At 35.4% G+C, this 62,488-nt stretch overlaps 1 long non-coding RNA gene across 1 annotated transcript; it reads left to right on the forward strand.

Annotated features, from left to right (window-relative positions):
- Nucleotides 1-8,714: 8,714 nt before the first annotated feature.
- Nucleotides 8,715-29,786, forward strand: LOC141683195 (uncharacterized). The gene is made up of 3 exons (XR_012560156.1): nucleotides 8,715-9,000; nucleotides 11,995-12,063; nucleotides 29,742-29,786. It is a non-coding gene; the product is annotated as an uncharacterized LOC141683195 (long non-coding RNA).
- The last annotated feature ends 32,702 nt before the right edge of the window (nucleotides 29,787-62,488 follow it).

Raw genomic sequence — 62,488 nt, forward strand, 5'->3', positions numbered from 1 at the left:
GAATAAATCTCCCGGAGAAGTTTAAGGTGATGAGTGTGATTGAAAAACTCCCGAAGTCTTGGGAAGAGTTCTCTCTCTCCTTGAAAAGACAGAAAGGAGAGATCACCTGAACCAACCTTATGCTGGACATCTCGGTGCAAGAACAACACAAGTCCAAACAGGGACATGTGATGCCAACTGAACACGGTACCTCAAAGGTAAACATAGCAACTGTAGGACAAAAGAGGAAGGCTTTTGCTAAGAAAGCTAATAGTAATAAACCTAAGAGTGACAAGGACAAGGCCAAGAAACCCAAGGCAAACAAACCATGCTGGTCTTGTGGACAGGTTGGGCACTGGAGTAAGGACTGCCCTACGAAGAAAGCGAAGAAAACCGAGGTAGCGCAAGCGAATGTTGTGCTTGGAACCGCAAGTGGGCCTGTAGTTAACATGGTTGTTGGTGAGGCTACGGCTTCTGAAACCGACGTTGACCGGTATGTATCCTACAACCCTGTAATATTTTCTACCTATCTGTCAAATGAATGGTTGATAGATATTGGAGCTAATGTACATATTTGTGTTGATATTAGTTTATTTGTATCTTATCAACAGAGTCATAGCCTGACTGTGAAGATGGGGAATGCTAGTGTTGCTCAAGTACATGGAGTTGGAAACGTGGATCTGAAGTTCCCTTCAGGACGTATTCTATCTCTGACGAGAGTGCATCATGTTCCCAACATGCGTAGAAATATAATAAGTGGAAGCTGTTTAGTTTCTAGTGGGTTTGAAATTTCGTTCAAGTGTAATAAAGTAGTTCTTATTCACACTGGTACATTCTTTGGCAAGGGTTACTTGTCAAATGGTTTATTTGTTATTAATGCGGATCTCGTTTTGGGAAATTTGAATAATAATGTTATTCCTACTGTTAACTGTATTGAATCCTCAAATATATGGCATGCTAGACTAGGTCATTTAAACTTTGGTGCTCTTAAGAACATGATGAACTTAGAGTTGATTCCAAAATATACCATAGAAAAGAATTCTAAATGTCAAGTATGTGTGTCTGCTAAACAGATAAGGAAACCTTTTCATAACATTGTTAGGGATTCAGACTTGTTAGATTTAGCACACACTGATATTTGTGAATTTGGCGGTGTGTTGACCAAGGACCAGTTTAGATACTTCATTACTTTTATAGATGATAGTAGTAGATAATGTTATGTTTATTTACTTAGACATAAGGATGAAGCACTTAGTAAATTCATTATATATAAAACTGAAGTAGAAAAACAAACTAGTAAGATACTTAAAAGATTGAGATCTGATAGAGGTGGTGAGTATACGAGTAATGCTTTTAATGAATTTTGTGCAAACAATGGTATAGTTCATGAAGTTACTCCAACATACACACCTGAGTCTAATGGGGTTGCTGAGCGAAAGAACATAACATTTAAAGATATGATTAATAGTATGCTTATTAACTCTGGGTTGCCTAAATACATGTGGGGAGAGGCTCTAAATACGGCTTGCCATATTTTGAATAGAGTCCCTCTGAAACACATGGATAAAACACCCTTGGAGTTATGGAAAGGCAGGATGACTAGTCTTAAGTATCTTCATGTGTGGGGGTGCCTTGCTAAGGTGCTTGTTCCTGAACACAAGAGAAAGAAACTAGGTCCAAAGACTGTTGACTGTATCTTTCTGGGCTATCTTGAAACCACTACAGCTATGAGATTTTTAGTGTTAAAATCTGACATAGATGGTATAGTGGCAAACACGATAGTTGAATTTCGAGATGCGACATTCTTTGAGGATGTCTACCCTATGAAGACTGGAATACCTGAAACGACTTCTGAGGAAGATCCTACTCACACATCAAGTTCTATTCCTGATCATGTGGAAAAGATGACAAATGTGGGGGCGGAACCTAGTAGTAGCTCTAGTCCTAAGGAACTAGAGGAACCAAGGAGAAGTAAGCGTGCAAAGGTAGTCAAGGATTTTGGAGGTGATTTCATCACTTACAATATCGAGGACGAACCTTTAACTTTCCGGCAAGCTATGGATTCTTCTGAGTCAAGGCACTGGAAGGGCGCTGTCAAGAGTGAAATTGACTCTATTATTTCTAATGGAACATGGGAGTTGGTTGATCTCCCTCCTGGGTGTTCTACTATTGGGTGCAAATGGGTCTTTAAAAGGAAGTTGAACCCTGACGGCTCAATAGATGAGTACAAAGCTAGATTGGTAGCTAAGGGTTTTAAGCAAAAGGAAGGAATTGATTATTTTGATACATACTCTCCGGTTGCAAGAATGGTAACAATCCGAATGCTTATAGCATTGGCTTCAGTCATGGTCTTATCATCCATCAGATGGATGTAAAGACGGCTTTTCTTCATGGTGAACTTGAAGAAGAGATTTATATGGATCAACCTGATGGATTTGTTGCATCGGGCAATGAAAGGAAAGTATGTAAGTTGATCAAGTCCATTTATGGCTTGAAACAAGCTCCCAAAGATTGGCATAAAAAGTTTGATGAAACTATATTGCCTTTCAGTTATAAGATTAATGAAAGTGATAAGTGTGTCTACACTAAAGTTAAAGGTAATGAGTGTGTTATTTTGTGCCTATATGTGGATGACATTTTACTGTTTGGAACCAATATTGAGATTATTAACGAGACTAAAGAATTCTTGAAAAGGCATTTTGAAATGAAGGATATGGGTGAGGCAAGTGTGATTCTTGGAATCAAACTGATTCAGTCCACTGAAGGAATAACCTTGACTCAATCTCATTATATAGAGAAATCTATACTTGAGAAATATGGTTATTCACAGTGTAGAATCGCTAGTATACCTTATGATTCGAAAGTTGCCCTTGTCAAGAATACTTCAGGAGTGCCTGTGTCTCAGTTAAGGTATTCTCAGATTATTGGGAGCTTGCAGTATCTTGCTAACTGTACTAGACCAGATATTTCATATTCTGTGTCTAAATTGGCTAGATATACAAGCTGTCCAAACAGAACTCATTGGGATGCTCTTGATAGAGTACTTAGATATCTAAAAGGCACAATGTACCTTAGTTTACACTACAGGAGATTTCCTGGTGTGCTTGAAGGGTACAGTGATGCAAGTTGGATAGCTAAGAAGTCTGGTTCCAATGGAGTGACTGGATACGTGTTCACCTTGGCTGGTGCAGCAATATCCTGGAAGTCAAGCAGACAGACTATAGTTACTCGGTCTACTTTTGAGGCTGAGTTGTGTGCACTTGACGCCACAGGGATGGAGGCTGAATGGTTACACGGACTTATGTCTGCAATACCTGTAGTAAGCAGACCGCTTCCTGCTATTGCTATTCACTGTGATAGTCGAACAACTATCGACAAGATTAACAGTAAAAAGCATAATGCTAAAACTAAGAGACATATCCAAGTTAGACTCAAGTCTATAAGGGGTTTAGTGACTGATAGGATCATAGCTATAGAGTTCATAGGAACTCAGAATAATATAGCTGATCCTCTTACTAAAGGACTGGAACCTGCAGTGGTCCTTAAGTCAAGGTTGGGGATGGGACTGTCAACCCATCATAATTCATCAACAGTGGGAACCCAATACACATGAGAGGAGATCCCTCGAAGTGTATTCAATGGGTAATAACAAGCTGTAAGGATGAATTGGAAGTACCTTTGCTACATAGTTGATACTATCTTATCTGAGTCTATCCCCTGTAAACCTAGAAGGTATTGACACTGCCAGAAAAGAAAGAGTGTTAAAACTCTGAATGGGATCAAGTCATTTGACGAGATAGAGGCAGTATATCTCTGGAGATGCCCAGCTAAGCGAATGTAATTGTGTGGTCGCAATTAGAGGATAGGGTTAATCCTTGAAGCATTCGACGAACAGGATCGAGACATGACCATTAATGTCTCAAAGCCGTAGATTGGCACCATAACCTTTGACTTGTCGTCGTCTATGGAATATGGTTATACTAAACGGATTAAGATTCAAGGTGAAACATTCCATCTGAGTCCGATAGCCATTGAAGTAGAGGAATTAGGAGGGTTCAAACCCGGAAGGGTACCGACTCTGAAAAACAAGTCATGATGGGAAATTGATCGCATTTCTGTATGGATTTGTGGGGGATTGTTAGAAAATTAGGATTTTAGAGCTTAATTTAATTATGTTCTTGATGTTAATCCTAAAATCTAATGATTGGAAATTGTTCAATGATATTTGAACTTAAATTTTCATGTATGGTTTTAAGAATTTTCTTAATGAAATCCATATGAAATGAGAGTTGAAAGTAGCTTGGAAAAGCTTGTAAAATTTGAGAATGTTTGTCCCACATTGAAATAAATAAAGGGGGTTGTGTGCTTTATATGGTATTACCCACATGAGTAGTATACAACTACTAAGGTGTGTGATGGTCCATTGTGTTGTTATGTGCTTCACGCGCGCACACACACACGTGCCGCCGCCGCCCCGCCACGCCACGCCACGCACCGCACCGCACCGGACCGGACCGGGTCGGGTCGAAGGACGATTTGGGCGAATGTCTCGGCGTCTCGCGTACGCGAGGCGACCTGGGCGAGGATTTTATTTATTTGAGAATTAATTTTAATTCGAATTTATTTATCAGTGATTGGATTATTATAAATTGTTGGGCTTAGTCTAAATACCTTGAACCTGGACAAATAATATAATCTGATCTGTAACTGATGAATAAAATCAGAACTTAAGTTCTGATATGATATCTCAGAACTTAACTTAAGTTCTGATATCAGAACTTAACTTAAGTTCTGATATCAGATCAGAAATTAACTTAAGTTCTGATAATAATGTGGGTGTTAATGTGAAAAGCTGTTACAAGTAATTTAAATTCAAAATCCGATCAATTTTAATTTTTTATTAATGAAGCAGTTTAATTCAGACATTAAGTGTGTGGACAGTTTCATTTTCTCCTCTCCTATAAATAGAGGTTAAAGTGAATGTATTATACATACTACATTCTCTTCTCTTCTCTTCAACCTCTCTGCATTTCTCTCCCAAAAGTCCTTAAGTGCTGATATTTTCCGGCGACTGAGGTGCTGATCGAAGTGGAGCTTTTGTTGCTGCTGTTAACATAAACTTCGAGCTGTTTTATCCTGGTGGAGATATTGTGCGCATCCCAAACGCAGCAGGTAGGGGCAATATTCTCTTCAAGAGCAGCCAGGACTTCGAGCAAGGCCTGGTGACTCAGCTGTGATCATTTTTCTTGGCATTTTGTATCTATGAACCTTTATTTCAGTCACTGTTAAAAGCTATGGTTTCGGGTACATCTTTCTTTCTCTCTTCATTATTTCAGTTACTGATTTTGTTTACCTGCATGTTTTGTTTTGTTAACTGTGGTCTTGACCTACACTTGCTAAATTCTTTATACACTTGCTTCTATGTTGCTATATTTGTTAGTGAGTTTTACAACAGTTACATGCATAATTATTGTGTTGTTGTAACATTTTTTACGGTGTTCCTGGCTTTGCTACGCACCGGGATCAAGTTTGTTTATAGCAAAAGTAAAAATAAAAATTTTATACAGTACATTATATTTCAACTAACCGTTCATGCATGATATGTATATACTATGAAAAAACAATTTCGATATTATAAGTATTTTAAAAAAACACATGTAATAAAAATGGAATATATATATTATATATAAGGGGAAATTTTTTAGGTACTTTTTTAGCTGTCAGAGCCTCTCTTGTCCCGGATTTACACATTTTCCCTCAAAGATACAGACTTAAAATAAAACAAGAGCATAGAACAAAATTCTTAATGCATATATATTAATAGTTAGAGTTTATGTCACAAAAAAAATGAATGGTAAAAAATAAATTTTACTTGAAAGAGAGTTAAAGATGATGGTATACATGTTACAATTTTGTTTAATTAATATAGTACATAATGATATCTCTGAAAAAGATTGATACTAGTGATAAATAAGCTTAACTCTTTATTATTACAAATAAGTTAATTTATAACACGCATATTTAGTTAAATAATCTAGGTAGTTCATTTTCTTTATACCCTATATTATTTAATAAAAATATATTCATTATACCTATGAACGAAATAAGTACGATATATGTACAAAATATATATAAAGTACGATATGTGTGTCTATATAACGTAAGTATAATATTCGTAAGGAGTAAGTACAATATATATTGGATTGCTTAAAATATTGTATTGAAATAATTAGAGTTAATAAAAAACTATAAATGAGATAAATGTGTAGATCAACTTATCATGCTGGAGAAAATAAATGCCATTATTCTGAATTATGAAACTAATTAATTTGCATTAGTCAAGTTTATAATACCGGTAACCGAGAATTTTGCAAATCCGAGAATTTTGCCCTTCATAAAGGTTCATAATGATCATATACACAAATACGCGTAAATTTTATGCATATATTCTATAAAGATGAACTACCTAGAGTCCATGTCCATCAACAAGAATTTGGTATATAGGACACTCATAGTCTCGTATTGACAAATCTTCTGAAGAACAGACTCATGTTGATTACAATCATAACTAAGTCAAAAAAAAAGTTGATGCATTAGTTAAATACATCAACATAAAAATAAAATAAAACAAAATTTGAATAAATTTTAAAAGATATAAAAATGAGAATAAATTTGTCGGGAAAACGAGATTTAACACTTTTAATCTAATAAAGTGCATGCTCTTCGCCTCATGATAATATTGCATAAAATTCTTGAGTGACGAGATTCATTATTATGAAAATACTCAAATGTTGTAGTTCACAATGGCTTGACCAAAAAAATATTATGTGATGCTATAACATATTCAATAATGTTCTTGATTTTGCGACACCCCCCTTAAATTTCTTTATATCCCACATTTTAGTTTCAAACGTAACGTAGTAAGAGGCCAATGTAGTGCAAGCATCATATATTTCGGTAAACTGCTAATCGTCACTGTTAAGTAGGTCCAGTAGTCAGCAATATTCTCTTTTAGTCCAAATGTTTAATATTTTTATTGTGATGTGTGTCAAGTAAATTGGTTGAATATATATGTATAACTTTGTAAACAGTTTTCTGTCATTAACGATCAGAATATGAGTTTTTATCTTTTAAGTTTTATTGGTTTGGTCATTTGAATTAAGAGTCACTCATCATTATTACTTATTTCTTCTGTATATAATAAGAAAACATGGTGATAAAAAAGTTTTCCTAGGGAATCGTACCTAGGTCTTACAATTGCTTTGCAAGAGCTCTAACCATTGTCGTGTTTGTTAATCATACACATATTATGTATGTTTGTGTATCTTTAAAGAAATAAATATTTGATATTTTAATTATTGAGACTTACTCTAGTACCTAAAAAATTTATTGAGACTTACTAATAACTTATAATCATATTTTTCTTTTATATTTGCTATTTTTATCATATTTTTATTTTAATATATTTTAATTAACATAATGAAGCAGGGTTAATCTAATTATAATCAAGTATTATACATTTACGATGGAATATATACAATAGTTCAAGTATATATTTTATCCCAATTTATTATTAACAACTAATATTTAATTTAAGTTTATATATATATATATATATATGAATACACTAAATTATATTATCTGATTGGATTCATTATGTAATATTTATAGAAATTTAATCATATTAATCATGATAAATGTCATGAAATTACTTCATAAAATTCTAAAAGGATTTAAAAATTTAAACAAATAGTTATGACAATTGAGTCGAATTTATAAAAAAAATGAAAATAAATAATAATATTATTGAATTAGTATATGGAGAAAGGTTGAAATCTTTCACGAATACAAGTCATAAATGATTAAAATACCGCTATATTAATCCCTATATTAGAAAATAATTCATGTATGTCATATATCAACACGGTCATCATTATAACAAATTCTCAAATACATATCTCATGTGAAATACACTGTCACATGTATATTGTAGTACTTACCACTTATAAAAGTTGACGACAAAAATGTTTTCGGTACGAAGTTGAAAAAAGAGAAGGATCATGAATCGCCCACAAGGATGTTTTTCCTTTTAACATAAAAAATATTATGCATTCTACCTCCATACTTTAGAACTTTGTATTTTACAATTTATTTTCCTTTTCGTAAAAGGAAAATATAAATTTGCATTTCCGGTTTCATCATACTTCTTCCACATTCAGCTTGCATGATTAAGAACATATAAATTTCATTACAATTTTTTTTTTTAATTTAACATCTCACATCCAAAATGACAGTCGACAGGTATTTTGATGACTACTAGAGAATTGTCCGTGCCTCGCACGGGTTATTATGCTAGTTTGCTTTTAAAGTTGCATCATAAATATAGATTGAGGTTAATTAGACTTGACATTAATTCCTTATTTAAGTAACATCAGTTTACCCTTCTAACTTATATTCAACTTGTATCATTCAAAATATTTACAACAATGATAGTGAGATTTCTTAATTGTTACCTATTATATGTTAGCGGATCGTATACGACTATAATAGTGTTCTTTTGGGGGAGGTGGAATTCATTTTCTTAAACAGTTGTGTACCTATTTGTTGAGAAAACGACATGCAGTGAGCACATTCTTAAATATAAACAAACTTCGTAAACTATTCTCATGCAAGTAAAGAAATAAAAGATTTTTTCAAAGTGTGTACCCATATGCACCCATCTATTATATTATTAATAGCCCATCATGGGGCAATAAAATGAGAAATTTTACTCTAAAAGTATTCAGAGACATTTTATTCGTTAATAGAGAACGATAAAACTTCCCCATTGATTCTAATTTGCATAGTCAGAAGTACCCTTGCCATTCTATTTCTTCATTGTACTCCTCTTGTTTCGCCCATTCACTATCAATGTATGATTTCGTGGATGAGGGTTTGGAGATCAGAACTTGACAGTTGGGCTCTCTATGTGTATTGTGTGGGCCGATCGTGTGAGTGTGGCTCAATCCTGCCTTCTCCCAGGTAATAATTGTATTATTTAAACCTCTTTTTTCTTATTCCACCGATTGGTTTCACTTTTCCTCCAAGTAGTTGTGTCGTGTGCACCTTTTTCGTGTTTATAGGACTACATGATTTGGCTTTGTGAAACAATAATTAATTATAAATGAATAGATTAGAGATAAATTGGTGTTAGTTTTTTTGCGATTATTGTGGATATAGAATGGGCTAATTGTTTTGGATGATAGATAGGGTTATTTTTTAGTGTTCATACTTCTTTAGTCAAGGTCCATTGCATTGCATACAAACAGGTAAACATGCCTTATATATAATTCTCATTTGAACAAAAAGAAAATTTAGCCATTGTATTTTAAATCCAAAGGTGTAAAAATAGATACTCCATTATAGACCTCCATCTCTTCTTCTATATATAGTAGAAGAACACAGGGATAAAAAGGGCCAGAAAAATCCTGTGAAAGTACCCAAATAGCCCTGCCTCTGTCAGATTTACATGGTTGCATTCTGATTAGTACAAAAAACTCTCACACAGACCGTTCCAGTTCATTTTCTAGATCCTTTTCATTTATGTGATGTCTGATAATCTCATGTTGTTGCATGCATTGATTTTCAGATTCCGCCGTCCAGCTGTCCATGTGCTGTTGTTTGCAATATGGCTGTAGTTTTTGTTTATGTATATAACACACGTATATGCATATATTTTTACATCTTCCCTTTTCCGGCTAATCAGGAGTCATGTGAATCTTCTTTCCAATTACACATGTGTGATTTTCCTCAATTTCAATTTTGATTTCATAGTAACATAGATGTTTAATTTTAATATTTTCAATTAAAATAAATGTTCGCATTTGTACTGATGTGATATAATTTTCTATATGTTCATATTTGTATAGATGTTTTGTTTTATATATAATTTATTTCCATGTAAAATTTTGTGATGGCCATCTATATATATATATTTGAGTAACTTGGGTTCGAATTTGGCATGGGCATGTATGAATAAATAATAAATTCATTTAATTTTATCGTAATATTGGGTGATTTTAAGTTATCATTGGGCCGGTTCAAAAAATGAACCTATCATTGGTAAATATTATGTTTGTAATCAACTACGATTTTGGAGCCATATGACATGTTATTCATATAAATGAAAATTACGACAACATAGTAAAGTGAGATTTACAGAGTAGAACTCTATTATATTTTCATGAGGGCCAGATCCGGTGAAGAAATTTAGATATTCAGATTTATGATTCTGTTTGCAAAATTATCTCAAAATGCAATACTTTTTTATATTTAGTTATAGTTATACAACGTAAAGGCAATAATAGGCTATGAAGATAATTTTCTCTTTTTTTCACAACCCATTTACTTGAGCAAATGCAAGAGTGGTCACTGAGGGTACAAAATCTGTTAAAAAAGTATCTTAATTGAAGTCTCTGTGTCAAGGAAAAATTTATGGTAATAGCACAATTCAGAGATAAAAGCTGAGCAAGCAGAGCGCTTAAAACTATATCAAACTTTTCTCTTGCGGTCCAGTCAGCAACAACACTCTTAATTTAAGATAAATTTTCTTGCTCCATTTTAGAGCTAGTTTACTTTGCCTCAGAGGTGTATTTACATTGTATCTAGAAATAATTATTTGAGCTATATCAAACTATGACATTGCAAGGCCTGTTAATTGGATTAATGAAATACTCCACATCTTTTAACCCTTAACACACATTTAATATTAGGTCAAAAGCTCTCTAGGAACAAAAGTTTCAGAAGAAAATAGAAATAACTAGGATGACATTACAAAACCATAATACAAAATAATCATAACACGAGATGCTTATACAATATGTTTCTGATCGGATAGGTATCAAATAATTCTGCATTTGTGTTGACATTCCAAATTACATCCTAAATTAATGGCATCTTACTGCTATGAGTATTTGCATCACAGTTTGATCGGTCTGTGTGTAAAATAAGTTTGGTTTTCACTTTCTTTTTTATCAAATTTTGTTGGTCTACAATGATATGTTTTACTATAATTTGTCATTTTATATGGGTCAACTATTTCATCATAATAATATTAGTTTAGTTGCATATATAAAGCTATATATCTAGACACAAATTTTGATAATTTTTACGCTTTTCTTGAACGAGATTACCCTTTTTATTTTGTTGACACTCTGAGCTGGTGTGAATGTGATCCATTAAAAGATTTGTCTAAATTTCCGCAGAAAAAGTAATCCTTTCGTTGTTTGGGTTCTTATATATATATATATATGGTAGCACTCCATGTAAAACCCTCTTATATAGAGAATCGTGGAGAACCATTATTTAAAAAATATAAAATTTATAATTTATTTTATTTTTTATCATATATAGTTATAAATTTTAATTATCAAGTTAAAAATCGAAGTTACACAATTTTTTTATTTAAAAAATTATTGAAATTAATGAAAAAGTTTAAATTGGTTCTATAGTAAAATCACACTAGAATTATACTTATTAAAAATTATTCCACAGTACAATTAAATTTAAAATCAAGTAATTTAATCAAATTTTAATTGTTATTTTTTTATTATATTCAAGTATAATTATTATTCTAGATTAGCATTGGATTTTATATTTTTTGAAATAAAATTTTACAATTTATGATGAGATTCTATAATAAAATTAATGATTCTCGTTCTCCATATAAGATGGTTCTACACGGAATAAAGACATATATATATATATATATATTAGACTTTTAGAATTTAGAAAAACTTCTGTATAAAAGATAGTCGGTGTATGCGTGGACTTTAGGGTACGCCATGAACGTATTAGAAAATAAACATATATTTGCGGGAATGTAATATTTAATCGTCTATTCCTAGGACCGATACTGCACACGATCGTTAAAATTGCATTGCTTATCGCAATATTACATTTTTCCTATACTCGCTAAAAATCTGTTGCATCCATACAGCTCATTGCATTCTGATTTTTGACTGCTGATTTGTGTAGGGCTGATCTTCTGAATTCCGGATCCGGTCGCATACACCTGCACTTTGGAATCTTCACCTCAATTTGCTGGTAATTTTTAGTTTTTTGCATCTATTTTAGTTGTAATTTAATTTCTTTACTAGACCATATGATTTTATCCCCACAATTTTAGAATTTAGTACTCTGTTATTATTCCACTCTTAGAGTGCTAAATTGCAATGAGGTTTTGGAATTTTCGACGTGAAAAAGGGTTTCGCGTTGTTGAGAATTGATCCTTTATATGTTCAAATATTTGATTAAGTTCTTAAATTATGCAGTTTTTATAGTAGGTTATCTTAGAATATTCCGTTAATTCGTAAGTCTGAAAAAGTTATGTAAAGACGTAAAAATTGTATGTTGCAAAGTGTCATAAGCCAACAGAGTACTTATGGATATTATTTTTCTTTGTGTCTGATGCAAGTTGTCTAATAGGCAATAAAAAAAAATTGATGTGCGCAACTCCATTTTTTGCCTTAACCATATACCACTTATGGGGTTTTAGGGAATATATTAACTGATTTATATCTAAAATATTTGATATTTGAAAATTTCTTCTAGGCGTGACTGATTGTTATCACCTAACCCTGCGCGTGGTAGACAGTTACATGTCCGTGTTTGAGTTAATGAAAAGTCCAAGTACCTCATTTTATTGTATATGCGAGCTTTGAAGTTGTTACACCTTGATTGGCCTATTGTGCGAGCTTGTAGTAAGTCTACATTATTGTGCTTGGCCTGTTACTCTCATGATATGCTTACTGTTCTTCTTCTTACCTTATATACATTCCTAAGAAAGTGTTCCCAAATATATCATCATCATCTTGTTGTGGGTATAATGTGACAATTATATGTATGTACTTGGGTTTCTTCGAGTCTTTGTGTCTTTTCTTACCTTCAATTTTGATAACTCACTTACTGTTGGGTAATGAATAGAACACAGGGGTGAATGTGTTTTAAACAATTTTAAGGGATTTTTAAACTTTTAAGAATGGTGAACAAACTAATCTATTTGTAGAGATAATGTGGTTTAACAGAATAATTAGAACATGCGCATGGACACAATTATCTTTCAAAACTTACTTAATTTTATATTAAAATCAAGCTAGTGTTTGCCACAAATTTCTGGGTTCTTAGTATGTTAAGAACTCAGATTCTATCTTGAGAGTTACAAGAAATTTCAGATATATTTTGTTACTCTTAAAACAAAGCATCCAGTGTTTACTTTATAGAATTGTAAACACTGGTTTTTACACAGCATGCAACAACATGTACTAAACCCTACTTTTGGATAACTAAATCTTTCTATTTATGGCTTAGTGTATCTTTGCAAAGCGTGCATGCCTGTGACTTTACCTTGTCAGTTAATCTTGGCCTTTGATCTTGTACTCTTCAAGCTGCTTTTGTAGACTTTTCAAATTAGTGATTGATTTGTTTGTTAATTGATGATCTTGGATATTTAACTGGTCTGCACTTTGTACTTTAAGTTTTACCTCGAGATCTCCAATTTGTTATATAGAGAACTCAACATCTCGATAAGTATAATGACTTATCGAGATCTCTGATTACTCTATAGTTGTTTGACTTATCGAAGTCTTTGAGTTCTCTATAAGAGAATTTGGCTTGTCGAGATCTCTTATCTTCAAGTCTTCATTTTGGCTTATCGATATCTCTGAGGTCTCTGGTGACAAATAGACTTGTCGATATCTCAAATATCTCTAGTAAAATTTTGACTTATCGATATCTCAGAGATCTCTAATGATATTTTAACTTGTCGATATCTCAAAGTTCTCTAGTGAAGAAATGACTTGTCGATAACTCCAATCTTCATGTCTTCAATTGGGCTTGCCGATATCTCTGAGTTCTCTAGTAGCTTTTCTTGACTTCTCGATAAGTTATTCTGGAGTTCACGAATGACTTCTCTATAACACTTAATCTATGACTTGTAGACTTCTTGACTTAGAATGTTTTTCACAAAACAGATTTATTCAACTTCAAGCTTCTTCACACTTTCTCTGAGGCATGATCTTCATTATCTTCTTCCAGAGTTTATTCTTAGGCTTGAGACTGTTTACATGAAAAATACTTCAGTCTAATCTAGTTATACTTTTACAGACTTAAGTTATATAATACAAGATACAAACTTAGATTATCATACAACTTACTTAGGGTTGTCAATTTGACTTAGTCTTGTTCTAGTACATGCATGTCTTGCACAACAGTCTCCCCCAATTTGTGGGAAGATTGCTTATCATAAATTCATGCATGTTAACAAGACTAACCCCAAGCTACAATTTAGAAATTAGACTAAACATACAAGTTGACACAAACATAACATTTATACATTAGGTGATTTCTTTGAGTTCATCAGATACATACATAAGACAAAAATCTCATTTCCTGTTTCTTCTCTAATGAGGTCCTTTAAGTGTACAAGAATTTCAAGTTCCTCTATAATTGGTGTTACTCTTAAAGCTTCCACAAGTTTGAGTTTGTCATGTATTGAATGATTACTCAGTAAATCAATCCTAAATTTTGAGACTGTGCCAGATTTGACATTTAGAAATCTTTCATCCTTGGTAACCCTGCTCATCCCTTTTGCCTTTAGATCTTCAGATTTTTGTATGTATATTTCTATCTCCTCATCATACTTCCACTTCCTTTCCTCATATTCAGCCTTGTTTCTTGCTCTTCTTTCTTCCCTTTCTATCAACCATTGTGCTAAAATATATCTCCATGCCCTGGTTGCAGTGTCCTTATCCTTCAGTAATCATATCACTCTCTTGTTTTCTGTGGGTGAAAAGGTGTCCATTAAATTGCTGCCAAGAAATGTGAAGGACCCATCCTAATAGTAGATTCTTACTTCCCTTAGTGTTACAACCCAAACTCTGACCATTTCCTCAGCTAGTTGTTGAAAGTATTCTTCATCTGAGATGCACCAATTAAGAGGTAGAAAATCACTTTGATTATAGCAATTCCAGATGGCCCTCTCAGTGACTTGAATTTTTTTGGGTTTTCTCCCAACATACTTGTAGTGAATTTTGGTTGATGGCTTAGCAGAAGGTAGGTTTAAGATTTTCTTGATAAATGTTTGACTTGATGTGATTGGTATTTTTAGAAAGGTGTTAGCAGTTTGTTTGTACAAGAATTTAGGCTTTGAGGTAGGAGGTAGTTTAGTGTATGAGTTTGTTAGATTTGAAGGTTGAGCTTGGTTGGTTTGGATTTTTAGGGTTTGTTGTGGTTCTAAGACATCTTGTTTTTTCTTCCTTCTTCTTTCATCCTCTTTCTTCTTTTCATCTTCCTTTTTCTCATCCTTCTTCTTATCCTTGCTGCCAGTTACTTTTGAAGATTGACTTGGATTTGAGCCAGAAGGTTTTTGCTCATCATGCTTTTGCTCATCATCATTCGTGTCATCTTTTAAGTTGAACTGAGTGGATGGCAACATGGTGTCAGTATTTACCAGATACCTTTCAAGAATTCTGATTATTTTTTCATCTTTAATTTTCTTGGTCTTTTTATATTTCAAATCAGATTGAAGAGTCATGATCAACCTCATGTTCCCTCTCATACAGTTCTTGGGAACATTGAAGATGTTGTTTTTCTTGGTCTGTGAGAAGATGTAGGACACCCCCTTGCTTGGATATAGATAGGCTTCAGGAAAAGCTGCTATCTGTGCATTTTTAAGCTCATAAAGAAGCCGAGTGTCCTCTGTGATGACTACATGAACTTTGTCAATCACAAGATCTAGCTCAGATGCCCTTAGAGTTATGAGATTTGAAAGAGAGACTTGAAGGCATCTATACACACCACCATCATTGATGTTAACAACAATCCTCTTCTGTAGGTAGTTCTCAACATTCACAACTACTTCCCTAATAGAGTTGATAGTCTTGGTCAATGCTCTTTTGCATGTGATGAAGTTATTTTGAAGAGACATTCTCAGGACTGCAAGAAGTTCACTGAATTCTTGATCTTGATTTGGTCCTTCTGCAGCCTTGATGAGTCTTTCTTTTCCCACATCTTGAAATTTTTGAGTTTGTGAAGAGCTTTGGCCAACCTGAATAGACTCTTTAGACTTAGATTTAGCATCCCTGGATTATTGAATCCTAGCCTCAATCTCCCCCTTAGTCTTGGTGACAGGCATGAGTAGAGGAGTTGGTAATTCTGGCCTTATTTCTTCAGGTAGTGAGGGCAGTGGTATGTTGAGCTTCCCCATGATGGCTCCCAAAGCAACAAAATTCTGCATTTGGAGATGCTTGTGAGAATTCACCAGGGTTTTGATATCTGTCTGTTGACTCTGCACCAAGGATGTGAGAGCTTGTACTTGTGCACTTAGTGAGTCATTAGAAGATTTGAGAGAAAAGACTTGGTGTTGCAGTTCTTGAACTTGCAGTGTGGATGAATATTGAGATATAGAGGAAGTATAAATCCCAAAAGTGTCCTGCACAGCCTCCTTAATTTCATCCATGAGCAAGGCTGAAGGAGTGTATCTGCTAGAGTGCATTTGATCCAACTTCAATCTTGTATCATTAGAATGAATGATATGATTTTGAACTTGTTCATTCAGGGCCACAAATGAGGTTTTGAGATTCTTGACATGTGTTTCCATTCCACTGAGATCATACCTTGACATCTGGTAAGCAAAGTTTATGAAATTGTTTTTTTATCTCAGTTTGGGAAGGGATGATTTGATCCATCTTTTCCCTCACCATCTTCATTATTTTATCTTGATGTCCAATCAATGTAATTTGAAGTACTTTTCCAAAGTTGTGGAAAACCTTGATTTGTGCCTTGTATACATTATTGATGGCATCATACACTTCCTGAGGAGTTAGAGATCTAGCATTGCTTCCCAGAATAGTGATATACTCCTCCCTGAACTTAGCTAGCACAACATCCATTTCAACAGAGAATTATTTATCTAGCCAAGCATCACAGTTTGCATCTTGACCAACTTCATCAACAATTTTGGCTTGATTTTCTTCAACATCAGTCTGGTAGGTGAGCATGATGGCTTGATAGTCCTGATTTAACATATTGGATGTGAGCAGTTGTTGGGAAATTTATGCAAGGCCTCCAAGCTGGTCAACTTTAAGATGCTGTTTCTTGGAGCCACTGAGAGATGAGATGGGGTTGTTGAGGTTGAGAGGTCGAGGGTTGGTGTGTAGGGTCAGAACCACCTGTGACAGGAGTCACAGTTTGACTCATAGATTGCTCTATGCTTATGACAGTGTGTTGTCCTCCACTTGTAGTGGGAACCTCCAATTGAATTGGAGGGGATTTGACTGGGTTACCGCCATGTACACCAGCCTCAAACCCTTGTGCTTCTTGCAAAGCACTGTCACATGAATGTGATAAACTTGCCTCTCTCATAGCAGGGTCATTGGTAATTATACTCCCATCTTCAATTGTTAGAGCAATTTCAGCCAGGGTTTTGAGGGGAGTTATTCCTGTGACAGGAACCTCCAATTAAATTGGAGAGGATTTAGATAGCTCGCCCTCAGGAGTACTACCCTCAAACCTTACAATCTGTGAAGACTGATTTGCACATGAAGGTGCATTTGTGATTACCATGAGGTCTTCAGTTAAAACTGATAAATCCCCCATGTTTGTGATGGTGTCATCAAGGTCTACCGTGGCTAGTTGCCTCTCACCATCTAAATTTGGTGTCTGGGTGGTGATCAAGGTTTCTTGAACCATGTCACTTGAGTGAGTTTGCACTTGAGAATTGGATTCAAGTGTAGTGTGTGAAGAAGAAATTTGAGATATTAAGATTTGATGTTCAGTAGTGAGTGTTGGTAGCTCCCCCTGAATAGATGAGGGAACTTCAATTGATGTGCTCTCATGGTGTGTGCCATCCTTGTTTTTTCTTTCATACACTTGAATTTTGTCAAGTGCAGGTATAGACTCTTTATAAGGTGCATTTGGAAGAATGCTCTTTTCAATAGAGACACCCTTTGAGAGGATGCCCCTAGATTCTGTTCAAGTCCCTTGTTTACAACTACATCCTTTTGAGAGGATGCAGAGGTGTCTAGAGTGGTCAACTCAGTTTGCTTAGCCTTCTTTGGTTTTCTGACCAAGGGTGACTCAGTTGGTGTTTGTTCCTCACCACTCTCACTTAATATAGTAATGATTATCTGGTTTATCTTCTTTTTACTCACTTCACCCTTTTGAGAGGATGAAGTGGTTGGTTTCCTAGCTGCTATTGGTTTTGAAGAAGTAGGCTCAACATGGGAAGGTTCCTGTGGGTGAGCCTGTGTTTGTACTTCCACAGAATCAGGAACCATTGTTGTACTAGATTGAACTACATTGGTCCTCATGTCAGGCATAGGGTAAGGATAAGTCTTAAATCTTTCAATCATGAAATGTGTTAACTTAAGACCCACCTGTACCTTATTTTTAGTATTAAGTGATCCAAATAGGATTTTGGATACTTGTTTACAGTTGCCTATTAATGACCTATCTACACCTTCAAGCATATGCATGTCATTTACTTTATGATTTAAAGCATACATAATGAATCTAGGAAGAAATTTTCTTTACCTCTTGAAGTTAGTGGCATGATGAGCCTGGTGCTCACTTCCTGCAGAATGTAGTGTCCCACATTGATCTGTTTGTTGTGAGCCATTGAGTAGACCAGCTTCTGAACAAAACTAGAAATGTTGTCAAATCCTGATTTCCTGCATGTGAAAGCCCTCACCACAGAATCAAATAGAAAGGACCACTCCCTCCTTAGGTTTTTCTTGTTTAAGCTAGCCAAGTTGATCTTCTCAGAGTAGTTGATAAAATCCAGAAATTCATACAGCTCCTCCTGAGTTGGGATCTTTACTATCTTGTCAGTTGGAATGTTCAAGGCCAAGTTCATGTCATCTTCAGTTATCTCAACCTGTTGTCCTTTGATTTGACAGTTAACCACTAAAGTTGAAGATTGGTCTTCATGCACAATTGTCCTAGCTACAGCTGTGTTCCAGAAATCACCCAATACATCCAGATAGAGAACTGGGTTAGTTGTAAGAGCTCCAACAAAGTAAGTTTCAGACAAGAACTTGACAAAGATTTTGAAAGCTCCAGGAGCTTGATTTGCATCTAAGAATATAAGGTAGTTGGTCTCCTTTGGGATGAAGGGTACAATAATGTTTGTTGCCATTGTTGTGAATATGAAGATTAATGGGTAAAAGAAATTAGAGATAAAGGATTTAAAACGAGAGAGAAATCGGTTTGGAATTGAAAAAGTTAGGTCACTTAGAGTTCTCGAAGGCGTACGTATATGTATGTCGAGATGTCCGGGTATTTATTGTAAAAGTAAATGACTTATCGAGAACTCAAAAATAGACGTTTGGAATTTGTCTGTCGAGAAGTCATTTTGAAAAGTGAAAAACATATCGATAAGTCATTTTGTTTTATTCTTGTAGAGAACTAAAAAGTAAACTTATCGAGATGTCAAATAAATACTCAGTTTGTCCAAAATGGACTGAATTGTTTCCAATTTTATTTGAATAAATCAAAATAAAATCAGAATTATTTTGCCAAAAGTATTTTACCAAAATAATTTATTGGATTAAATTATTCCAGTTCTGAGTTATTTATAAGTCTAAAATTATACTTGTAGAGAACTCTGTGAGTTAACACTTATAGAGAACTCTACAATGACTTATCGATAAGTCATAATGAAGCTTATCGAGAAGTCCCTCGAGAAGTCAGAAAATTGACTTATCGAGAACTCATTCGAGAAGTCTTAAAATGACTTGTCGATAAGTCAGTTAGATTTATCGAGAACTCAGTTCTCTATATACTTTTGATCATTTTGATTCTGCCTTGTGTTTATTTTACATATTGAAAAAGTAAATCAACATTTTGACAGTTTTCTTAGAATTGAAAAATTCCAAGTTATATTTTAATTTTGAAAAATAAATATGCAGAGATTTCTGAAATATTTATAATTCATATTCCAATTAATTTCTAATTAAATCAAATTAATTTTTATTTACTAGAAATTAATCTGCAGCAACACATTAGCTGAGTTCTTGCCTTAGGATGAAGAATTTAACATTCCAATTTCACCTACAAGTCTAGTGAAAGTTACTTCATCCAAAGGTTTAGTAAAAATGTCAGCTAATTATTTTTCTGTTGGAACAAAAATGAGTTCAATGGTACCATTTCCAGCATGTTCTCTAATAAAATGGTACCTTACATCAATGTTCTTTGTTCTAGAGTGATTAACTGGATTAGCCACAATAGATATAGCACTAGTATTGTCACAGATAATTGGAATTTTGTGTAGCACTGGGCCATAGTCCATTAGCTGATTTCTAATCCAAAGCACTTGAGCACAACAACTTCCAGCAGCTATGTATTCAGCCTCAGCTGTGGAAGTTGACACGAATTGTTGTTTCTTGCTATACCAGAATACAAGTCTTTGTCCAAGAAACTGACAGCTTCCACTAGTACTCTTTCTATCAACCCTGCATCCAGCAAACTCTGCATCTGTGTATCCAACAGCTTCAAAACCAGTTCCCTTAGGATACCATAATCCTAAGTTTGGAGTCCCCTTCAAGTATCTAAAAATTCTATTTACAGCCATCAAATGTGATTCTTTTGGATTGTCTTGAAATCTTGCACACAGACATGTTGCAAACATGATGTCTGGTCTACTTGCAGTTAAGTAAAGCAATGATCCAATCATTCCTTTATAGCTTGAAATATATACACTTTTCCCCTTTTTATCTTCATCCAACTTTGTAGCTGTAGACATAGGTGTAGATGCAGGTGAACAATCAATCATACCAAACTTTTTTAATAAATCTTTGACATACTTAGTTTGGCTGATGAAGATTCCGTCACTTTTTTGACTGACTTGAAATCCAAGAAAATAACTTAGTTTCCCCATCATACTCATTTCATTATCACTCTGCATAAGTTTAGAGAATCTTTGACAGAGCTTTTCATTAGTAGAACCAAAAGTGATATCATCCACATAAATCTGAACTAGGATCATATCACCACCATGCAGCTTGTAGAAGAGTGTCTTGTCTATTATTCCTCTATTGAATCCATGTTTAAGTAGAAAATCTGACAGTGTGTCATACCAGGCTCTAGGTGCTTGTTTTAGTCTATAGAGAGCCTTGAGCAACTTGTATACAAAGTTTGGAAATTCCGGATATTCAAAGCCAGGTGGCTATTACACATAAACTTCTTCTTCCAACTCACCATTTAGGAAGGCACTTTTGACATCCATTTGATATACTTTGAAATTTGAATGAGCAGCAAATGTAAGAAAAATCCTTATTGCTTCAAGTCTTGCAACTGGAGCAAAAGTTTCATCATAGTCAGTTCCTTTTTCTTGTGAGTAGCCTTTTGCAACCAACCTTGCTTTGTTCCTGGTGATAATTCCATTTTCGTCCATCTTGTTCCTGTACACCAACTTTGTTCCGATTATACTTTTGTTATTTGGTGCAGGAACCAACTTCCAAACTTTGTTTCTTTCAAACTGATTTAGCTCTTCTTGCATTGCAGATATCCAATCAAGATCAAGTAGAGCTTCTTTAGTCTTCTTTAGTTCAATTTGTGAAAGAAAACATCCATGTAGATATTCATTTATAGTTGCACTTCTAGTCCTCACTCCAGCATTTGGATCACCAATTATTGCTTCTCTGGTGTAACTTCTATCCCATTTTCTGGTGTGATTTTGTTGACTTGAGTTTTCTGTGTTTTCTTCACCATTGGCATGACTGGAAGAACCTTCCGCTCTTTCTCCCCCTGAGTTTGTGCTATCAAATTCAGATTCATGAGATGAGCTTCCATTCTCACGGTTCACTTGTTCAGTTGACTCTTCATTCATTCTGTGATTTGCATTGACTTCAGCTTCATAATCAGAATCACTATCAATGTTGAGGTTTTCAAACTTTAGGGCTTCAGCTTCATTTTCATCAAGACATTCCAAGCCTGGGCACTTTTCATCATCAAAAGTAACATATGTGCTTTCCATAATCTTCTTTTGTTCGGTCACATAGACTTTATATGCAGTTCTCTCCAATGAATATCCCATAAAAATTGCCTCAAAAACTTTAGAGTCAAATTTTCCCACATATTCAGAGTTGTCCTTTAACACATAGCACTTGCTTCCAAACACATGAAGATGCTTCACAGTAGGCTTTCTCTTAGATAAGATTGAGTAGGGTGATTTGCCAAGATTCTTATTAATGAGATATCTGTTTTGAGTATAGCATGCAGTGTTGACAGCTTCTTCCCAAAATTTAGTTGGCAACTTTACATCTTGCAGCATTGTTCTAGCAGCTTCCACCAATTTCTGTTTTTCCTCTCAACTACTCCATTTTGTTGAGGTGTCCTAGCTGCTGAGAATTCTTGAACAATGCCTTTATCTTTGTAGAATTCAGTTAAGGTTGCATTCCTGAATTCTGTTTCATTGTCACTCCTCAATCTTTTCACACAATTTTGATCTTCAGTCTGTTTCTCAATTTTCTTGATGTGTTCAATTATGATGTGTGGAGTTTCATCTTTAGAGTGCATTAATTCTACCTATGTGTATCTTGAGTAATCATCCACCATCAAAAGTGCATATCTATTTCTTGAAATTGACTAGACATTAACTTGTCCAAATAAGTCCATGTGAATAAGTTGCAAATGTGCACTTATAGAATTCACAGTTTTACTTCCGTGACTTGATCTTTTCATTTTTCCTTTTTGACAAGTGTTGTGCAAGACATGCCTGTACTATAACAAGACTAAGTCAAATTGACAAACCTAAGTAAGTTGTATTGTAATCTTAGTTTGTATTTTGTATTGTAACATTTAAAGTCTGTAAAAATGTCATAGAGCAGACTAGAGTCTTTTTTTGTAAACAGTATCAAGCCTAAGAATTCTATCTGGAAGAAGATCAAGAAGATCATGCCTCAGTAGAATTATGAAGAAGCTTGGAGTTGAATAAATCTGTTTTGAGAAAAATGTTCTAAGTCAAGATCTCTACAAGTCACAGATTTAGTGTTATAGAGAAGTCATTCGAGAACTGCAGAATGACTTATAGAGAAGTCAGGAAAGCTACTAGAGAACTCAGAGATATCGACAAGCCAAATTGAAGACATGAAGATTGGAGATATCGATAAGTCATTTCTTCACTAGAGAACTCTGAGATATCGACAAGTCAAAAATATCACCAGAGAACTCAGAGTTATCGACAAGTCAAAGTGAAGATATGAAGATAAGAGATCTCGACAAGCCAAACTCTCTTATAGAGAACTCAGAGACTTCGATAAGTCAAAACAACTGTGGAGTGATTAGAGATCTCGATAAGCCAATATACTTATCGAGATGTCAAGTTCTCTATATGCCAAACTAGAGATCTCGAGGTAAAACTCAAAGTACAAAATGCAGACTAATTCAATATCCAAGATTATCAATCAACAAACAATCCAATAAGTTTGATTGACAAGTCTACAAAAAGCAGCTTGAAGAGTACAAGATCAAAGGCCAAGATTAACTGACAAAGTAAAGTCACAGGCGTGCAAGATTAACAAGATACACTAGGACAGAAATAGAAAGATTTGATTATCTAAAAATAGGGTTTAGTACATGCTATTGTATGCTGTGTAATAACCAGTGTTTACTGATCTATAAAGTAAACACTGGATGCTTTGTCAGTTGTAACAATTTAGATAAGAAAAATCTTGTATTCTCTCAAGGAAGAAGCTAAGCTCTTTAGCAACAAAGAGCCTAGAAATTCTGTAGCAAAAAATTCTTGATTTTAATATAAAATAAAGTGAGTTTTGAAAGATTTGTGTTCACTATTATTGCTTGTTTAATTTCAGTATTAACACATCTAACTGCAAGGTTTAATTTACTTTGTTCATAACCATAAACACTTCAAGAAAAGCATAAAAATACAGAAACACATTTACCCCCCCTGTGTGTAATTCATTATCTAACACGTGGTATCAGAGCAAAATCTGAAAGTAAACAGATTCAAGATCTTGGAATAATGAATACACAGAAAATCAGTAGCATTAAAATTCCTACTTTTGATAAGACTAACTACACTTTATGGAAGAAAAAAATGTTGTTATTTATCAGGATGACTAATCCACTATATATTCAGATTCTCAAAAATGGGTCTTTCACTCCTATGGTTAGAGTTGAGGAATCTACAGATGGAGACATGGTCATCCCAGCTCATTATGCTCTTAAAGACCCTTCAGAATACACTGAGCCTGAGAAAGAAAAAGTATCCCTAGATAGCGGCTTGCAGCTGATCTTAATAGAGTTACTTGGCAATTTTATGTATAACAACATTGTCAACTGCGACACTGCTAAGCAGATCTGGGAAAAGATAAAAATATTGTGTGAAGGAACTGAGGAAGTTAGGTCAAATCAAAGAAGGATACTGATCTCACGGTATGAGGGTTTCATGGCTAAGCCAAAAGAAAGTATCACTGATGTGTTTGAAAGGTTTAACAAGCTAATAAATGACTTGCAGCTGCATGATAAATATTATGAAGTTGAGGAAGTGAATTTGAAGTTTTTGCTCACACTTCCTGATCATCTGGAACAGAAAATTTCTGCAATCAGAGAAGGAAGAGACTTAAGCAGAATAACTCTGAAAGTTTTATATGGAATCTTAAAAACATATGAATTAGAATTGATTCAAAGGAAATTATTAAGAGAGCTGGTCAAGGGCATGTTTTAGATGGTTCAAGTTCTCTAATTGTTAATGAAAGCCATACCTCTAATGATGAGCCAAGATCCCAGACTCCAGTTTCCTCAGCAAGTGAGCAAAGAAACAATGATTCACAGGAACAAGTCATACTGGAATTGGAAGAAGATGAGTTCTCCACCCTGGATGAACTTGATGAGTTAGATCAGTCAATGGCCTATATGACAAGAAAGTTCTCTAACATTAAAGTAAATAAACTAAGATTCTTCAAGGGCAAAGGACAACCTTTCAACAAAGACAGCAGCTGGAAAGGAAAAGGGAAGTAAACAACTGATAGCAAAAATGGTTACAAAACTGGATATGTTGACAGATCAAAGAAAAGGTGCAATAACTGTGATGAGCTAGTCCATTTTGCTACAAAATGCAGGAAACCCAAGAAAGAAAAGAAAGACAAAGCTTATCTTGAACTGGAAGCAAAGTATGAAGCTCTTCTGAAGAAACATCAAAGCAAAGTTTATATTGCAGAGGGAAAGAGTTGGGATGATTATGATAATGATGAATATGAAGAAGTTATAAATTATGCATTTATAGCCTTGGAACAAGGAGAGTCATCCTCATCAAAAACACAGGTACCAACTCTTACCACCATTGATTTAAATATGAGTCAATATAAGGAAACTGTGGAAAAGATGAGCACAGAAATGTTTCACATTCATACAAGTATGGTTGCTGCTAATGAAGAGGTTAGCAGACTGAGAAACTTGAAAATGAGAAACAAGAAACTGAGTTGTTGCTGGTAGAGCTTGAAGCTATGAAACAAGAAAATGCATATTTGAAGAACAAGCTCAAGTGTGCAAGTGAAATTGAAGCAGTGCTAAGGGAGAAGCTAGAAAAGAATGAAGTCAAGTTGAAATCCTTCAAGAATGCATTTGAGTTGGTTAGACAATACCATGAGAAGAACAAGCCATGTGCTAATATTGCTATTGGTCTTGATTATGATTCCTTGAACAACAAGAAGAAAGATGTAGGTGAAAAAGAAAAAGCAAATGAAAATGAAAATGTTCCAGCTATGCTGAAAAAGGTTGGTTCACCTATGTTCAAGCATTGGAGTAAATTTCAGTGAAGAAGAGTTGATAATAAAGCAAGAAATTATTGATGAAGACAATGAGAAGAAGAATGCAGAAACAACTCCAACTTCCAAAACTGAAAAGAAGCCCATGATCAACAAAGATTCCAAGACACCTGTCAAGGAACTGAAAATTGAGGATGCAAGAAAGAAGAAGAAAAATAGAAATGGGAAGATTGAAATAAACAAAAGCAACAATTTTTCTTATGTTGCAGATGCTCCAAGGAAGAAATGTAAAAAGTGTGGCTCTGTGAATCACCCAACTCACCTTTGCAAAAAGGTTGTTAGAAAGCCAGTTGAAGGAGCCTGCAAGTATAATGAAGCCAAGGCAAATGATCCCTATTCATTTTGTGATAAGTTTGACTGCATTCCCTATAACTTAAATGTAATGAAAAGTTGCCACAAGCTAAGAGTAGATCTCAAAGAAGTCAGTATTGGATCTACAGCTGCAAGGGAAAATGCACAAACATCTATGAATTATATTCTTTCTGAGACTTCTAACTCTACTTCTGCTAAATCAGTTAATAAGAAGAAAGTATCCAACACTACTTGGGTTGCTCTTAAAACTCATTGTGTGCAAGGCAAAATGAAGAAGGTCATATGGATCATAGATAGTGGATGCTCTAGGCATATGACAGATGATAAATCCCTGCTATCACAGTTTGAGGAGAAGGCTGACCCTTTGGTGACCTTTGGAGACAACAACAAAGGATTCACAATGGGACATGGCAAGATTGTTTCTAGAAATGTTGTCATTGGTGATGTAGCATTGGTAGTTGGTCTTGAAGTAAATCTTCTCAGTTTCAGCCAGTTTACAGACAAAGGTTTTAAAGTTCTATTTGACAAAGAAGAATGTATCTTCATTAGCAAGAAAACCAATGAAGTTGTTCTAAAAGGAGCAAGGAAAGGAAGCTTGTTTGTTGTAGACTTGGACTCAACAAATGATGATGGAATTTGTTGCTTCTACACCAAGGCATCCATAGAGAAAAGCAAGTTATGGCATAAGAAACTCTCACATCTAAATTATAAAGCAATCAACACTCTGAATTATAAAGCAATCAACACATCTAGTCACAAGTCAAAAACTGTGAATTTCATAAGTGCACCATTGCAACTTATTCACATGGATTTGTTTGGGCCAGTAAATGTTTTGTTAATTTTAAGAAACAAATATGCACTTATGATGGTGGATGATTTTTCAAGATATACTTGGGTAGAATTCATGCTCTCTAAAGATGAAACTCCACACATCATAATTGAGCACATAAAGAAGATAGAAAAGCAGGCTGAAGATCAAAACTGTGTAAGTAGATTGAGAAGTGATAATGTGACAGAATTCAGAAATACAACATTGAGTGAATTCTGCAAAAACAAAGGCATTGTTCAAGAATTCTCTGCTGCTAGTAAACCTCAACAAAATGGAGTAGTTGAGAGAAAGAACAGAACATTAGTAGAAGCTGAAAGAACAATGTTGTAAGATGCCAAGCTGCCAACTAATTTTTGGGAAGAAGCTGTTAACACTACATGCTATACTCAAAACAGATATCTCATTAACAAAGTTCATGGCAAATCACCTTACTCAATCATGTCAGAAAGCCTACTGCAAAGCATCTTCATGTGTTTAGAAGCAAGTGTTATATTTTGAAAGACAACTCTGGATATGTGAGAAAATTTGACTCAAAGGTTTTTGGAGCATTTTTTCTGGGATATTCATTGGAGAGAACTGCTTACAAGGTTTATGTAATTGATCAAAAGAAAATCATGGAAATCACAGATGTGACTTTTGATGATGATAAGTGTCCAGGCTTGGAATGCCTTGATGATAATGAAGCTGAAGCCCTTGTATTTGAAAATATCAACATTAACAGTGACTCTGATGAAGAAGATGAAGTCAATACACAACAGATGTTGAATGAAGAGACTAATGAACAAGAAAATCATGGAAATGGAAGCTCATCTCATACACCTGAATTTGATAGTACAAACTCAGGGGGAGAAAGAGAAGAAGAATTTACCAGTCATACAAATAATGATGAAGGCACCAGTCAATAAACTCACACCAGAAAACGGGATAGGAGTCACAATCAAAATGCAATAATTGGTGATCCTAATGCCGGTGTAAGGACTAGAAGTGCTACTGCTAATGAGTGCCTACATGCATGCATTCTGTCACAAGTAGAGCCCAAGAAAACTGAAGAAGCTCTAATGGATCTTGTAATAACCCCAATTTTTGGAATCTTTGAAACACTGATGAATAGTGATTTTGCTGATTATGCTGATTAAGAAAATTTTTCATGCCACACTATGTAGGAGTTCTTTTATTGATATTCTGAGATCTTATTAGTACTCCATATGGTATATAAGTGTATGTAAAGATCGTCAGAATCCAAATTCGAACACTTTGATTTTTCCCGAAAATCCACCAGATACCGAAAGAATTGAGTATAAGGTAACATGATTAAAAGGATTTAAATTCAAGGATTATAAGAGAGGATCATAAAAGAAATATAAAATATTGAGAAAGGTTTAGGGGAACCCAAGTAATGAGATCCCGGATATGATCCCTCAAACGATCAACGAGAATGAACAATAAACGAGTCGTAAAATAATTAAACGACTAAGTAATACAAGAGGCAAGGAGGAGGGTCAATTAGTGCAAGATTAATGTACTTAATTAACATCTTAATATAAGGATTAAGCTTAAAAAGATGCTTCCACCATAAGGATGAGACAAGTGGCAAGGATTATGTAAGCTTGATGACATCACCATGCTTATGTCATTTTCCACTAATTTAAACCAAACAACTAGTCAAGTAAATATCCTAAAATTATTTCATTTCCACCACAAGTTCAAGTCAACACAAGCTCTCATCTTCCTCCCCCATTTCCATTGCTCTCGGCCAGAACAGAACCAGCATATTAAAACTGCTGTATCTCCTTCATTTCTCACTCAAATGTTGTGTTCTATAGCTCTTTGGAAAGGTATTGAGATGGCCTACAACTCTTGTTCACAAGTCTCGTCTAAATAAGCATGGTAAGACCCTCGTTTTGACAGTTCTTTCAATCTGACTTTTAGAAACTTCAAAACCTAACTTTGTGTTCTTGATTTCTTTGGAAAGATCAAGCTTGTAGGAGGCTCCCTAAGACTTCCTAGCTACTCTAATCACTCCAAGGAAGGTATAACACCTTCAAAACCTAACTTTACTTTGATTATTAGTGATTTTGATGGTTGGTTTTCTAAATGAGAAGCATGACCTTTGATTATTAGTAGTTTGATTTGGATTTGGAGTGATTTGGTGAATGAATCTTGTTATAGTTAATAAAACTTGATCGTGGTTGGTTGAGATGAAGAATCTGAAGAATAAGGACTGGTATAGTATTATTTAGTTGAGGTTTTGATGTGTTAATGATTGTGGGTTGTTTGGTGAGGTTTTGGTGTAGTGAGAAACTTGGAAAACTCGTAAATGTAGCCGTCGTAATGCCCATTTTTATTCAACTGCTTGTTCTTAGTGTTCAGGACAGAAAACTCAATAAACAATCTGTAACATTGCCATGTTTAGCTAGGGCGTGTCGTAAGATTCGTTTTGATATGTGGATCACTTGGTTCCGATGTACGGTTTAGGAGAAACGACTGTTTTAAGTAACGTCGTTTCGCGAACGAACCATTACCCCTCGCCTTACTTTGGAAACCTTGGTTAAGGCCCTTAAATGACTAATTGGAGTATGAAACAATTATGTAAAGTGAATTAGGCAGTTGGTAGAGTACTCGCGAAAGAATCGCCTTAAAATTCTAAATGATTAGTTTATTAAAATTAGTGGAGCCGAGGGTGTGCGAACGATTAATGCAAATCGTTAAGCGTATAAGCGAATGTTAGGGTCTAAGTGGATAAAGTCTAGTTTCTTAAGCGACCATGGTTTAATTCCGGCTTATGTTGTTGTTCATAGGTTACTGGACCCACTCTAAGCTTAAGTCTACCCCGGAGCACTCAGGCAAGTTTTCTATCCGTTATACTGTTGTTGTGATGTATATATGTATATGCATTATCTTGTGATAAGTGCATTATTGTTATTAGCAAATCTTGCGATATATTGGAGCATGTTGATATGATATATATGCATGCCTGTTTCGTAATCTTGATATCTAATTGATGATTCAATTGCTTATAAGTTGCATAATACCTATGCTAGAGATAAGCAGTAGTCGTATATACCCTTAGTATAGGGGACCCGAAGGTGAACATTTTCTAAACCGGGAGTCGATGTTTCCGAGTATAATATATATATATATATATTTATATATATATATATATTGATATAGTTTTCAAAACTATTAATCGAATAAGGTTTATTCGGTAACTTTATTTTTATTAATGAATATTACTTTGAATATTCATTCGAGGACTTATGACTCCGTTTATTTTATTTAATGAATATTATTTTGAATATTCATTCGAGAACTTATGACTCCGTTTATTTTATTTAATGAATATCACTTTGAATATTCATTCGAGGACTTACGACTCCGTTTATTCTATTTAATGAATATTATTTTGAATATTCATTCGAGGACTCATGACTCCGCTTATTTACTAAATAATATTCTTTATTTTATTAAAGAATAATGTTTCGATAATCAAACTTATTTTCGATTATTCAAATAAAGATCATACTTTCGTATAAGTATATCGTTGGTTATTAATATTCATTTCAAGTATGAGGTTTAAAACTACTACTTCAATTATTTTTATAAAGATTATTCTTTATGGAAATATTATTTAAATAATAATATTCAGATATTTTCTAATATATTGGGACTGATTTATTTTATTAAATCAGCATTACTCCAAACATTCTTAAAAATGTTTTCGAGTCTTCAAAATGATTTTTAAAATTTAGGGCGGATCCCAAAACTCATTTTTATATTTAAGATCCTCCTTTCGAAGGGGATTTAAATACTCGCTCAAAACCTGAGGGATCCGGCTCTGTGGTGTATTTTACATTCGCAACGAGATTGATGTTTTGAGAAAACAGTTTGATTAATTGCCCAATATTCGGGAAGTAAGCCCATCTAATTGAGTCGGCATAAGCAACAGGTCGGGGCACGGTCTATCAAAGTGTAAGTGGCTGGGTGGCAGTCCATCAACGCGTAAGAGGCCGGGTGGCGGTCCAGCACAAGGTCCTAATGAGGCCAGGGTGATGACCGGTGGGGGATTCATCCATCTACTAGTAGAAAAGGTTACTTATTAGTATCTTTGCCTGATCAGCAAGATATCAGGTTTATGCCAAGGTTTTCTTCTTTTCAAATTCATTGGATATTATAACTCTGTTTATATATTTCATAACAGAGGTTTCCAAGGAAAGTATGAGAGATATATATAGGTGTATATATATCGGGACTTAATGAAGTATCTCGTAACTTCATTATTTATAATGATATTTCAAAGATTGAATCTATTCAAGTCTTTTCTTGTAGTCTCATCTATGTGATGAACTTTTGAAACTGATGATACCTTGAACGGTGGTAGTTCAAGTAGTATCCGGAAAAGATATAAGTATATTGGAGTATATCTTGTAATTTCATCTTTTCAACTTATATCTGGTTAATGATTATCTTATGCATGACAAAGATTTTCACAAAAACGTTGAGACAAGGTTAAATATATGAGATCACCTTGCAACGATATTTTTATACAGTTATAAACTAGAACTCTATGTATATTATGCATGGAAGAGGAATTTAAGATTTTGAAAAGTATATATACTTATTTACTGAATATTTTGCGACTTGGTCGCGTTAAGATATCAAACTTGGTTCATTTTTTCTTGACCAAGACTTTCATGAGTACTATGAGAATGCTCATATATTTTTAATTATTATACATATTATTTCGGTGGGCTTGTTGCTCACCCTTGCTTTCTTCTTTCATCACACAACAACAGATAGACAAGATGAACAGGACCAAGCTCCCAATTCGTGAGCGGATAGGAAACGTTCCGCAGTTTCCCATAGGCGTTGATGCCGTTGTGGCTGAGGTAGGAACTACCAATAGGCTAGGCTTTCAACTTTTGATGTACCAGACTTATGTATATTTATGAATTGTAATAATGGCAAAGAATATGTAAATTTATTCAGAAACCCTTTTGAGGTGTAATGGCTTATAATTGTGGAATAAAATGATTTGTGTTATTGTTTGTTATTCATCTCTGAGACTATAACTTGTGGTGTGTGTGTATATTGTGGGGTCACAGTACGCAGTAGTTGGTTGATTATTAAGATTAAGTATTATTAAGGGAAATGGAACTCGTGACAACCCGAATCCCCGACCTCGGATTTGGGGGTGTTACAGATCTTGATTGGATATCTGCCATGCAAGAAGAGCTTAATCAGTTTGAAAGGAACAAAGTTTGGGAGTTGGTTCCTGCACCAAAGAACAGAAGTGTAATTGGAACAAAATGGGTGTTCAGGAACAAGATGGATGAAAATGGTATAGTTACCAGAAATAAGGCAAGGTTGGTTGCAAAAGGCTATTCACAAGAAGAAGGAATTGATTATGATGAAACTTTTGCTCTAGTTGCAAGACTTGAAGTAATAAGGATTTTTCTGGCATTTGATGCATATTTAAATTTCAAAGTGTATCAAATGGATGTCAAGAGTGCCTTCATGAATGGTGAATTAGAAGAAGAAGTTTATGTGCAACAGCCACCTGGCTTTGAAGATCCAGAATTTCCAGACTTTGTGTACAAGCTACTCAAGGCTCTATATGGACTAAAGCAGGCACCTAGAGCTTGGTATGACACACTAACATATTTTCTACTTAAACATTGTTTCACTAGAGGAACAATAGATAAAACACTATTCTACAAGCTGCATGGTGGTGATATGATCCTAGTTCAGATTTATGTGGATGATATCATCTTTGGTTCTACTAATGAGAAGCTCTGTCAAAAATTCTCTAAGCTTATGCATAGTGAATATGAAATGAGTATGATGGGGGAATTAAGTTACTTTCTTGGACTTCAAGTTAGTCAAAGAAGTGATGGAATCTTCATCAGCCAAACTAAGTATGTCAAAGATTTATTGAAAAAGTTTGGCATGGTTGATTGTTCACTTGCATCTACACCTATGTCTACAACAACAAAGTTAGATGAAGATAAAAAGGGCAAAACTGTAGATATTTCAAGCTATAGAGGGATGATTGAATCATTGCTTTACTTAACTGCAAGTAGACCAGAATCATGTTTGCTACATGTCTGTGTGCAAGAATTCAAGCCAATCCAAAAGAATCACATTTGATGGCTGTGAAAAGGATTTTTAGATACTTGAAAGGGACTCCAAACTTGGGATTATGGTATCCTAAGGGAACTGGTTTTGAAGCTGTTGGATACACAGATGCAGATTTTACTGGATGCAGGGTTGACAGAAAGAGTATTAGTGGAAGCTGTCAGTTTCTTGGACAAAGACTTGTATCCTGGTATAGCAAGAAACAACAATCTGTGTCAACTTCCATAGCTGAAGCTGAATACATAGCTGCTGGAAGATGTTGTGCTCAAGTGCTTTGGATTAGAAATCAACTAATGGATTACATTGATGTAAGGTACCATTTTATTAGAGAACATGCTACAAATGGTACCATTGAGCTCATTTTTGTTCCAACAGAAAAACAATTAGCTGATATTTTTACTAAACCTTTGAATGAAGCAACTTTCACTAGACTTGTAGGTGAAATTGGAATGCGTAATTCTTCATCCTAAGGCAAGAACTCAGCTAATGTGTTGCAGAAGATTAATTTCTAGTAAATCAAAATTAATTTGATTTAATTAGAAATTAACTGAAATATAAATTATAAATATTTCAAAAATCTCTGCATATTTATTTTTCAAGATTCAAAATTCAGCTTGGAATTTTTCAAATTCTATGAAAACTGCCTAACTGTTAATTTACATGTTTAATATGTAAAATTAACACGAGACAGAATCAAAGTGATCAAAAGTATATAGAGAACTGAGTTCTCGATAAGTCAATTAGGCTTATCGACAAGTCATTTTAAGACTTCTCGAGTGAGTTCTCCATAAGTCAATTCCTGACTTCTCGAGTGACTTCTCGATAAGCTTTATTATGACTTATCGATAAGTCATTGTAGAGTTCTCTATAAGTGTTAACTTACAGAGTTCTCTACAAGTATCATTTTAGACTTATAAATAACTCAGAACTGAAATAATTTAATTCAATAAATTATTTTGGTAAAATACTTTTGGCAAAGTTATTCTGATTTTATTTTGATTTATTCAAATAAAAATTGGAAATAATTCAGTCCATTTTGGACAAACTGGGTATTTATTTGACATCTCGATGAGTTTATTTTTAGTTCTCTACAAGAATAAATAAAATGACTTATCGAATTTTTTTTCATATTTCAAAACGACTTCTCGATAAGTATACTCCAAACGTCTATTTTTGACTTCTTGACAAGTCATTTGTTTTTACTATAAATACTCAAACATCTCGATACATATACATACTTACACCTTCGAGAACTCTAAGTGACCTAGCTTTTTCAATCCAAAACCGATTTCTCTCTCGTTTTAACTCCTTTCTCACTAATAATTTCTTACCCATTCACTATCACTAAACAACAATGACACTCAATATTGTTAGAGCTACTATCCCAGAGAAAGGAACCAATTACCTAGATTTTACTAATGTTAACCAAGCCACTGATAGTTTCAAGGGGTTTATGAAATTCTTGTCTGAATATTACCTTGCAGGAGCCTTAACTGCTAACCCGGTTTTGTACTTGGATGTTCTGCATGAGTTTTGGGTAACAGCTGTGGTGAGAGCTGTAATGAATGACAACTCTGTATCTTTGGTGGTAACTTGCACAATAGGAGGCCAACAGATAGAGTTCAATGAACAAGATGTGAATGCAGCTTTGGGTCTTCCAACTGCAAATCTAGTGGAGATGTCAACCCAAGATGAGCTTGAGAGTTCATGGACTTCATCAACTATGGTGGAAGAATCAATTTTTCCAAGCTTGAATAGAACAAACCTTAGGAAGGAATGATCCTTTGTATTTGATTCTATAGTAAGGGCCTTCACATGCAAGAAGACATGGTACATTTCAAGTGTGGTGCAGAAGCTGGTTTTCTCAATAGCCCACAACATACACTTGAATGTTGGTATATTGATCCTGGAAGAATTTACAACCAGGCTAACAATGCCCCAATCTGCTAGAGGTAAGGAAATTTTCTTCCCTAGATTCATTATGTCTACTTTAAATCATAAAGTAACAGACATACATTTGTTGAATGGTATAGATAACACTAAAATAGGCAATTGTAAGCAAGTGTCCAAAATAATATTTGGTTTACTTACTACAAAGAACAAGGTAAATGTAAGTCTGAAAATCACTCCATTCATGATGGAGAGGTTTATGACTTACCCTTACCCAATGTCTGACATGAGATCAAATGTACAAGCTAGTACAGTTATGGTCCCTGAACCTGTAGAAGTACAAATACAGGAAAACCAATAGGGACCTTCCCAAGCTGAGACTATTTCTTAAAACCAAGTAGTAGCTAGGAAACCAACCACTTCATCCTCTCAAAAGGGTGAAGTGAGTAAAAAGAAGAGAAAGGATATAACCCTAACTGTTATGAATGAGAGTGGTCAGGAACATACAGAATCTGAGTCACCATTAGTCAAAAGGACAAAGAAGGCTAAGAAATCTGAGCTGACCACTCAAACCACCTATGTATCCTCCCAAAAGGATGTAGTTGTACAAATGGGGCCAAAATAGATTGTTAGGAATATGTTGAGTACTTGATGATAACTTGAACAAAACACTTAGTTGATTTTTGTTAAGTGAATTTGTAGCTTTCAACAGATGATCATTCTCAACATCCGTTGAAAAAGTATCTTATGTAACAATAAGACTAGTAGCACATTTTTGCATACTTGGATAGCTTAGTAAACTAGATGTTATAGATTGTCCAAGTTATGTTAACTACTAGATTGATATGCAAGATATGATGGTTAATTGTATATATTAGATGCCTTGTAATCTTGTGTAAATGAACTAGAGTTAACTATCAAGAAGATAGTCTCAACGGATGATTTACAAAGCTTCAACGACTGATCAACATAAGTCTCGACGGATGATCAACCTGAGTTTCAACGGATGATCAAACAAAGTTCCAACGGATGATCAATCTAAGTTCCAACGGATGTTCAAATTCAAAAGAGCAGTTGATAGTGACTTGACAGTCACATGCGTTGATTGTATGCAAATGGAATGTGGTAGCCTATTTGAAGGTTTTAGAGAACAAAGAAGCATTTCCATTTCCATGCTAAACAAATGATATTCAAAGATGCTGGAAAGAGAAGTGTAGAAGCATGGAGTTAGACTAGATATAATTTGTCTTATTATCTTATCTTATTATTATGTAACTTGGTGATATATAAATCAAGGGTAGCAAGTTGAAGTGTATTGATTCAATCCAAGTTATTAAGCTTTTTACCAGAGAAATAGATGAGGCAAAATCTGTTAAGAATTTCTCTGTTCTTGCATTCTCAACTTGTAAGCAGTTGTGAACAATTTTGTTACACAGAGTTCTTAACTTAATATATATATCTCTGGTGGAAAAGTTCAATCCACCAGAAAGTTTTTAAATACTTGTATTTATTTACTTTGTGCTTTGATTTCAATATTACTTTCATTCCACACCTAGCTAAATCAAAGACATATATATATATATATATATATTTATAGAAGAACAGTTCTTGAAATTAAAAAAGAAGCCAGTATTACATTCAACCCCCCTTCTGTAATTCTTGTCTAGATTGTTTGGGAATAATAATTGGTATCAGAGCAAGCTCTTGAAGAAAAAAGAGTTTAAAGATCACAACAACTAACAAGATGAACAGAAAAAATGTTGGAGCAAAGATTCCATTTCTGGACAAAGACAACTATCACCATTAGAAGGTGAAGATGCACCTGCATCTCCTATCTCAAGATGAAACATATGTGGATTGCATTGAGAAAGGTCCACATGTCCCTATGAGAGCTGCTACAGGAAATGAAGCATCAGTCCCAAAGCCATAAGCAGAATGGTCTGATCCAGATAAAGAACAAGTTCAAAATGATGAAAAGGCCATGAATATTCTATTTAATGGTGTTGACAGTGACATGTTTGACAACATCATAAACTGCAAAACTGCTAAGGATGTCTGGGATACAATTCAAGTTATATGTGATGGAACTGAGCAAGTAAGGGAGAACAAAATGCAACTCTTGATTCAGTAATATGAGCATTTCCATAGTGAAGAAGGTGAGTCACTCACTGACATTTTCAGTAGATTCCAAAAACTACTAAATCTCTAAAACTGCATGGAAGGGTCTATCAAACAAAAGACTCAAATCTCAAATTCCTTAGATCTCTGCCAAAGGAATGGAAGCCTATGATAGTCTCATTGAGAAATTCTCAAGATTACAAGGAGTTCACCTTGGATAGACTCTATGGTATCCTAAAAACCTATGAGATGGAAATAGAGCAAGATGAGAAGATGGAGAAAGGAAGAAAGAAGGGAGGGTCCATTGCATTAGTTGTTGAGCAAGAAAAGGAGAAGGAGATAAAGGTTGAAGTTGTTGATTCTGCACCAAACCCTAGAGTTTGTGAAGGCAAGGGAAAAGGGCTAGTAGCTGAACATGAAGACCATCTTAGTCAAGATGACATGGATGACATAGATGAGCATCTTGCTTTTCTATCCAGGAGATTTGCCAAGCTCAAATTCAAGAAGAATTTTGGAGCAGCTAAGTCAAACAGAAACATTGTTGATAAGTCTAAATTCAAGTATTTCAAGTGTGGCTTGGCAGGTCATTTTGCTAGTGAGTGCAGAAAGCCTGATTCTGGTAAAAAGAAATTTGAGCCTGTTGATTATAAGCAGAAATACTTTGAGTTGCTCAAGCAAAAGGAAAGGGCTTTCATTACACAAGAAAATGACTGGGCTGCAGATGGATTGGAAGATGATGAAAATACAAGCTATGTCAATCTAGCACTTATGGCCAAATCAGATGAAACAGAGACAAGTTCATCAAGCAATCAGGTAATCACTGCCAACCTAGCTCATTTATCTAAAGCTGAGTGTAATGATGTCATAAATGACATGTCTACTGAATTATATCACCTACGTATTACACTCAAGTCTCTCACTAAAGAAAACAATAAAATTAAAGAGAACAATATGTTTTTAAGTGAAAGAAACAATGTGCTAGAAACTAAATTTGTTGAGTTTGAAAAATTGGAAATAGAATGCAAGATTGCTAAGGATGAACTAACTGAATCCTTAAAGAAAGAGGAGATTTTGATAAAGCAACTTGAACGAGAACAGGAAGTAATTAAGGCATGGAAATCATCTAGAGATGTCCATGCTCAAATTACTAAAGTTCAAGGTATGGAATCTTTTTGTGATGCAGCCTGGAAAAAGAACAAGGAGAAGCTTGATTCCAATCTGGTTGAAGGACTTTCAACGGATGTGGATTCGACGGATGATAAAAATTATCCGTCGAATAATCAAAAGGATTATCCGTCGAAAGACAATGAGCCACATTCGTTGAGTGTAAGTAAGCCCGTTAGCAAAGTTAAGCTAGCTAAGTTGAATGAAAAATATGGATCAGTTTCTAAGAACTTTGTTCCAAGAGAAACAAGTCAAGTGAAACAGAACAAAAGAGTCAATGTAGGTCATCTGTCTATCATGCAATTGAATGACAGATTGGAGAAAATTGAAGTGAAAGCAGAGTCAAAAAGGAAAAACAATAGAAATGGGAAAGTAGGGATTAACAAACATAAAAACTACACACCTGATAATTATGCACCAAGAAAGATCTGTGTTAAGTGTGGTAGTGTTAATCATTTGTCTGTTAATTGCAAACTTGCTATGCCTGCTCCCATGTCTGCACCATCTTCATTTCCCAGCATGCCTACAATGCCTGTAAATATTATGCATGCACACAATTTGAATGCACAGTATGCTAACATGCCATTTGCACAAAATCCATATTATGATGCATTTAGTATGCCACAAATGCCATTTAGCGTACCTTACTGGAATAACATGTTTGCACAGTATATGCCTTTTCATGTTAATCAAGCTGTGCATGATAATTCTGCAATATGAATGGTTTTAAGGGTTCTACTCAATTGACTAAAGATGAACTTCAAGTACCTAAGTCAAATGAAGACAAACTCAAGAAACCTAAGAAAAAGGCTAATAAAACAGGACTCAAGGAAACTTGGGTACCAAAATCAACTTGATTTGATTTTGTTGTGTGTAGGGAAATAGAAAGAATCTTTGGTATTTGGATAGTGGATGCTCAAGGCACATGACTGGAGATTCTACCCTGCTCATTGAGTTCAAGGAAAGAGTTGGCCCAAGTATCACTTTTGGAGATGACAACAAGGGTTATACTGTGGGATATGGCTTAATTTCAAAAGATAATGTCATAACTGAAGAGGTTGCACTAGTGGATGGACTCAAGCATAATTTGTTGAGTATCAGCCAGTTTTGTGACAAGGGCAACTCAGTAACATTCATGAAGCCTGTGTTGTGACCAACAAGAGTAGCAACAAAGTGGTTCTCACTGAAGTGAGAAAAGGAAATGTGTACTTATCTGATTTCAACTCATCTAATGCAGAATCTGTCACTTGTCTATTCAGCAAGGCAAGTCAAGATGAAAGTTGGCTGTGGTACAAGAAGTTATCCCACCTTAACTTCAAGACTATGAATGAGCTAGCCAGGAAAGACTTGGTGAGAGGTATTCCTCAAGTGGAATTCTCAAGGGATGGGCTGTGTGATGCATGTCAGAAAGGAAAATGAATCAAGGCATCATTCAGAAAGAAGCTTGATTAAAAAATTGAAGAACCTCTACAATTGCTGCACATGGACTTATTTGGACCAGTGAACATATTGTCAATCTCGAAGAAAAGATATTATCTAGTAATTGTGGATGATTTCTCAAAGTTCTCTTGGACATATTTTCTCAAGTCCAAAGATGAAGCTAGTGAAATCATCATCAATCATATAAGACAAGTCAACAATCATCCTGATTTCAAAGTAAGAAGAATCAGGAGTGATAATGGAACTGAGTTCAAGAATTCTGTGATGAAATCATTTTGTGAAGAGAATGGGATCATGCATGAATTCTTAGTTGCAAGAACCCCACAACAAAATGGTGTTGTGGAAAGGAAAACAGATCTCTTATTGAAGCTGCAAAGACAATGCTAGAAGAATCAAAGTTACCAACATATTTTTGGGCTGAAGCTGTAAATACTGCATGCTACACTCAGAATATTTCTTTGGTTAATCAAGCAAAATGCATGACACCCTACCAATTGTTCAAGAATAGGAAGCCAACACTAAAATTTATTAATGTCTTTGGCTGTAAATGCTATATCTTAAGGAATCAAACTGATCAGCATGGGAAGTTTGATGCCAAAGAAGATGAATGCATTTTTGTTGGATATGCTGTTGGAAAAGCATATAGAGTCTATAATCTAAGAACCAACATTGTTATGGAATCTGTACATGTTGTGTTTGATGATAAAAATATTGAAGGACTGCAAGATGGAGATTTCCATGAAAGCCTCAAATTTGATATTGTTGAGATGGTTTGTGATGACAGTGATGATGAGAGTGATCAAGAAGAAAAACCTAAGGACAATGTAGAAAAGTCCACAACCAATTAAGCACATAATTTAACATCCATCGAGAGACAAAGTGCACCATCCGTTGAAAGACAATCTGCATCATCCATTGTGAGGCAAAACTCAACATCCGTTGAATCATCAATAGAAAATGAGGGCCAATACAGATCACAATCAGAAAGGACCCCAACTACAAGTCAAAGATCCACAAACTCAGGGGGAGTTTCTTCTAATCAAAACTCTGTCACACATCAAGACAACAATGAGGACTCTTCATCTAGAGCTAATCTACATCAACAGAGAAAGTGGATTAGAGATCACCCATTTGAAATGATCATTGGTGATGCATCTTCAAGAGTGCAAACAAGGAAAGCAACTCAAGAGGATTGTCTATATAGCAGCTTTCTATCTCAAGAAGAGCCTAAAAAGGTAGAAGAAGCTCTGTTGGATCATGATTGGGTTCTAGCTATGCAGGAGGAGCTAAACCAATTTGAAAGGAATAAGATATGGAAGCTGGTACCCAAACCTAAAGGAAAGAATCCTATTGATACTAAGTGGGTATTCAGAAACAAGATGGATGAAAATGGCATAGTTGTCAGGAACAAAGCTAGATTGGTTGCTAAGGGCTATTTTCTACAAGAAGGAATTAATTTTGATGAAACCTTTGCTCCTGTTGCAAGACTTGAATCCATCAGAATTTTCTTAGCCTATGCAGCCCATGCCAATTTCAAGGTCTATCAAATGGATGTCAAAAGTGCCTTTCTGAATGGAGATTTGGAAGAGGAAGTCTATGTCAGTCAGCCTCCTGGTTTTGAAGACCCAAATTTTCCAGAATATGTCTACTATCTTTTGAAAGCACTTTATGGATTGAAGCAAGCACCTAGAGCCTGGTATTATACCTTGTCAAAGTTTCTCTTAGAAAATCACTTCACTAAAGGTACTGTTGACAAAATCTTATTCTTTAGAAATGTTAATGGCTATAGTATACTTGTTCAAATTTTTGTAGATGATATTGTATTTGGGTCTACAAATGAATAACTTTGCAAAAAGTTTGCCAAATTGATGCAAAGTACCTATGAAATGAGCATGATAGGAGAACTAACTTACTTTCTTGGTTTACAAGTTAAGAAAGTTAGTGATGGAATATTCATTAGTCAAACCAAGTATATCTATGATCTTTTGAAGAAGTTTGATTTAATGGATTGCACATCTGCAAAAACTCCCATGGCCACTGCAACTAAACTTGAATTAAACACTACTGAAAACTCCGTGGATATTTCAAGCTATAGAGGCATGGTTGGCTCACTTTTATATTTAACAGCTAGTAGGCCAGATATAATGTTTGCTACTTGTCTTTGTGCTAGATTTCGGGCCGATCCTAGAGAATCTCATTTAATAGCTATCAAGAGAATTTTCAGATATCTCAAGGGAACACCAAAACTTGGCATTTGGTACCCTAGAGATTCTGGCTTTGATCTAGCTGGTTATTCAGATGCAGATTATGCAGGTTGTAAAATTGATAGAAAAAGTACAACAGGAACCTGTCAATTTCTAGGAGACAAACTAGTATCCTGGTTTAGTAAAAAGCAAAATTCAGTTTATACTTCTACAGCTGAAGCTGAATATATTGCTGCTGGTAGTTGTTGTGCACAGATTTTATGGATGAAAAATCAATTGTTGGACTATGGTCTACAAGTGAATAAGATTCCTATTTTCTGTGATAACACAAGTGTTATTGCCATCATTGAGAATCCAGTACAACATTCAAGGACAAAGCACATTGACATCAAGTACCACTTCATTAGAGAGCATGTTATGAATGGTACTGTGGAACTTCATTTTGTTCCAAGTGAAAAATAACTTGCAGACATCTTTACCAAACCACTTGATGAATCCACCTTCACTAAGTTGGTAAGTGAGTTAGGTATGCTTAATTACTCCCAATCTATTTTGATGTCTAAGCAAATTGAATTGCAGCCAGAATAATATCTGATATTTCTTGTCAGCAATGTAAATTTTGGCTAAGTCAAAATTTATATCTTGACGGATGTTCATTATCTATTGAAAATGAACATCCGTTGAATTTTATTATCCGTAGAAGTATCAATTATTACTCTGGGTAATTTCGTCATCATCCATCGAATTGTACTCAATCTTAGCCGTTAATTTTAAGCATCATTCGTCGAATTTACTTACAGTCTGTATGTATAATTCAACGGATAATCTTAGAATGTTGACAGTTTTCTTTATTTTTAAATGGCTATTTTGGGCTAATTTGATTAATTACTTTATTTCACTTTATAATTTTTGACAGTTTTATTTCTGAGTAAGTATAAAAGCTAATTTCATTTCTATTCTCTACTTTTATCTCTCTCAAGCAATTTCCCTAACTATTTCTTCTCCAAAGCAAAATCTTTTTCTCTGCAAACTACTCTCATCCTCATAAATGGCACCAGTAGTCAAGATTATGTCCCAAACTGGGTTTGTGTATGGAAAGAACAACTTCGTTGCACTAGTAAACAAGGAGATTGCTGCTTATAATGATTACCACAAAGTGATGGAATTCATTCGAAGTTGCAAACTGAAATATGCTATGCTAGAGTCTCCTGTTATCTACTGTGAAGTGGTTGAAGAGATATGGACCAGTGCTGTTTACAACTCAAGTGAGAAAACCATTACTTTTTCTCTCAAAGGTATAAACTATTGCATAAACAATGATATAATTCGTGCTTGTTTTCAATTACCTGAGAATAATACACTTAGCCTACACACAGACACAGATGTAAGTTCCATGCTCAATTCTATGGGCTATGCTTTTGATTCCACCAAGGTAGGTGATGTCAAAAGAAAAGGCCTCCGAAAGGAGCGAAGCTTTCTCTGTGATTCTTTTATTAAAGTATTTTCTGGGAAAATTAGTAATTTTGATACAGTGACTTATTCACTTGTAAATATGTTATATATGCTGCTTAGTGATAAGTATCATAACTTTAGTGAGTTTGTTCTGTTTGAATTAGGTTATAAGCTAGGAGACATTAAAAAAGGTCCAAAAATATATATTATGCTAGATTCTTTATTGTTAGACATATTTGAGATATGTCTAATCTGATTTGTTCTTAGTTTTTCAGAACTTAACAACATGACTTATCAGGACTTACTGAAATCAGAACTTACTGAAGTCAGAACTTAATATCATAACTTAAGGCGTCAGAAGATATATATCAGGACTTAAGTGCGGGAAGACTTCAGATAAGGAATGTGGCTGATTTATAGGAGAAGATCTGGACTAAAACAAAAGAAGATATGCATGAAGAGTTAGGGGACTAAAAGACTTGTAGAAGATATCTGATTGATATATTTCAGGAGACAGAATTATATCCCATATCAATTAGAAGATATCTTGTAACTGTGTACTATATAAACACAGCTTAGGGTTTACACTATAAGTGTTATCATTATCGAGAAGATTATATATTGTAACCTAGCAGCTCTTAGTGATATTGTTTATCACTGAGAGAGAACAACAGTTCTATTGTAACAGAGTTTATTTGAATATACTTGATCTTTGTTACATACTTGTGTTGAAATTGATTTGATTGTATAAACACTATATTCAACCCCCTTCTATAGTGTTGTGTGACCTAACAAGTGGTATAAGAGCCTTTTTGTTAACACACATACAGTAAGATCCAAACAATCAATCATGTCTGAAGAAACACAAACTCCAACTAAGCCCGCCAAAACTCAAGATACTCAAAACACTCAAACCCACAGTCGATATGAGACTATTAGGGTTCTCATACTGAGACCATCTGAGTATCCCACATGGAAAGTGAAGATGGCTATGTTTCTGGAAGCTACAGATCCATAATAACTTGACAGAATTAATGAAGGACCACATAAGCCTACCAAGCTCTCTGTTGCAGTTGCTGATCAACCAGCAAAGACCATACCAAAGGAGAGAAGTGAATACACACCTGAAGATATCTCATCTATTGCCAAGGATGCAAGGATAATGCATTTGCTGCATAGTGCAATTGATAATGTCATGTTAAACAAGGTAATTAGATGCAAGACTGCAAAGGAGATATGGGATGCTTTGGAGACAAGATGCCAGGGAACTGATGCAATCAAAAAGAACAGGAAGACTATACTCACTCAAGAGTATGAACACTTTGACTCAAAAACTGATGAGTCATTAACTGATTTATATGACAGGTTTGCCAAACTCTTGAATGATCTGTCACTGGTGGACAAAGAATATGATCTTGAAGATTCAAATCTAAAATTCCTTTTAGCTCTTCCTGAAAATTGGGATTTGAAGTATACTACCATAAGAGACAACTATGACCTTACTGAAACTACACTTGATGAAATTTATGGTATGCTCAAGACTCATGAATTTGAGATGGAACAAAGAAGCAAGAGGCATGGAAGAAAGTCAAGGACAGTTGCTCTTAAAGCTGAGGAGGAATCTCCTAAAGTTGTTATCTCAAAGAGGGGAAAAGGAAAGGCTCACATCATAAAGTCTGATTCAAAATCATCAGATTCTGATGATGATGATTCAGAAACTGAAAGTTTACCTGAAGTGGATGTTGATCCATAGATGATGCAACTGTGTACTCAGAACAGCAATTTATCAAATTGGTGACAGTAAAGATGAAGAACTGATGCAGGTCAAAGCACAGTTGGTTGAAGTTCTGAGAAAAGCTGAAGACAAGATGGTAAAAGACTTTACAAAGAATCACTTTGGATTCAGATTGATCCAGTGATGTTGGTAAAGCTGCATGTACTATAAGTTGTAGTTAGTTGTCTAATTAAACTCTCATTGCATTTTTACTTAAATGTTTTTGACATCATCAAATCTATTAACTTGTATATTTTTCAAAATTTACAAGTTGGGGGAGATTGTTAGATATATTTGAGATGTCATGTCTAATCTGATTTGTGTTTAGTTTTTCAGAACTTAACAACATGACTTATCAGGACTTACTGAAATCAGAACTTACTGAAGCCAGAACTTAATATCGGAACTTAAGGCGTCAGAAGATATATATCAGGACTTAAGTGCGGGAAGACTTCAGATAAGGAATGTTGCTGATTTACAGGAGAAGATTTGGACTAAAAGAAAAGAAGATATGCATGAAGAGTTAGAGGACTAAAAGACTTGTAGAAGATATCTGATTGATATATTTTAGGAGACAGAATTATATTCCATATCAATTAGAAGATATCTTGAAACTGTGTACTATATAAACACAGCTTAGGGTTTACACTATAAGTGTTATCATTATCGAGAAGATTATACATTGTAACCTAGAAGCTCTTAGTGATATTGTTCATCACTGAGAGAGAACAACAGTTCTATTTTAACAGAGTTTATTTGAATATACTTGATCTTTGTTACATACTTGTGTTGAAATTGATTTGATTGTATAAACACTATATTCAACCCCCTTCTATAGTGTTGTGTGACCTAACATTTATATTATTGGCTAACTTTGTTTTTGAAGATCTTACTATTGAGAACCCAACCAACAAACTTGATTGTTGGGTTCAAGAAAGAAGGGTTATTGCTGATTTAAACAAGCCAGACCATCACAGTGAGGTCCCCCTAGTTTACATGCCAATTATGGAATTATCTCAGGTAAGTGAGGTAAATGTCTCTGTCTCTACTACTACTTCTCAACCACCTGCTTCTTTGCCAACAACTGTGGCCATGGCACCTGTGACAGTGACCAATTAGGTGCCTACCCAAGCCACAAAACCAAAAGCTTCAAAACCCAAGTCAAAGAAATCCCCCTCTCATTTCTCTCAGCAAAAGCTAGTTGTAAAATCCACTAAAAACCAAGAGGGGAGTGTGAAGGGAAGTGAGTCTGGTGAGGGACAGGGTGAACATTAAAGTAGCCCTAAGAATAAGGTTGGAGAGGTGAGTGAATCCCAGCCTAGCCACACTGCAGTTTCCCAACAAACTGTAGTGATTAATAAGGACAATAGCTCATTGCTAGTTGCATCCTCCCAAAAGGATGTGACTATTGAATAAAGCTCTCAGCCAAGAGCACTGGCCAAAAGGGTAAGGGACACAAGCTCACCCCAAACTTATGCTAGAAAGAAGAAATCCAAAATCATTGGGGATACACAGGGTGCACACACAGTGCCTACTGCATTCAAAGACTCAGTACATGCACCTTCTCAAAGTCAGTTTGATGTGGCTCCAATAAATGTGGAGTCATGGCCAAAATCTTTAACAATAGAAGCACCAAACACACCAAACTCACCCACACATTCACTGGATGTAGATATGATTCATACATCAATTCCTGATTCTCCATCTTTAACTCTCATGGAGGAGCCAAAAATCCAAGCAAGTGAGCATCATCTTTTAGATGATTTGTTGGCTCACTTGCCATTTCTTTCTGAGTCTACTGAAACATCTGTGCAAAATCTCAAATCAATCACCACAGATTCAACAGTAGTCTCTACTCCAAACTCTATCATTTCTTCTATCTCGACGGATATTGTTCATCCGTCGACTAGTGATTCTATCTCGACGGATGTGCTTAACAGCAGTCATCCGTTGAAACTCTCAACTACTATTTCGACGGATGTTCCTCATCCGTTGAATATCACGGTACCACTTCAAACTTCAACAAATGTTACAAGTGCAGATGATCTAGTAGTTGTGCAGTCACTCTTAGGACTGAGGGAAGGGAGTGAATTGAGTGAGAGGCTGAGTTGCTCTCAGGAAAAAGGAGAGGAAAAGAGTGAACACATGCAAGCTATTTCTTCCAGCTTGGCAAAAGTGAGTGAGGGGAGTTCCACCTTAGTAGGTGAAGGTGAGAGGGTGTGAGGGTGGGAAGCCAAGGGGAGCCCTTGATGCAAGAAAAGAGTGATCATGAGAGAAAAGCAGGTACAGAAGTATGGGAGGAGTCAATTGTAAGTGAGTTAATGGATGTCAATGAGGCTGAAAAGAAACAACTAATTCAGCAAGATTATCAAGCTGTCTTAGATTATGTTTTCTATGAAGCTGAGGCATTTACTCACCCTGTTTCAGCTTATCAAGTTCTAGCTAAACAGGACAATGTGGCTGCTGAAAGAATGCTCAACCTAGTGCACACTACTACTTCTATGCAAAGAGCAAAGGATGCTATAATTGCCATGCCCTCAACTGCTTGTAATGACTTTGAATTGAGTGAAGACTTATTTGGGGATGATGGTGGGGATGATGAGGATGACAGCATGAGCATATGGGGAGATGCAGAAACTCCATCATGGATGTTACACAAAGAATGCTCATATCAACATCTCCAATCCACACTATTCAAGCTTATTCATAACACCCAAACAGCAATTCAAGCATCCACAAATGCTAGCACTAAAAGGCTACTTTCAGCTCACCTGGAATCTCTACAATTGCATAAGATTTAAGCTCTCCAACAAAGTCAGAATGTGGATGCCATCAAGCATGAAATTTCTGAAGTCAAACAAGACTTTGTAGCAAGGTTGGATGCTAGGCTTCCGGGAACCACAATGACTGAAATTGCTCAAAAAGCTCAGAAAGGAAACTGATTTGAACAAGAAGGTTGAGGCCATGGATTCTAGACTGATAAATGTGGAGAAGTCAGTGGCCAAGATACTTGAAAATTAGGAAGCTCAAACCAGTCTGCTCCAACAGTTGGTGGCTGCACAACTCCCTACCTCTACTCAACTTGATGCTAACAAAAAGGGGGAGAAAGACTCTATCATCCTAGTTGGCCAGGGGGAGTCAACAAGTGAGGGGGAGAAACGCTTAAAATTCAAGTCAGTAAAGTGATTGTGCCAGCAATTACCTTCACTAAGCCACCAGCTATGGATAACATTGATCTAATCAATTTAGCAACTGCTAAGCTGGAATCAAATAAGAAATCAAAAAAGATTGATGTTGCAGTAGTTAAGCAAGAGCTGGATGCAAAATGGAGGAAGCTTGATGAAAACATCAAGAAGAAATTTGGTCCAATTGAGAAGCAAGACAGGGTCTTTTCTCACTTCTGCAAATTGAGACAAATTTCAGCTAATGAAATGAGTCTAGGGAACATGGAAAGGGGCCAACCCTCATCAATCAAGTCTCCAAAGGCTAGTGTGAATTGTCTACCAAAAAGGAATTATCCAAAGAATTCAGAAAAAAATCCACTGGACCTATCTTATAAAACCCCTAGGCTAGATGAAAAGAAGCTGTTTGCAAGGTCTATTGCCTTATCCAAAGATCCCAGAGATACAGTGTCAAAGAACAGAATTGCTAAGATCTACAGGAATGGTAAACTAATATGTGTGATGGCTGGACATCCACAGTTTGCAGAAGCCAAGAAAGAAGAAAATGTGAGTCTTAAACAACAACAAAAGCAAGCTGCTTTAGAAGCCAAGAACCTAGCCAAAAAGCCTGCAACCACAGAAATTACATTGCTTGCTGTGACATCTGAAAATCTGGGTGAAGGAAAGAAAGAAGAACCAAAGCAGACAAAAAGGAAGTTTAGATACAAGATGCATGCAAAGAGGAAGATAAATTTTGATGAAGACAAGGAAGATTACATGACAACCCAATCTACAACCTCAAGCCAATCAGCCATACCTACTGTGAAGGAAGCTGAATTCGAGGTTGATCATAACATCACCTTTCATGGTGATCCTGTTGTTCCTAAGGATGAACCTATAGATTGGGACAACTTGCCTCTTCCTGATCTAAATCTTCCTATCTTTTCCAAACAAAGGAAGACAAAAGAAAAAGTGGTCAAAACAGTCAAGCCTACCAAGCTCAAATCCAAGCAAGTGGCCAAACCCAAACCTATTATCAACAAAGGAGATCAACTCTTCATGTGTGACATCAATGAGTTTTCAGACATAAATCTCTATCTGGATGAGCTTGAAGAAGTCAGGTCTATTGATGCCTACAAGCACCTTCCAGAGAGACTAGTATTCAGGTACAAGGGTGGTAAAGAAATTACATGACCACTTAACAGAATTCTCAATGAAGACTATTCAACTCTAGTGACTGTCTTCTCCTCAATCAAGAAAAACTTTGGATTCAACATATTAGCCAAGAAAATGGTACTAAACAAGATCGAGGAGATAAGAAATAGTTGGAGATGACCAAATGCTCTCCCAAAAGTATTGACTATTCCCTTCACTGGAGAAAGGGTGCATTTGAGGCCATACTGGATCATGGAGTTCAAGGATGAAAAGAACATCAGAAGATTCTTCAGACTGGAAGATCAGCTAAAGATTGCAAGCAATGAAACTCTAAAATAAATGCAAGAAAAGCTGGATCTAACAAATAATGAAGAATCAGAATTTTATAGACAACTCCAAAACCAGATTGAAGAGAATGATGTGAAGCTGGGAAAGAAGCCAAGGCAATCAAGGAAATGATCTTAATTTGCTCAGTCTAGAGGAGTACCTTGAAAATGATCTGTAAGACACTCTACAAATCCTTCTTTGTGAGAAATTTTCAATAAACTGTAGCACTTGTAAATTTTAATCTACTATATTTCATTCTGTATTCATTGAGTGTTCTGTTATCATCAAATTTCTCTTAATTTATGGCTATAATTCTAGTAGACATAAATTGGGGGAGATTTTTAGAAATATGTTGAGTACTTGATGATAACTTGAACAAAACACTTAGTAGATTTTAGTTAAGTGAATTTGTAGCTTTCAGCAGATGATCATTCTCAACATCTGTTGAAAGAGTAGCTTATGTAACAATAAGACTAGTAGCACATTTCTGCATACTTGGATAACTTAGTAAACTAGATGTTGTAGATTGTCCAAGTTATGTTAACTACTAGATTGATATGCAAGATAGGATGGTTAATTGTAAATATTAGATGCCTTGTAATCTTGTGTAAATGAAGTAGAGTTAACTATCAAGAAGACAGTCTCAACGAATGATTTACAAAGCTTCAACGGATGATCAACATAAGTCTCGATGGATGATCAACCTGAGTTTCAACGAATGATCAGACAAAGTTCCAACGGATGATCAATCTAAGTTCCAACGGTGTTCAAAATTCAAAAGAGCAGTTGATAGTGACTTGACAGTCACATGCGTTGATTGTATGCAAATGGAATGTGGCAGCCTATTTGAAGGTTTTAGAGAACAAAGAAGCATTTCCATTTCCATGTTAAACAGATGATATTCAAAGATGCTGGAAAGAGAAGTGTAGAAGCATGAAGTTAGACTAGATATAGTTTGTCTTATTATCTTATCATTTATCATGTATGTAATATCCTGGATATATCGTGTAATTATTTTTGATATTAAATAATTATTATGTGTGCTCAGTATCTATTATGTGAGTTAATTGTTAAGTGTTATCTGTACTTGAATATTCAAAAATAATATTAATTGAGTATTTTAATTTTTATATGTCCAAAATAAAATATAGATAATTGTCATATCTTCCTAATTATTTTTATGTTGATTTATGGATTTATAAGAATCATATGAAATTCCTAAAATCTTTTTCCGGGTAATTAAAATCTATTTTATAAAAACGGGAACCAACCGACGTCAACCGTTGTTACGTTTTCGGAACCCGAAACTCTTCCGAGAACTCCTTCCTAACCTAATTGTAATATTCCGAGCATTTTCCATGTTTCGACTTTTTCGATCCGGCGTACGGTTTGTCCTGCGCGGGTCCCGGCGCAACATTTTCGATATAATATTCGTTTCGGTAAATCAATAAAACCCGTATTCTCGATAAACGGGAGCTTTTTATTAAACTATCACAATTATCACTTCGTAATACGTGTAACCAGGCGCTGAGACCAAGACCGCAGTACAAATGGTACTGATTTGGATAATTATCCCGAAAACCGATACCGTTTGGATCAGTTTTTATAAATAAACGTACCATTTTATATCCGGAATGATCCAACGGGATACTAATTTTCTGTAATTATAAATAGCCTTTTACCGTATTTTATTTCGTATCAAAATCATTTGCAGACAGATAATTATATAATTTTCAGAGAAAAACCCTAATTTCCTAAAACTGTTCTAAGAATCAAACAAGCATTTGGAGGTGTTATTGAATTCGTTTTGGAAAGCTCGAGTAACCAATCTGAAGGTCTTGAAGAGCTCTACCAGATTCTGTAATCCATACACCTGCAGAAATCAAGGTTATTTTTCTAAAAATTTATTTATTTTCGAATTTATTTTATTAAAAATATGAATTTTTGTTCGGATGACTGTTTGTATGATTTGATGATTGCATGTTGTAGAGCTTGTTTTCCTGATGATTTTCATATGTCATACGTCTGATTTGGAGTTCAATAACATGTTCAAATTTGAGTTTGATTTTCGAATTCTAAAATTAGGGTTTATAACCCGTATGAATGTTCTTAATTGAAATTTGGGGGTTTCTTATTCTGTGATAGATTGATGTTGTGTTATAGTGGTTTGTGTTCTCTGTGAAATTTGCAATCTAGTCGTATAAGTTTCATGAACCAACGAGGTCTGTAGAGAAGGGAGTTGTGTTTTGAAGTTTTCCGATGTTCGCCGGAAACTGGAAAATTTCACGGCCAAATTCCGGCCAACTCAGGGATTGTTAGATTGTTTTGATTGCATGGTTGTGTTCCTGGTAACCTGTAGATGTGATCTGGAGGTGTTAGTGGGGTGAGGACGCCGGGAACGTGTTCTCCGGCCATCCCCCACTTTTTCCGGCGACTGGACTGCAAAATTGCAGTTTGGTCCCTGCAGTTTTGAAAACGATGCAGTTTGGTCCCTATAGTTTCCAGACTTTGCAAAAATTGGATTTCTGTTTTAAAAATGTTTAAAAATCATATTTCCTATTTATTTTATTATAAAAATTCCTTTTTAAATTCTGAAAATTCTAAAAATTATTATTTTAATTCCAAAAATTATTTTTAATTCACAAATAAATCTGAATTAATTAGTTAATTAATTTCAGTTAATTTTTAATTGATTAATTAGTCAATTAATTCGAAAATTAATTGATTTAATTAATTATTAATTGATTTTTAATTAATTATTTAATTAGATTTAATTATTTAAAAATGATTTAAAAATTCCGAAAAATAGTTTCGAGCTTTAAAATATTATTCTAAATTATTTTCAAGGCTCGATAATTATTCTAAAATTGTTTCGGAGCCAGAATTGGCCAACCGAACCCTGTTTACTATTCCGAAATTGATCCAACGACCCGTTTTAATTCCGAAAAATGTTTTAAAAATCATTTTAAATACCCGAAAGCATATTTATGACCCGAGACTTCTTTATAAATGATATGTCATTGATTACGTGATGTATTATGTGTTATACGTGACCTGTTGTTTGACTATCGGTCTATATATTCGGTGTTTACTTGGTTATTGCATAGATTTCAATCCGTTAATCGGATTTGGGTAAAACGAAGGGTAGATAGAAGTATGTGTTGAATAGAATCCTGTGAGTTGATGATTGATAGATGCTTATGATATGTGAGCAGAAGAGGCAAGGCGTAGGAAAGGGAAACAGGTAGTTGAGGAGTAAGACGATTGTGATTGAAAGCGAGTGCAGGATAGTAAGCTAATATCAGGCAAGTGTTCTGAACTTTCTCGAGATATTGTAATTCTTGATAGTCTTGTCGACATTGCAAGTGCTTTGAAGCACGGAAACCTAAACCCTGATTTCAGTTATTGTTCTTGAGCCATGAACCATATTCTTTCTAATCCATTGATTATTGTATACCCAAACATGAACCACAAATCTATGATACTACTCCACAAATACATACAAACTAAATACCAGACACTGAACTGAATTATTATATACTCAATCCATGATATCTTATGCTTTGAAAGACCAAATCCTTGAAACCCTGAAACATTGTTTCCTTTGTTATCCAATTCTTTCATTACCCAGCATTCAAGCTTTGAAAGTACCTTGTTGATCCATACACGGGTTGAAACCCTTTCATTGTTAAACACTCACTGCTGTTAATGATTCTGATTATTGTTTATTATTGTTTAATTTTGTTATTATGTTAGACATGGATTGTTTTTATAAAATTGTGGACCAGATTCGTGGTCAGACCATATAATGGTCAAGTTAGGCCAATGTGTGCCTTGGATCCAGTAGTTAGAGCAATGTTGTGTGCCTTGCTCGGGGTTAGTGCGTGACTGATCAGCAGCCTGACCTTGGTTTTTAAATTAAAAGTATAATATCCAATTCTAAATCATAATCCATTGTTCACTTGATATCATAATCATATTCACCTGATGATCATTATTCTCAGTTTTGTCATTGTGACTTGCTGAGCTAGTTAGCTCATTTGTGCGATGTTGTGTATATTCTTTTCAGTTAAAAAGGAACCAGTTGGTAATGAGGATCCCCAGTCCAGCGCGAGAGCTAGGGGTTCAGGTTGAGGAAGCTGAGCTAGTAGGCTTCTTTTGGGTTAATTAAGTTTGTAAAAGTTTGTAATCATGTTTAATACTCAGTTTGAGTTTGAAATAGTTGAAATTTGAACGGTTTGTAATATATTAGTGTGTTTGGCTTGTGTGTATACTTTAACCTGTTGCGATCCGTGGTAGTTGGTAAGTAGGGTCATTGCATATTATTATTATCTTTATTATTGTTATAAGCAGGTTATAAATAAGGTGTGTGTGTGGACCCCAAACTTCTGACCCGGGTTTGGAGAGCGCCACAGGTTTGGTATCAGAGCTACAGGTTATAAGTCACTGACACAAGCCTAGGTTAACGGGAATGGGTAGAGGGTTAGGATTAGAAGTAAGGCATAGGATGATAAAACGTTGAGAGGTTGAGTGTTTCGGTATATCATGTATTAGTGTAATTTGCGTTATGGTACGAGATTCTTATATTGCGATATGATTTCAGTTAGCAGTGATGGCCGACTCTTTTATTCCTGTATCAGCTGATCACTCAGAGCCTTCAGTTGGAGTGCCGTCTTCGGATCCACGTCCTGTTGTTCCACCAGCATTGGTTATTCTACCTCCACCTGTGTTGCAGCCCGAACCACTGCAGGCTATTCCACCTCCAGGCATGAGGCCACCTGTTAGAGGACCCCCACCTGCTGATTCCGACTTTACTAGTCATTCAGTTACAGGAGTACCTTTTCAGTTCTCTTCTTATCCTGTCCCATATCATCAGTTTGAGGCTTGCCTTATGGAGCAGCGATTCCTTCAGGGTCAGATTCAGGAGTTACTACATATCATGCGTACCAGAGAGGTTGGGAGTGGTGAGAGGCGACTCAGAGAGAGGCTACAGGCGTTTCGTAGGACAGCTGCAGTGAGGATTGCTGAGGCTACACATGAGGACATCACCCTGACTTCCTAGTGGAGTGGGCTAAGTGGGTTCTAGAGGAGCTTGAGGAGATTGGAGGTCCAGACTTACCATGAGTCAGAGATTCAGAGATGGAGATACTGAGCAGTGTTGTATGGTTATATAGTATGTACAGTAGTGTGTAGTGTGTATCAGTAGACTTTTGAGTTGTATTTATAGACTAGCTATGCTGACTAGTGAGTAGGTTGTTGTACCCTTTTTGCTTTTACTTCTGAAGCGTCTTTACGCTTGTACTACCTAAAACTTTTGATCTATATATATCAGTACCTTTTTCCTTTCCAGCACTATCATTTATTTTATTGCACCTGTTTTACCTTACCTTATTTATTGCACCAGTATACCCTCTGATACCATGTACCCTGTTTTCCATAACTGTTTATATTCTGTAAAGAAGCATGCAATTTATTTAGTCATAACTGTTTTCAAAAAGAAATATTTCTGTTTTGCAAAACTATTCTTTTATGTAAAAGATTGATTCAAAAGCTAAATAAGTTGATTGATTCTTTACAGAAAATGCCTCCCAAAAGAAATACCCGCACCAACACCCAGAATGAAGAAACCAACAACAATAACAATCAAGATGATACAAATCCAAATGTGAACCCAGGACCCATGGACCCAGCAATAGCCCAGATTCTTCAAATCTTGGCCCAACAAACAGTTCACCTGGCACAACAACAACAAAGGCAAACCAATCCCCAGGTAACTTTCAAAACTTTTCAGGCAATAAACCCACCAGAATTCAAGGGTTTTTTAGAGCCAATTGAAGCAAATGTTTGGTTAAAGGAAATAGAGAAGGCATTTTCCTTAGCGAAAGTGAAGGAGGAACAGAAGGTTGAGTTTGCAAGTTACTATTTGAAGAATGAGGCCACCTATTGGTGGGAAATGGTGAAGACATTGGAAGGCACAGATGTTGTTAGTTGGGAAAGGTTCAAGGAATTGTTTTTAGAAAAGTATTTTCCTCAGTTTGTTCAGGATCAAATGGAGCTGAAGTTTTTAGAGTTAAAGCAAGGGAATATGTCGGTAACAGATTATGAGGGTAAATTTGAGGAATTGTCAAGGTATGTGCCGTCGCATGTTGATACTGATAGAAAGAAAGCTAAGAGATTCCAGCAGGGTTTGAAACCATGGATCAGGGGGAAAGTAGCTATTTTAGAATTGGAGAGTTATGCAGGAATAGTACAGAAGGCTATGATCGCAGAGACAGAAAGTGAGATGTTCCAGAAGGAAAAGGAAAGCAAGAAAAGGAAAGTTGAAGGAAGTGAGGGTCAGTCACAAACAGGGAAGTTTTCAAACTTTAAGAAGGGCAAGTTCCAGCCAGGGAAAAATTTTAATTTCAGGAGACAAAATGCAGGAGACGGAGGCCAGGGCAACCGTCCAGCTAATGTGAATCAGCCGAATCAGTTGAGATTAACTTTTCCAGATTGTCAAGTTTGTGGAAAGAAGCATGGAGGAGTTTGTAACAAGTTGAATGTGGTATGTTTTAAATGCAACCAGAAAGGGCACTATTCAAGGGAGTGCCGAAATCAGCCAGTAAGAGAGCCAGTAAATAAGGATCAGCCTATCCGGAATCCAGCAGTGAAGGTTCCAGTCATTGGATTTCATGCTTTAAATGTGGGAAGCCAGGACATATGGCCAGGGATTGCAAGACACCAGCCCCAGTTAGTAATGCATTGAGAATTATGGGATCTACCCCAACAGTGAATGAGACTCCAAGGGCTAGTGTTTTTGACATGTCGGTGAAGGATGCTATCCAGGATACGGATGTCGTGGCAGGTACGCTTAATGTGAATTCTTTATATGCCAAAGTGTTAATAGATTCGGGAGCAACTCGATCGTTGTTTCACAAGATTTTGTTAGTAAATTAAATTGTCCAGTTGAGTGCTTAAATGAAATAATGACTGTGGAATTAGCAAATCAAGAACGTGTAACTGTGAATCAAGTTTGTGAGAATTGTGAGGTTGAGATTTCTGGTAGTAAGTTTTGTGTAGATTTGATACCATTTAAGTTAGAAGAATTTGATGTGATATTAGGGATGGATTGGTTATCTAAGCATGATGCTCAGATAGATTGTCGAAATAAGAAAGTAATGGTGAAAACGCCAGACGAAAGAATAGTAACGTTCAAGGGTCAGAAACAAGTAAAAAAGTTCTTAACGATGATTCAAGCTAAGAAGTTACTACGGCAAGGATGCGAGCATTTCGTAGCATACGTGATTGACAAAAGTCAGGAGCCAGTAAAACTTGAAGATATCCCAGTAGTGAATGAATTTCCAGACGTATTTCCCGACGAGTTACCAGGAATTCCTCCAGATAAAGAAATTGAATTTGCAATCGACTTAGCACCTGGAACAGAACCAGTATTCAAGGCCTCGTACAGAATGGCGCCTGTTGAGATGAAAGAACTAGCAAAGCAATTGCAGGAATTGTTAGAGAAAGGAGTAATCAGACCCAGTGTATCCCCGTAGGGAGCCCCGATATTATTTGTCAAGAAGAAAGATGGAAGCATGAGACTGTGCATCGACTATAGGGAGCTCAACAAGCTGACAATCAAGAACAAGTATCCGTTACCCAGAATCGATGATCTGTTTGACCAATTGAAGGGAGCCAAGTACTTCTCCAAAATTGATTTAAGATCAGGATATCATCAACTAAAGATCAAGCCAGAAGATATACCAAAGACAACTTTCAGAACAAGGTATGGACATTATGAGTTTTTAGTGATGTCTTTTGGATTGACCAATGCCCCGGTAGCGTTTATGGACCTGATGAATAGAATTTTCAAAGAGTATTTGGATAAGTTTGTTATTGTGTTTATAGACGATATTTTAATCTATTCAAAGACGGAAGAGGATCATGCGGAACATGTGAGAACGGCTTTGGAGATTTTATGGAAAAAGAAGTTATATGCTAAATTCTCGAAGTGTGAGTTTTGGCTACAAGAAGTTCAGTTCTTAGGACACATAGTCAGTAACGAAGGGATCAAAGTGGACCCGGCAAAGATCGAAGCAATTACGAATTGGGAGAGACCGAGAACACCCACTGAGGTAAGAAGTTTCTTGGGATTGGCAGGATATTATCGACGATTCGTTCAGAATTTCTCAAGGATTGCCACACCATTAACAAAGCTTACACGAAAGAATGAAAAGTTTATATGGAACGACAAGTGCGAAGAAAGTTTTCAGGAGTTGAAGGGAAGATTAATCACGGCACCTGTTTTGTCACTTCCAGACGATCAAGAGAATTTCGTAATTTATAGCGATGCTTCTCATAAAGGATTAGGATGTGTTCTTATGCAGCACGACAAGGTGATTGCTTATGCGTCAAGGCAATTGAAAACACACGAACAAAAGTATTCTACTCATGACTTGGAGCTAGCAGCTATAGTTTTTGCTTTGAAGATTTGGAGACATTATTTGTATGGAGAAAAGTGCGAGATTTTCACGGATCACAAAAACTTAAAGTACATATTCACACAAAAGGAACTTAATATGAGGCAAAGGAGATGGTTAGAGTTGATCAAAGACTATGATTGCTCGATTAATTATCATCCCGGTAAGGCGAATGTGGTGGCAGACGCGTTAAGTCGGAAGGAAAAGTTAAATGAGTTATCAGTACCTGAAGATATATATAAGGAATTTCAGAAATTGGAATTGGAAATTAAAGTTTGCAAACCTGAGGAAGCGAAAGTGTACAGTACGACTTTCCAGCCGGAGTTGTTGGAGAAAATAAAGAAATGTCAGAAAGATGTAATGGATCAAGATATAAATCGTTTGGTAGGTGAAGAATTATGCACGCAGAAGGATGATCAAGGCATTTTGAGATTTTCATCTAGAATCTGGATTCCACCGGTGACGGAGTTAAAGAATGAAATTTTACAAGAAGCACATAGTTCAAGATATTCCATCCATCCAGGGAGTACCAAAATGTACAGAGATTTAAAGAAGAATTATTGGTGGCCAGATATGAAGAGGGAAATTACGGAATGGGTTAGCGAATGTTATACCTGTCAGAGAGTTAAAGCAGAGCATCAGAGACCAAGCGGATTGCTATAGCCATTGGAGATTCCAGAGTGGAAGTGGGAACATATTACCATGGATTTCATAGTTGGATTACCAAGGATAAGGGCTAATCATGATGCTATTTGGGTTATAGTGGATAGACTTACCAAGTCAGCTCATTTTCTGCCTATAAATGAAAGATTTTCGCTCAACAAGTTAGTCCATATGTACTTGAAAGAGATCGTAGTTCGTCATGGAGTTCCTGTGTCTATTGTATCTGATCGAGATCCAAGGTTTAATTCAAGATTCTGGAAGAGTTTTCAAGAATGTTTGGGAACAAGACTGAATATGAGTACAGCTTATCACCCCCAAACGGATGGCCAAAGTGAAAGAACGATCCAGACAATCGAGGATATGTTACGTGTTTGTGCTATTGATTTCAAAGGAAGTTGGGACGAACATTTACCTCTGGTAGAGTTTGCTTACAACAACAGTTATCATGCCAGCATTGGAATGCCACCCTATGAAGCCCTTTATGGACGCAAATGTAGATCTCCAATATATTGGGACGAAGTAGGAGAACGCAAGATACTTGGACCTGAACTAGTACAGCAGACAAAGGAAGTTGTTGAACTTATCCAGAAAAGATTAATAGCCACTCAAGATCGTCAGAGGAAATATGCAGACCAGTCAAGGAAAGACATGGAATTTAAAGAAGGAAGCTTGGTATTACTGAAAGTATCACCATGGAAAGGACTAACGAGGTTTGGAAAGAAAGGGAAGCTAAACCCAAGATATGTCGGACCTTTTGAGATCCTAAAGAGCGTTGGCAAAGTAGCTTACGAATTGGCGTTACCTCCGCACATGGAGTACATTCACAATGTTTTTCATGTATCGATGCTCAAGAAATATAATCCAGACTCCAGGCATGTAATAGAATATGAGCCAATAGAACTTCAGGCAAATTTATCATATGTAGAGAGTCCGATAGAGATTCTAGAGGCAAGAGAGAAAGTATTAAGAAATAAAGTGGTAAAGTTAGTAAGAGTATTTCCCAAAGGTTGAAGAGTCAACCTGGGAGTTAGAAAGTGATATGAGAGAAAAGTACCCTCATTTATTTTCTTAGGAGATTCTGAGGACAGAATCCTTTTAAGGGGGGAAGGATGTAATATCCGGGATATATCGTGTAATTATTTTTGATATTAAATAATTATTATGTGTGCTCAGTATCTATTCTGTGAGTTAATTGTTAAGTGTTATCTGTACTTGAATATTCAAAAATAATATTAATTGAGTATTTTAATTTTTATATGTCCAAAATAAAATATAGATAATTGTCATATCTTCCTAATTATTTTTATGTTGATTTATGGATTTATAAGAATCATATGAAATTCCTAAAATCTTTTTCCGGGTAATTAAAATCTATTTTATAAAAACGGGAACCAACCGACGTCAACCGTTGTTACGTTTTTGGAACCCGAAACTCTTCCGAGAACTCCTTCCTAACCTAATTGTAATATTCCGAGCATTTTCCATGTTTCGACTTTTTCGATCCGGCGTACGGTTTGTCCTGCGCGGGTCCCGACGCAACATTTTCGATATAATATTCGTTTCGGTAAATCAATAAAACCCGTATTCTCGATAAACGGGAGCTTTTTATTAAACTATCACAATTATCACTTCGTAATACATGTAACCAGGCGCTGAGACCAAGACCGCAGTACAAATGGTACTGATTTGGATAATTATCCCGAAAACCGATACTGTTTGGATCAGTTTTTATAAATAAACGTACCATTTTATATCCGGAATGATCCAACGGGATACTAATTTTCCGTAATTATAAATAGTCTTTTACCGTATTTTATTTCATTTCAAAATCATTTGCATACAGATAATTATATAATTTTCAGAGAAAAACCCTAATTTCCTAAAACTGTTCTAAGAATCAAACAAGCATTTGGAGGTGTTATTGAATTCGGTTTGGAAAGCTCGAGTAACCAATCTGAAGGTCTTGAAGAGCTCTACCAGATTCTGTAATCCATACACCTGCAGAAATCAAGGTTATTTTTCTAAAAATTTATTTATTTTCGAATTTATTTTATTAAAAATATGAATTTTTGTTCGGATGATTGTTTGTATGATTTGATGATTGCATGTTGTAGAGCTTGTTTTCATGATGATTTTCATATGTCATACGTCTGATTTGGAGTTCAATAACATGTTCAAATTTGAGTTTGATTTTCGAATTCTAAAATTAGGGTTTATAACCCGTATGAATATTCTTAATTGAAATTTGGGGGTTTCTTATTCTGTGATAGATTGATTTTGTGTTATAGTGGGTTGTGTTCTCTGTGAAATTTGCAATTTAGTCGTATAAGTTTCATGAACCAACGAGGTCTGTAGAGAAGGGAGTTGTGTTTTGAAGTTTTCCGATGTTCGCCGGAAACTGGAAAATTTCACGGCCAAATTCCGGCCAACTCAGGGATTGTTAGGTTGTTTTGATTGCATGGTTGTGTTCCTGGTAACCTGTAGATGTGATCTGGAGGTGTTGGTGGGGTGAGGACGCCGGGAACGTGTTCTCCGGCCATCCCCGACTTTTTCCGGCGACTGGACTGCAAAATTGCAGTTTGGTCCCTGCAGTTTTGAAAACGATGCAGTTAGGTCCCTGAAGTTTCCAGACTTTGCAAAAATTGGATTCCTGTTTTAAAAATGTTTAAAAATCATATTTCCTAATTATTTTTATTATAAAAATTCATTTTTAATTTCTGAAAATTCTAAAAATTATTTTTTTAATTCCGAAAATTATTTTTAATTCACAAATAAATTTGAATTATTTAAAAATGATTTAATTAGAATTAATTATTTAAAAATTAGAATTAATTCCGAAATGATTATTTAAAAATGATTTAAAAATTTCGAAAAATAGTTTCGAGCTTTAAAATATTATTCTAAATTATTTTCAAGGCTCGATAATTATTCTAAAATTGTTTCGGAGCCAGAATTGGCCGACCGAACCCTGTTTATTATTCCGAAATTGATCCAACGACCCGTTTTAATTCCGAAAAATGTTTTAAAAATTATTTTAAATACCCGAAAGCACATTTATGACCCGAGACTTCTTTATAAATGATATGTCATTGATTACGTGATGTATTATGTGTTATACGTGACCTGTTGTTTGACTATCGGTCTATATATTCGGTGTTTACTTCGTTATTGCATAGATTTCAATCCGTTAATCGGATTTGGGTAAAACGAAGGGTAGATAGAAGTATGTGTTGAATAGAATTTTGTGAGTTGATGATTGATAGATGCTTATGATATGTGAGCAGAAGAGGCAAGGCGTAGGAAAGGGAAACAGATAGTTGAGGAGTAAGACGGTTGTGATTGGAAGCGAGTGCAGTGTAGTAAGCTAATACCAGGCAAGTGTTCTGAACTTTCTCGAGATATTGTAATTCTTGATAGTCTTGTTGACATTGCAAGTGCTTTGAAGCACGGAAACCTAAATCCTGATTTCAGTTATTGTTCTTGAGCCATGAACCATATTCTTTCTAAGCCATTGATTATTGTATACCCAAACACGAACCACAAATCTACGATACTACTCCACAAATACATACAAACTAAATACCAGACACTGAACTGGATTAC

Source organism: Apium graveolens, chromosome 9, assembly GCF_009905375.1.
Source record: "Apium graveolens cultivar Ventura chromosome 9, ASM990537v1, whole genome shotgun sequence".
Classification (NCBI taxonomy): domain Eukaryota; kingdom Viridiplantae; phylum Streptophyta; class Magnoliopsida; order Apiales; family Apiaceae; genus Apium; species Apium graveolens.